At 37.6% G+C, this 72,089-nt stretch overlaps 1 protein-coding gene across 1 annotated transcript; it reads right to left on the bottom strand.

The window, feature by feature from the left end:
• Nucleotides 1-26,483: 26,483 nt before the first annotated feature.
• On the bottom strand, nt 26,484-67,543 carry Casd1 (CAS1 domain containing 1; the record flags this gene model as incomplete). Its single annotated transcript, XM_005388043.2, is given in 17 exon segments — nt 26,484-27,955; nt 28,777-28,869; nt 31,619-31,696; nt 32,350-32,490; nt 34,518-34,619; nt 38,019-38,098; nt 39,427-39,583; nt 40,666-40,785; nt 47,002-47,091; nt 48,083-48,505; nt 50,400-50,614; nt 51,753-51,876; nt 52,685-52,729; nt 56,040-56,102; nt 57,058-57,102; nt 66,736-66,856; nt 67,447-67,543. Coding segments are annotated over 17 exon segments (2,261 nt in total), but the record flags the coding sequence as incomplete, so codon positions are not given.
• Nucleotides 67,544-72,089: the final 4,546 nt, after the last annotated feature.

The following is a 72,089-nucleotide window of genomic DNA, read 5'->3' as shown; positions in this document are numbered from 1 at the left end:
ACACCCAAAATTAAGGAAGGAAAGGTTTATTTAGCTCATGGTTTGTGGAGGTTTCAGTCCATACTTGGCTGGCTCCATGGGAGAGTGGCACATAGCAGAGGGCAACTGGTCATGGTGGTGGAAGACAGCAAAGCAGCAAGAGCAAAAAGGGAGCAGAGAGCAAGCCTCTCTGTATGCAGGCTACACGCCCAGCTGTAGCACTCACACCCATAATCCCAACATTGGACCATGAATTAATCACAAACTCTAGAAGCCTGCTCCATGACTGCATGAGGCTTTGGGGGGATGTCCAGACACAAACCATAGCAACCTATAACCATATCAATGTTTCATATACTCAGAATAAGTGAAAAAACTAATAAATATCCCAAGGATTTGAGCATGCAGAATAAAAAACCACAAAGGAATCCAATATATTTAAAAGGATAGCTTAACCACCCTCAAATGGTGCAATTAATTAATTTTTATAACTGTAATACAGTGTTTTAACTGTTTTAAGGCAAAAAGTAAATATACTCTCCTAGGCCTGGGTTTTGGTGGTATGGATTCCCATTTCTTTTTTTTTTTTTTTTTTTTTTTTTTTGGTTTTTCTCCGGTACCGGGAACCGAACTCACGACCTTGCGCTTGCCAGGCAGGCGCTTTTGCCGCTGAGCTAAATCCCCAGCCCCTGGATTCCCATTTCTGAAAAATGTTTCAGGACTGTGCAAAGAAGTAAGGATTGCATGACTAGGGGAAGTTATTTTCAAACCTTTGGTGAAGAGAGTTACAAATGTGGAAGGGGAAAAGTTAAAATGAATGCTAATGTTGAGTTGGAATTGGAGGCATTATTGTGAACCCAGGGCCAGGGATATAGCTCAGTGGCACAAGCACCTGCCTGGCAAGTGCAAGGTCCTGAATTTGATTCCTGGTACAAAAACAAAAACAAAAACAAAAACAAAAAACTGGCCTCAAACTCACTATTGTGAATTCATAGTTTTTAATAAACTGATGGAAGATTGTGTGTGTGTGTGTGTATGTGTGTGCATGTATACATAATACATCTATATAGTTGCTGGGACTCATACTTTACAATACATCATTATATTTACTTTTATTAATCAAATGATTCCATATTTGTTCTTCTAGATGGCTCCTGAGTTCCTTGGATAGATCTCTATTTTTCTTTTGGCATTATCTTTTCTGTCACAGTAGATGTTTTAGGCTCATCAAATATTGTCCTTATACCAGCCCTGAAATCAACCATTTTTCCCAAGAGTCCTGGCTTCTAGAAACCAAGATTTAGGTGTTGGCTGTTGTGAGGGGTATTATTGCTCCTAAGCTTTCCCAGTGTACAAAAGCTATCCATGCATATATGTGCATATATTCTATCTTTACAGTAAAGTTATGTGTATGGGAAATAAGTTAGTCACATACTCTTAAAAATATCTCTCATTGATTTTCTAGGGATTTTGTTCCAAAGTACCACTAAGAGGGTGGCTTAAGCAACAGGAACATATTCTCTCAGTTCTGGAGGCTGGAAGTCTAAAGTCAAGCTGTCAGCAGGGGTTCCTCCTAGCATCTCTTCCTAGCATCCGGTGGTTTTCCAGCAGTCTTCGGCTTGCAGATGCAGCACTTTGATCTCTGTCACTGCAAGGCATTCTCCCTTTTTCTGTGTCTTGGGTCTTTTCAGTTCCTATCACAGTGTCAGCCAGATCGGGTTAAGAGTTCACTCTACTGCAGAATGACCTCATCCTCACTGATTACATCTGCAACAATCCTATCTCTCAGTAAGTTCACATTTTTTAAGTATTGGGCATTAGGACTTTATAGCTTTTCTATATTTAATATATTTACTGCCAAATGCTTTCAGGAAGATAATACCATTTTGTATTCTAATCTATGCAAAGATGGGTTGGTAGAAATGATAAAAAAACAAAACAAAACAAAACCATTCATTGCTGGTTCCAATCAATAGCCTTTGGTCAGCACTTAGGATGAACGCGTTTTAAACTAGCATCCTGGTCCTCTTCTTTTTTATTTTGGTAAAAACACATAGCATTCCGTTTACTATCTTTGCCATGCTGGGGTTACTCAGTAGTGTTAAGTACATTCTCATTGCTGGAGAACAGCGTTCTAGAACTTTTCCACCTTGAAAAACTGAAATTCCACCCCACTGAGTGCTAATCACCCCTTCCTTCTGCTCAACCTTAGCAATCACCTTGCTACTGTACCACTTTAGAGTCTTCCTGAGGGGAAGCATACAGTATTTGTCCTTTCACCTTGCATAATGTCCTCCAGGTTCTTCCATGTAAGAGTATGAAGCGGGATTCTAAGATTTCACAGCCCTCCATGGTATCCCACATTTTCTTTATCAATTCATTGTCTGTGGACATTTTGGTTGTTTCTATCGCTTGGCTATTGTGAATCACCCACAGTGAACACAGGTATGCGAATATATGTCTTTTGGATGGACTCAATTCAACCCATAGCAACTACAAAGGGGGACACTGTAAGTTTACTTTGAAAAAACTTAAAGACACTATTTTATCCCTATGTTCAAAATTAACATTTTGATCACCCCTCATTACCTCCTTTGTATTTCTTTCCTTCTCTCTTTATTATCTTCCTTTCCTCTAGAACAGTCTCCCTAGATGTGTTTGTCTTTCAGAAATAATATGAAAACCGGGTGTGGTGGTACAAGCCTGTAATCCCAGCACTCGGGAGGCTGAGGTAGGAGGCTCATCGTGAGTTTGAGACCAGCCTGGACTACAAAGTGAGCTCAAGGCCAGCCTGAACTGCATAGCAAGACTCTGCCTCAAAAAAGGGGAAAAAAAAAAAAAAGGAAAATAGAATTGACAGAATTTGCTGATGGACTGGATAAAAGAAATGTAGGGAAAAGAGGAATCAAGATGACTTCTAGAGCTATGGCCTTAGTTTCTGGATGTATTTTTTAAATAGTTTATGGAATTCTTGAAGGTTGAGGAAAATTAGCAATCAACGGTAACATCAAGAGTTCAGTTTTGAGCATTGTTTTTCTAGTTATAGAGTCCTAATACCAGGGAAAAGAGCAGAGTAAACGTGGATCTCAGGACTCTACAATCCCATCTGCCAAATGTTTGTGTATATAAGTTTGTAGTAATAATTCTCTGTGACAAATTTTATGGGCTACACCAGCTTGTAAAAATTTATCAGCTATGGATGCCAGTAATTGTAAAGTCTAGAAAAGTCTAAAGTATTCAAAGTATTCAATTCTGCCATGCATAAAGATAATAAAGTCCAGGGGTTTTAGTTCACATGCATTTGTGACATAGAACTATCTCAGACAAAGCTGAAGAGGAACAAGAAGCATTTCCAGAGTAAATAGAGTTGGAAGCTACTTTCTCTCTGGTCATCTCTCATTTCTGAAAACTATTGGAAAATTGAAATGAATAAATAAAATTACTTCTTTTTTGTGTAGAAATCTGAATTTTGAGACTACATACTGTAAGGCAAAGCCAAATAAAGTCAGTGAGATAGAAGAGTTTTTTTATTGATTGTACATGCCGTTCCTAGTGAGACATAACTATATACATTGCTTATATCTTCATATATGACAATCATGGATTATGCACTAAAGTGCTTCCTACAATAAATCAAAGCCATCCTATCTACTAACTCTCCATCAGAACAACTCACAAGCCTACAATGTCCATTTCATGAGAAATTCCAAGTAACTAAAAATTTAGAAAAAAACAGGATGAGGATACATCCTTTAAGCAGATTATGCTGTGTAGCTTCTCTCTTGATGTTTGTTATCTACTGCTACAATTTTGATGTAAAACAAACCACCCCAAAACCCAGAGGCTTCAAATAATCTTTTCGCTCAACTATTTAGGTGTGGTTTAATTAGAAGTTTCTGTTAGTCTTAGCTAGATTTCCTCTTCTATCTTGAGTTTCCCAGACTACTATTTATTGCCTGATTTAGAAGGGATTCAGCAGGGATCATAAGAATACTTAAGTTTCTTGCAAGTTTATCTGAATTAGGCGGGTGTGGACATGTTCCTTTAGCACTGCAAAGCCCATGAGGGAAAACAGTCATGCTAAGTTACACAAAAAATATACATCTTTCAAGTAATTCTCCATGACACATTTGCTGACATTTCTTTAACCAAAGCAAGTAAATTGGCGGGGCCCTAAATCAGTATGGGTGAAGGGCAGACTGTGAGTACTGGGGTGCTATTAGTGGGGTTATTAATACAGTGCATTTAACACAGTTGGTAATTAGCCCTAATTATTTCATTCTTCTCACATGCAAAATACACTAAATCCCTGTCAGTCAAGACCTCCAGGTTCTCATCCAAAAGTGGCAGCAGACATGAAGCAGGGGATGTAACAATCCACGTCCAGTTCAGATGGGTCTTCCTTTGTGGTAGCTCCTCTTGGTTTGGAGATACATGCTAAAACTATTAATACCCTGGCCACTCTCAAAACCCAAAACAGAGTGGAGATATGGGAACATACTCTGTACTGCAGATTTATACTGCTTTTATTCCTACATTATAGGAACCTGCTTTTCTACAATTTCAAACAATTTTTTTACCTTTTGTTTTTTAGCCTTCATTAGCAGCACCCTTAAAAATCCATATTTCTACTAAAAATCAGCTCAAACAAATTTAGGCGTTCTCCATCATATTTTTCACAGTTATTCTAACCTGCGGGAGGACACTAGTTGATTGAGAATTCTATGTCTGGCACAAATGTCTTTCAAAAAATGGAAAGAAGTTGAGATATTCCCAGTGAAACTAAAGCTGAGGGAGTTTGTGGTCGTTACAATTGTCCTAGATGTGCTGGAGCAAATCCTGCAGGCTGAAGTGAATTGACACTCAGTAATAACCCGGAATCATATAAAGAAATAAAGAGCTTCTGGGAAGGTAAACACATGGGCAAATGTAAAAAGCCAGTACTTCCACAATTTTGGTTTATAACGCCACTTTTTATTTTCTACGTGATTGTAAGGATAGATTATTATTAAGTACATAATATATAAACGTGTAATTTGTGACATCCATCACACAAAAGGGAGGGAGATGTATAGAATTTTTGTTTGCTGTTGAAACCACACTGCTATCAGCTCAGCTTTAGAAAGCTCAGTGTGAGCCCCATGAAAGGGAAAAGTGTGAAAAGGCAAAGTGTGTATAGAATATTCATGCAGGGAAAGGAGAAGGGCCGCAAACCTTTCATTACAAAAAATCAGTTAAACACAAAAGCAGGTGATAATGGAGGAAATGAGGGACGAGAAATTATAGGGCTACAAGAAAACAGTTGACACACCGGCAGCAGGAAGTCTGATCTTATCAACAGTTACTTAAAAGTCATTGGATTAAACTTTCCAATGAAAAGTCACAGAAAGGCAGAATGGATTTTTTAAATGATCCGCACGTATACTTTTTATAAGCAACTCCTTTAACGCTAGGGACACACAGAGGTTGAAACTTGTCCACTGATTATTTGATAAGCGTTCAGTGGTTGAAAGGACAGAGTTAAGTGGTGAAAAGAACAGATCTCAGTGATTGGTGTTAGGAAGATTGGATATCCACAGGCAAAAGAACGAGTTCAGATTCCCCCACGGCATTAAGAAATTAATTCAAAACAGATCCAAGCTCTGCCTTCAAGATTAAAAGTATGAGACTTTTGGAAAAAAAGAAAAATTGTATATCATCTAAATTAAAAACTCCTGTGCATGAGGGAACACCATCGAAAAACCAAAAGGACGACCCACAGAATGGGAGAAAATAGTTGAAAATCGCATACATGCTTAGAAATTTATTCCCAGAATATGAAAAGAACTTCTACAGAACAGCAAAAAAAAAAAGGAGCAAACAACGCAATGGAAAAATGTGCAAGGGACTTCAAAACACATTTCTTTAAACAAGATACGCAGATGGCCCAAAAGCACATAATCTCCCAAATATGTAAAGAATTCTTCGGAGTCGATAAGCCCATCGACAGATAAGGTGGTGCAATGGTCTGAATGTGCGTGTCTCCATCCCAGCACTCATAGACTAAAACCTAATGTAATGGTACCAGGAGAAGCCATTGGGAAGTGGTCAGTTTTGCCCTGAGTAGTGGGATTAGTGACCTTATGTAAAAAGCCCCAGAGGCTGCCTTTACCTCTGCCGCGAGAGTACAGTGAGAAGATGGCTTTCTCTGGACAGGGAAACAGGGACCTCACCAGACATCAAATCTGCTGGCACCTTGATCTTAGACTTCCCAGCTTCCAGAAATACAAAAAATAAGTTTCTGTGGCTTAAAAGCCACCTAGTTTGTAGTCCTTCATTTTATTACAGAGCCCCTGAATGCACTAAGACAGAAAGGAAGCAGAATGTGCAACTGTCCACAGAGGGAGAAACATTAATGGCTTTTATTTTTTTATTTTTATTTTTATTTTTTTTGGTTTTTCTCTGGTACCGGGAACTGAACTCATGACCTTGCGCTTGCCAGGCAGGCGCTTTGCCGCTGAGCTAAATCCCCAGCCCCTCATTAATGGCTTTTAAATACATGACAAAATATGAGCTGATAACACACTGTGTGGAGGGACACTCTTTTGTTGGGAGAGAAAGCACCGAAGCATTGCTGTAGAGAATATACGTTTGTAAGGTCCCCAAAGAAGGCATCCTCGCTGTAAATATTAAAACTAAAAATGTATATGGCGCGTGACTCAGTTATTCCACTCCTGGTAACTTGTCTTGCACGTCTACTCATATCCGTGGAGAATGGTGTATACACAAGGATATTACTTTTAACAGCAATAAGTTGGAACTATCACCATCAGTAAGAGAATGGTGAGCTGGTATCACAAACTGACAGCATTACACGGTGGTAACCGGGAGTAGGAAAATGACGCATTGATGGAGAAAGATCACAAGGAAGATTGCTGGAGGAAAAAACAGAAATTGGGCACAACTTTCCTTGTACTGTAGAAAGAAACACTGTAAGACTACATAAAAAAGGCTGGGTGTGGTGGAGGTAGGAGGCTGAGGTAGGAGGATCGTTGAGAGTTCGAGACCACCCTGGGCTACAAGGTGAGCTCAAGGCCAGCCTGAACTGCACAAGGAGACCCTGTCTTGGGGCTGGGGATTTAGCTCAACAGCACAACTCCTGCCTGGCAGGCGCAACGTTGAGAGTTTGATTCCCGGTTCCGGAAAACAAACAAACAAACAAAACAGAACAAAACAAAAAAAAAGCAAGACCCTGTCCCAAAAGGACAATAAATAAATAAATAAATAAAAAGACTACATAAAAAGGTAGTAGATGTGGCTGCAGAGAGTTGAGAAGCAGCCACAAAAACCGGGAAGATGAAGGGCTATGAGAAAAGTAAAACTTTTTGCTGTCTTCCCCTAATATTTTTGCTTTTGAATCTTATACATGTATATATTCCTTGTTCAAAACAAAAACATAAAAAGGAAATACCAAGGGACTTTACTCTTCAAAGTAGAGCACGAGGACAGGGGCCAGGGCCAGTATACATTCCTGTTTTTGCTATCTCCACATACTTCTCTTGGTATTTACAGATGGCTTTCCAGCCCTCTGGCGTCTCCTTTCTGATCTTCCCTTATTATTCCGCTGGTATTTTCAAGGATAACACTTTGCCAGAGAGGGCACGCACCCTTGCTTCATCTGGAAAATGATGGGCTTATCGCTATTTTAATTTTTGTGCCCACAACATGTTTATTCCTTAAGTATGGCCCTACTCAGTCGATAGGAGGAGACAAAGATAACAACTGTAGGTGTGGTGGAAGCAAGGAACGCGCAAATCCATTGAAAAGAAATAAAAGCTAGACCTTTAAACTTATTAGAGAAGAGAAAAATAAATCACAGCATTAGGGGCTGGGGATTTAGCTCAGCGGCAAAAGCGCCTGCCTGGCAAGCGCAAGGTCGTGAGTTCGGTTCCCGGTACCGGAGAAAAAACAAAAATCACAGCATTAGAGAGAAATAAATAAAAGAATGCATAAAATAAATGGAAGTGGTAGGACTTGCAGTTACCAGGATAAATGTGACAGTAGAAAACGCCGGCACCCAGCTATTCTCATTGACTGAGTGAGAGGGTAGATACAGGCGTTAGATGTGCGAGCGGGCAGACTTCCTCTGCTCGCTGACAGCCCAAGCAGAAGCGCCGTCGCGCTGCCAGACCGTGAGGAGCCACGGGGACAGCAGAGCTGGCCAAGAGCCTCCTCGGGAAAAACTCTGAATTTGCTCTTCGTTATGGACAGATGGAGCGCTGAGGGCCCACATTTCTGCTCCATATCGCACGATTCAATATTTTATTCTGCAAAATGTTGAAAGAAGTTGTAAACAAAAGCCCACTGTACCATACTAAAAAACGAGAGAGGGAAAACTCAGAGAACTTCCTCAAAACCACTAGCTTTAAGCATTTTGATGCAGTCTGCAAGTGAAATTATTTATGTAACAGAGGCCAGAATGATGGAACAAAGTGATGTGCTATCCAGAATCATGAACTGTAAACCAGCCATAAGTTGGAGAAAACCTTGTTTGAGAGAAAATTGTAGCCGGGTGTGGTGGTGCACACCTGTAATCCCAGCACTTGGGAGGCAGAGGCAGGAGGATCGTTGGGAGTTTGAGACCAGCCTGAGCTACAAAGTGAGCTCAAGGCCAGCCTGAACTGTGTAGTGAGATCCTGTCTCAAAAACAAAACCAAACCAAAGAAAAACAACAAGAGAATGTTGTCAAATTATTTTATCTATTAACAATAGATCTATTGGTTTTTTAAAAATATTTTTTCTAACTTGCCTTTCAATTTTATTTATGGCATTTCTTTTTTATTGATGGCATTTTCTAGAAGAACTATTTCTCTTTCACAAGTATTATAACTGTATGCATTTTTTTCCCTTTGGTTTATATAGTTAAGCTGTTCTTTCTATATCAGAGATCAGATCAAAATTAAATTATATTTTATTTTCCTCGTTTTCTTGCTTATTAAAAATTCTGTGTTCACTGTCTTTTGAATATTCATAGAGAAGACCAGGTTTTCTTCTGATTCTCTGAAGTAACACCTAAATTTCATTGTAAGCTTCTACAAAAATTCCCTTCATTTTCTGTTTTTTTTTTTTTTTCCGGTACCAGGAATTGAACTCACGACCTTGCCCTTGCCAGGCAGGCGCTGTGCCGCTGAGCTAAATCCCCAGCCCCGCCTCATTTTCTTTGTGTTTGCTACAAAAACATATCACTCAGATCTCCTTGTAAAAAAGGGGTGTGAGGTAGGGAGTGAGCAGTCTCACGCTATTGGACTCAGGGGTCTGCCTGGGTGTCTGTGAGAAGTTCTGGCTCTGCCTGAACAATGTTGGGGCAGGACAGGGTACTAGAGCCAGTCTGCCTGTTCAACCCTCAGCAGTGCCAGTGGGGCATCTTTCTTCTGGGGCTCCCCAGCCACCTGGTGAAGACTTTCTTGCTGCTAGACTGCAATGCAGAAGGGCCTGACAGGACTCTCTTTCAAGACAGCCCACAGAACATCACCTTGAGTGCTGTACTGAAGTATCTGGATGCAAATGTCAGTTGTGCACTGTGACTCCAAGGCTTCCTTTGATGACCCAGTACTTTCCCCCTTTCTCCTTCACAAGTATTTACCCTAGTGAACATATTGCAATCTGATTCCGATATTGATACTCAGATACCTAAAGTACCATCATAGCTGTGTGTGTGCAGGCGGCAGCCTGGGGTTAAACAGTAAGAGGGGTCCTGGCGAGGGTGCGTTCACAGGGCCCATGGATCTACCCAGTGCTTGTTTCCAAATGCATAACTGGATTTACAAGTTGGAAGCTGCAGTTAGCCCTGGTTGGGTGCTTTGCGTGCGGGGCAAGAGTAACAAAGGCTAAGGCTGAAGCAGAAGAATTGAAACCATCCCCTCCAGTAGATGTGATGATTAATGTAGAACAATTTTCTGCCTTAGGGATGATGACAGATATTAATGCAATCGCTAAAAGCTCCACAGGTGAAGCCGGGATGGTTCTTGTTGATCAGGGTCTTATCTCTCTATTTCACCACTCTGCCCTTATAGGAACCAGATGGGTTAGGAGGAGTAACAGTGTATTACAAGCTCACCCGCACGGCAGCCTGGGTCACTTCTGCACCACCAGGTACAGTTTCATTACGAAAGCAGACCGCAAAGGCCTTGGGTACCTGTTTACTGGTTTAGTGAATGTGTTCTTTCCATTGCAACCAGAAACAGTTTGCAATGGCGAAGAAAAGACAAGACTTCACTTGCATCTGGGCTACTGTAACTCTTCTATGTTTTGTCATACTTTGAAGAGCTGTGGACTACCCAGCTATCCCAGGGATATCCCACTGATCTACTGTGTTGAATAGATCAGTAAAAAGTAGCTACCACCCTGGAAGCTTTGGTAAGACATACTCTCTCCAGAGTGTGGGGGGAAAAAAAAACATTAAAAAATTAACTGACCTAGTTATTGAGTAAAAATTTTTAGGAATCCACAGTCAGTGATATGCCCAGATATGACCATCAAAACAAAAAATACATCCATATATATATATATATATATATATATATATATATATATATATATATATAGAGAGAGAGAGAGAGAGAGAGAGAGAGAGAGAAAGAGAGAAGAATAGCTAGGATAATTGTACTGCTGATGTCCAGTGGTTTATTGAAACTTAATTTATTGAAACTTTAAATTTTTTTGACCAATTTTGCACGCTTATATCTGGTAATCTGAACAACTAATCTGAAGACCTCAGTATGCAATGCAACAACCTTTGGTGAGCTCCTACCATCTTGTTTAGTGAAGCGCTACACCATTTCTAATGTTTTTTATTATTATTTTTTATTCTCTTTAATAGTTTGATCAGTCTTGCATTCCTACCTCTGGTAATTGGAGCAACTTCACTGAAGATCATAATGTGTAATCTAACAAGCACTGTTAATCCCTATCATCTTGTTTTGAAGCCCTGCATCATTTTTGTGTTGTTTTGTTTTTGTCTATGTTGTTGGTATTTTCTTATTTTTTTAAAATTCTCTTTAAAATAAAAAAATACATTGGTGAATTTTTATAATCTACTGCAAAGGAGGAAGCTGTTAGAGACTCGTCGCTTGCTCAAATTCTGGAGTCCACAATTACACACCTGGCCACACAGCAAGTGACAGAAAGGACCCCCGGCTTTTGAGGGGCCCTAAGTAGGAGAAGGTGACAGAGGTGAGTGTTCTGAGAGCAATTGGGCCCCGCTTTCTTGAGGCCGTAGCAGGGTGCCTGGTCCTCAGAGCAGCAACCTCGTAAAGGGACAGTAAAACTGGTAGCTTGGGAAGACCTAAGCTTAGATACTGTTTGAATTTTTAGTGATTTTAAAAAAAGGTGGAAATAACATTGGCTGAGAAGGAAGGGGCACATGAAATGAACAGGCTCAGGAAAACTTCCAGCCATATTTTTATTGAGAGAATCACAGAGAATCACGAAGCTTTTCTCTAATGACAATGTAGGAGCTACACAGGATAAACAGAAGAGGAGGCAGGTGACTGAATGTCTAACCATGGTACCAGGGTGAAAATGGTACCATTTGTGTAGCTAGTTGGCCAGCCTGGCTCATGTGGGGTTGAAAACACACAACCACACATTGCTTTATTTCAGAGATGGATGTAAGGCGCTTATGGGACAAGGCAGATATAACCAGATAACACCATCTGAAGTAGCTGAGAAAGAGAAAGCAACCAAGAATGAGGTTAATATAAATAACAAATACCAATGTGTCCTGTTCTGGGGACCAGAGCCCAAATTTATCTCTAGTTTTTATCAGCAATAATAAATAGCCAAGTTACAGTGTCGATAAGATAGAAGCAAAGGGACTGTTTAGAACAAGCGCACCCGCTGAGATATGGCGAGAATGAAGCGGCTCAAAGCCCGCAAGAGCTGCTTAGGCAAGTCAGCAACATTCCAACAGTGGACGCAATGACGACCTTCACAGAACTTTTCATTTTCTTCATTTTCTTCTTGTTCTATGGAGATTTTCAACCTCTGCTATTTGGTTTGCCTAGCAAAATTTTAAAGGTGTTTTTTTTTGGCATTTGTGGTGTTGTTAGGGAAACTATTTTCGGGTTGAAATCCCTGTCCCTCTCCCAAAGAATGCCATGTAATGTTTATTTAGAAGAAAGGGGGGAAAAATCCAACTTTTAAACATTTGTGAAACAGGAGTAACATTCCTCCTGGGCCAGCGGTGTGTGGGCTGCCCGGGTCACCACTAGCGAGTTTTCTAAAATGTCCTGGAGTGGAGATCAATGGCTTCAAAATCAAAAGAATTTTGGGGGATAAGGCAGGAAGTTATTATCCAGACTGACTTAATTCAGGTGGACATTTAGACACTCTCAGAAGCGATTAAAAGTAAATCATTACTATTCCATTATGATGTGATTGCCACTGCCAAACCCCTATGTAATATATTAGCTAGCTAAGGTTCAGTACTGATAGCGTTTTCCTGGACTTCAACTATTCTGAGGTTCTAGGAAAAAAGTGGGTACGTGGGGCCTTGCGCTGATGGAGGAGCGACATCTTTTGGGGGAATTTAAGAATCATACTCTAGAGTTTGGCCAAGATTTTTTTAGGAAGAATAAAATTGAATCTGTGCCTTCACACAGACAGATGGACTATTCAGTGTCCAAGTTTCTGCTTGGTGTAACACAGTTTTAATTAATTTGTCTGGAAAATGTTTAAAGAGGCATAACTAAAGACAGTGGCCTTTAGGGAAATTTGCCCCCTCTCCTCAATTCCCCAAAAGCAATAGAAAGCCTAGCTTTGGAGCTCTGGGTGCCTGATATTCTTCAAAAATAAATTATTTGTGTAGCACACAGTTAGGTATCACAATGAAGTGACTTTCTGTATAGAATTATAAACCAAGAGAAATTTGGAAAATTTGATATTTCTAAACTTTAAGAACCCCTATATACTTCGTATATTATATGTTCGGTCAAATATTCATGTTTTAAAACTTCGTAGGTTGGAGGCTGGGGATTTAGTTCAGCAGCACAGCGCCTGCCTGGCAAGTGCAAGGTTATGAGTTTGATTCCCGGTACCGGAGAAAAAACAAAACAAAAAAAATAAAAAAGAAAACTTCCCAGGTTGTATTTTTTCTATTTGTGTTCTTTGGCACACTGTACTTAATTTTATAATTTTCATGTAATGGAAAGCAGCAATTCAGGCTCTACTTTTTGATTTATACTTAGAGGGTCTTTTCTCATATAGAGATAAATTGCGCACTTATATTTTCTACTATTTATTTTGCATTTCCCCAAACCCGTTCATCATTTTACATTTTTTTTTAGTATAGAAAATAAGAATGGGAATCTATGCTTCCACTCTCCCCAATTAAGTTGTCCTGAGACTATTTAAATTTAAAGAATATTTAAGAATTTAATGTACATTTAAAAACTATTTTTTTCTTTTTCTCAGTAATATAAAATGAAACCATCACTTCATTATCTTTTTAAATAAAATCTGTTTCTATGCTTTCTTTTGTATTAACCCATATATTCTTGCATCCGTTCCATGTTGATATAACTATAACTTAATAATGCATCCAAATATCTAATTGTATAAATCCTACCCCTCCCACTGCTTTATTCTTTTCTTTTTTCTTTTTTTCCCATTGCTTTCTTTAATACTTGCCCTTAATATTTTTACCTATGTATTCCCTCTTTATAATTCCACTTTAAATTTTATAATTTGTGAGAAAGAGCTCCTGCTCCATTTGTTTGTTTGTTTGTTTGAGACAGGGTCTTCTTATGTAGCACAGGCTGGCCTTGAACTCACTATGTAGCCCAGGCTCACCACAAACTTGTGGTGATCCTCCTGCCTCAGCCTCCTGAGTGCTGGGATTACAGGCGTGCGCCACTACAGTAGGCTCCCAGCTACTTCTTTTGTGTATGGACGTGTTTTGGAAGTGCCAGACCTTTGAAACTTCACCTAAATGTTTTTCCCTAACTTTTTCTCTGCAAAGGAAAGTGCCCTGAGGTAGGGATAAGATGGAAGAAGGCAGAGAAAAACACAGTGTGTTCTTAGTTCTACTTTATAGTTGTTCTCTATACCAAAATGGCTCACTAGTTGCTTTTGAATTACCCTGACCCAATAAACACTGCTACTCTAACCACCATCCTCTAGTCTAGTCTCACAAAGGAGGATATATTCCCTCCTTGACCCTGTGACTTGTATAACAAAACAGAACAAATACTGGCTTAACACAAAAAAACATGAACTAGAGTGAAAAATCAAGTACTTACTGGTGATAAACATAATTACACAAAGATTAAAACAGACAAACAAAAAAGAACCACCACATCCCTTGCACTGGCCTGTGTGCCAATGCCAGGCCTGAGGGTGAGTGTCTCTGTGTCCTGCCCCCAGCTGCCACTGACCTGTATGCATCAACACCAGCACTGAGAACATGCACCCCAGGTCCCTTCGCTGCCATCATCAACTACAGCGCCAGAAACTACAGGGAGATTACAGTATGACGTCCAACTGGAACCAAACATGGTCCAGGGCTGGGGATATAGCTCAGCGGCATAAGCGCCTGCCTGGCAAGTGCAAGGTCCTGAGTTCGAGTCATGACACCAAAAAAAAAAAAAGTGGTCCGCCAAACTGCACTCAAAATACAGCTTGGGAAAAAGTCTTTTACTACAAAAGCCATTCTTTGAAAGTAACAGAGACAACAAACACATCAAATGCACAAATATCAACATGGGGACGCAAGAAGTATGAAAAATGAAGAGAACATGATGCCTTCAAAGGAACACTATTCATCTTTCTTTTTTTTTTTTTTTTTTTTTTTTAACAATTCGTCTTTAGCAACTGACCCCAAAGAAAAGGGTACTGATGAAATGCTTGCTTAGGAATCGGAAAGAATGATTATAAGGAAACTCAGTGAGACACAAGAGAATGCAGACCGTTCAATGAAATTTAAAAAACAATTCATAACACAAATGAGAAATTTAGTAAAGTGATAGCGATCACGAAAAAGAACCAAACAAATCTTGGAAGTGAAAGATTCAGTAAGTCAAATAAAAAAGTACAGTTGAAAGTCTCACCAATAAACTAAATCAAGGGGCTGGGGATTTAGCTCAGGGGCAAAAGCGCCTGCCTGGCAAGCGCAAGGTCGTGAGTTCGGTTCCCGGTACCGGAGAAAAACCAAAAAAAAACCAAACAAATAAACTAAATCAAGCAGAAGAAAGAATATCAGAATTTGAAGACAGGTCTTTTGGAATTTCTAGTCCAAAAAAAAAGAGAAAAAATTAAATACGAATGAAGACAACCTCTGAAGATTATGAGACACCATTAAACAAACAAATGTTGGGATTTGGGGAGTTCCCAAAGATAATGAGAAAAGGCATAAAAAAACTTCAACCATATAATGTCTGAAAACTTTCCCAATTACGGGAAAGATAGTGGTCCAGGTCCAGAAGTCTGAACTATACTTGAGCAAAAAAGACTCTCGGTGCAGAATATTATAAAAGTGAAGAGAAATACTGTCCAAACAAGCAAAAGCAGAATGATCTTATTACCCGCAGAAAAGCCTTACAGAAGATGTTTAAGGCAATTCTACACTCAGAACACAGAAATATAACTACCATCATGAAAACATGTAAAAATATAAAGCCTATTAGAATAGATACACAAGAGAAAAAGAAAAAAATCAAACTTTTATCATATAGTAAACCACCAACTGCAAAGATGAATAAGAGAAAATAACAAAGGATATTTAAAATAACTAGAAGAAAATTATAAAATAACCTTGAATGTAAATGGATTGTACTGTTCAATTAAAATGTACAGTCTGGGTATGTGGATTAGAAAAATAAAAACCGGTGATATACTCTCTATGAGAAACTCACTTCACCAGTAAAGACACATACATGCTGTTATAATAAACATATATTCAAATGGAGGGTTTGTCACTTATATGCATTCATCATATGTCTTATATATAGCCAAAGACAGTTGTGCTTCATTCAAGAAAACAAGGGGAACTTTGAAATTCCTGGAAGATGACGTAGAGGAAGCACCAGAAGCCCTAAGCATAGGCAAGGACTTCCTGAGCAGAGTCCTTTAGCCCAAGAAATAATGTCAAGAGTCAACAAGTGGGATTATATCAAATTAAATAGCTTCTGCACAGCAAAGCAAACTATCAATAAATTGAAAAGATAATGTACAGAGTGGAGTAAAATTTTTTCCAGCTAAATTTTTTAAAAACAGCTCAGGGTAGAAATACAACATACCAAAACCTATGGAATACAGCAAAGGCAGGACTACGACAGAAGCTCATAGCAATGAGTGTTTTCATAAAGGAAACAAATATCAAATAAATGAACCAATAATAAAAGTCTAATAGGTAAACTAAAACACTGAAAAAGCTCACCACTCAAAAACAAATGACCGGGTGGGGATTTAGCTCAGTGGCACAGTGCCTGCCTGGCAAGCATGAGGTCCTGAGTTTGATCACCGGTACAAAAAAAAAAAAAAAAAAAAAGAGCTGGGCATGGTGGTGCATGCCTGTAATCCCAGCACACAGGAGGCTGAGGCAAGAGGATTGTTGTGAGTTTGAGACCAGCCTGGGCTACAAAGTGAGCTCAAGGCCAGCATGAACTATATTGAAGACCCTGTCTCAAAAAGACAAAAAAGAAAGGAAAAGAAAGTTAAACATCATATGGTTTCTCTTATGTAAGACACCCAAAATATAAATTAGTTTAAAGAGTAAAATAAAGGAGAGAAGGTAGAAAATAGGGACACACAAGCTTGGAAGAAGTGGAAAGAGAGAAGAGGGAGGGAGAGGAAGAAGGTAAAAGAATAAAAAATTATCAAGTATATATATAAATATATATAAGAATAATGAGAAATATATGAATGTATAATATATATATACATACATATGTATGCCAACTTCCCAAAACAGATGTAATTATTATGTATCACAAAGACACATAAAGACAAAGACAAAGGAGACAATAAAAGCCAGGCAACAAGTCAGACATGCTTGCTACAGCAATCAGTGGGTCATCAAGAAAGTGAAAAGGGAAATTAGAAATTTTCTTACAACAAATGAGGGTGGAAACACAACATACCAGCGCTTTTGGAAATCAGAAAGGCGATACTAAGAAGGATGCTCATAGCAATGAGTGCTTTTGTAAAGGAAACAAGTGTTTCAAATAAACAACCAAAGGATGACATCAAGAACAATCCAGCCCCCAACTAAGCAGAAAAAGGAAATACCAAAGATCAGAACGAAAACAGAGACAATACCTGATACACACACATGAAAAATGAAATGAAGATTTGTTTTTTGAAGACGACCAAAGATTGACAAAACTTTACTTGGACTAGGAAAAACCAGACCTATATAAACAAAATCAAAGATGAAAAAGGAGGTATTACAACTGATACTACAGTTGTACAAAGAATCACTAGGGTCTCTTATGAACATCTATGCTCATGAATTGAAAAACCTGAAAGACATGGGTAAATTTCTGGAAACAAGGATACCATAACTGAACCACTGAGAAATAGAAAATCTGAACAGACCAATAACACACAAGAATGAATAAAATTGAATGAAGTCAACAAAACCGAATCTGTATCAAAAAGTCTCCCAACAACAAAAAAAGAGCCCAGGACTAGATGGCTTCACTGTGAAATTCTATCAAATATTTAAAGAATGCCAGTTTTTAAACAGTTCAAAAATCTAAAGGGAGAGACCTCTTCCAAACTTATTCTACAAGACCATCATTACTGTGATATAAAACCAAAAAGGAAAACTATAGACCAGGATCTCTAATAAATATAGATACAAAAATTCTCAACAAATAGCCAACCAAATTCAACAACACATCAAAAGGATCATTTACTATAGTCAAGTAGGGTTTATCTCAGGGATGGAAGATGATTCAACATATACAAATCAATAGATAATGTTAACAGAATGATAGATAAAACCATATCATGCCAACAGATACAGAAAAAAATGTAATATTCAAGATCCCTTTATGGTAACAACTTTGAACAAATTAGGTATACGAAGAAAGTTAACTCAACATTAGAAAGCCTGTGTATGAAAATCCACAACTAACATCACGTTAAGCGGAAAAAGCAGAAAGTATTTTCTTTAAGATCTGGTACAGGACAAAAATATCCACTTTCAATGCTGTAACTCCATATAGCTCCGGAAATATTAACTAGAGGAATCAGGCCACAGGAAGTGATAAAATGCATGTAAGTCAAAAGGAGGGAAGTCAAATCATCTGTTTGCGTATGAGACAATCCTATATTTAGAAAAATTTAAGGACTACACCCGAAAGAACTAATGAACAAATTCAGAAAAGTTGTGGGATAGAAAATAAACATCAGTAACATTTTTATACACCAATAGCTAACTTACTGAGAAAAAAGCCATGAAAGCAATACCAACCAGAAGACAAATCAGCAAACCCCTAAGAATAAATTTAACCAGGGAAACAAACAATCCCTACACGAAAAAATTTTAAAAGTTTGTTGACAGATTGAAGAGGATGTATACACAAATGGAAAAACATACCCCACCTGTTCCTGCATAGGAAGAATATTGTTAAAATGTCTAAATTAAACCAAGTGATTTATAGACTCAAAGCAGTCCCCATAAAAATACCTAGGATTTTCTTCAAAGAGCTACAAAAACAATCCTAAGATTGTTATGACAGCAACATGATTTTAAAAAGCCAAAACAATCTTGAGCAAAAAGTAAAAAGCTATAGGCATTGTAGTAACTATGTCTCAGTACCTGATGTGAAGACATACTACAGAGGTATCATAACCACCACTGCCTGGTGCTGGTGTACAGATCAGTGGAACAGAACACAGATCCCATAAATAACTGATTCTTAACAAAGGTACTGAAAACATACCTTGGAGAAAAGACAATCTGGCTCCGCAATAACCAAGAGTTCTGGAAAATTTGTGTTGCCACATGTAGAAGATTGAAATTTGAGCCCAACTCAAAATGGATCAAAGATTTAGTTGTAAGACTTGAAACTATGAAAATGCTATAAGAAAATATTTTTAAAAAATGACACAAAAGTATGAGTATAGGCAATGATTTCTTAAGGTAAGAAATCACAAAGCAAGAGGAGCAAAACCACAAGCGAGAGGAGCAAAAATAGACAAATGGGATTATATCCAACTATGAAGCTTCTGCATAGGGTCCGGGGATATAGCTCAGCGGCACAAGCACCTGCCTGGCAAGCCTAAGGTCTTGAGTTCGATGCCCGGTACCAAAAAAAAAAAACAAAAAAATAACAAAAAAAAAACCAAGTTTCTGGATTGCAAAGGAATCAACAGAGTGGAGGCAGAATTTACAAAAATCTGAAAAAAAAAATTTATGATTAATATCAAGAATATAAAGAACTCAAAAAACTTGACCAAAAAATCCAAATAATTTGATTAAAAATAGGCAACTTATTTCAGTAGACATTTCTCAAAAGAAGAAATACAAATGACCAACAAGTCCACATCTGAAAAAAATAAACAAAACTGTTTCACATCATTAGCCACCAGGAAAATGCAAATCAAAACCAGAATGAGATTAAAAATCTCACCTTAGTTAGAATGGTTATTATCAAAAAGATAAAAAAAATAATAAATTCTGGTGAGGACATGAAAAAGGAACTTTTTAGGGGGTGGTGGTGCTTCACCCCTGAGCTTCACGCCAAGCCCAAGAAAAGGGAAATTAATATAGCTATAATAGCAAGGAAACTTCTAAAAAAAAAAGAACGAAAACTAAAACTAAATCTACCATATGATCAAGGTATCCCACATTTGGGTACACATCCAAAGGAAATGAAATCAAAGAGAGACCTGCTCTCCCATATATATTATAGCACTATTCCCAATAACCAAGATATGGGCTTAACATAGGCAACCATGGATAGATGAATAGATAAAGAAGACATGGTATAAACATACAGTGGAATATTATTAGGCTATAAAAGAATGAAATCCTGCTTGTATCAAAATGAACACAACTGGAGGATATTATATTAAATGAAATAAACCCAACCCAACCTAATGCCCCATCTTCTAATACGGGCAAGGTTTTTATTTTATTTTATTTTATTTTACTTCATTTATTTTTTAAAGCTGATTGAAATGAAGAATGGTGATTCCTTTTTTTTCTTGGTACTGGGAATCGAACTCAGGACCTCTCAATTGCTAGGCAGGCGCTTGTGCCACTGAGCTACATCCCAGCCCCAGTGATTCCTACAGGCTGTGAAGTTGAGGGGAGAGCGGACGGAGAGAGAGAGGTCCTTAAACACAGAAGGAGTATGTTTTCATGTTCTATGCCACAGCGGGAGTACGGTAGTTCGCAATTACTTGTAACATTTTTTATGGAGAAGAAGACAGGGAGTCAAAGGCTTTAAATATACAGAAGTGTCAAGACAACGGAAACGCTAAGTACTCTGATTTGGTCAGTACATACTGTATACATGTGCTGTAATACATTGCCGGTAGTGGCGAACCTATGGCACGCACGCCACAGCCAGCGGTTTCTTATCGTTGAAAGTTCTAAAAGGTTTGCCATCATTGCATTACACCCCCTATTAACACGTACAATTGTGACATGTCAACCACAACAAAAATGTACCACAAACTTGCCAGATAAAGTGAAAACATTTGGTTTTATTTCATGATGGGATAAACTTTTATTTAACAGGTCTGCCCACCTGCCTCAAACAGAGAGCCAGTATTTGACATGGTTTTACAGCATTTATTAATTAATTCAAAAAGTGATTACGGGAAGAGGCATTGTTAAAGCAGGCAGGGATACAACAGAGAATAAAACAGAAATACTTCTGCCATCAGAAAGATATAGTCTAAGGGAGAGAGACAGGAAATAAAAGGAAAAAGAAAAAACAGACAAGTGACAGTTATGTCACATGTTAGCAATCCAGGAAATAGGGGGCGCTATTTTTTTTTAATTTTTATTTATTTATTTATTTACTTTGTCTGTTTGAGACAGGGTCACAGATTTAAGATTCACTGCTCAGACTTACAACCTCTTTTTTTGTACAGTTCTCCATATCTTGTTTATAGAGCTCCAATGTCTTTTTTTGTACAGTACACCTTGTTTAAACAGGAGTGTAAATTTTGCTGATTACACTGTATAGTACAGTACTTAGTTTTATGTTCTGTTATACATTACAGTACTGCGTATAAGAGTTATGCAAAGAAAAGCAAAGTCATCAGGTTGGAGTTTCCTTTGACCATTTCTTTGTTTAGAATATTATAATGTACATACTATTCACAATTCATTTAGTGACCAATTCATTTAACGATAGCTATAGGAACAGACGGTAGATTAAACAAGGAATATCTATATTCTAAACAGCAAGCTGACAAGATTTACTAAACTACGCTGTTTTGGTTTAAAAAATTTTTTTGGTAGCAGAAATCGAATTCAGGACCTTGCTCTTGCCAAGCAGGCACTTGTGCCACTGAGCTATATCCCTGGCCCTAAGATTTACTAAACTATGAGACATGGGGTTTATGAAAGAGAGGGTCAAAGATGACCCTTCAATTTTAAAAAAGCTGAACCATGCACTTGTCATTTGCTAACGAGAAAGTCCAGAGAGTTTTCAGTTGTCTCCTGTGCTCTGTTTGAGATTCTTAGGTGTGTATGAGATGTCATAAGATACTCAGAGGGAGGGAAATAGATCGGTAGAGACGTGAACCTGAATTTTAGGGGAGCGTTTCCGACTGGATGTAAATGTGGGGGTGATCAGCGTGTAGATGATGTAAAGTCGTGTGCTTAGGTGACCTCACTTAGGCGTGGGGAGGGATGGAGGTCTGAGCAGCGAGCACTGCAGACTGCAGTTCAGAGACTGAGAGGAAGAAGAAATTCAGAACACGAGAAGCAGGGAGTGAGTGGCGATGGAGGTAGGAGAAATCCAAAATCAGGAGGGGGCCTGGGGAAGAAGGGTGCTGAAGGGGCAGTAAACCAGGTGAGTTAAATGTCACTCCAGGGTCACGTAGGGTGACGATGAAGAAATGATTGCTGGATTTAGAAACTGATCTTGGTAAAAGCAGTTTGGGCTGGGAAAGAAGATACATGAGGCAGAATCTTGGTGGGCACAAAAGGCAAAGAGGGGTTTTGTTTCTAAGATGGTAGAAATTAATTCCGAATTTTTTTTTTTTTTTTTTTTTTTTTTTTTTTTTGAGACAAGGTCTCACTGTGTAGTGCAGGCTGGCCTTGAACTCACTTACGTAGCCCAGGCTGGCCTCAGATTCATGGTGATCCTCCTGCCTCAGCCTCCCGGGTGCTGGGATTACAGGTGTGCATCATCAAGCCTGGCTCAGCTAATGGTCGAGGCTTATTATATACATGTGCACGGCACTTTACCACATCCATAAGATACCAAATTTACCCTGGAGATGCAATCTTATTGAAGGTATAGAACAGGTGAAAAAGGAATGGAGCCAGAGGATTAATGTTAGAATAGGTTTTTTTTGTTGTTTTTTTTAAGGAAATCAAAGCACTTGGTTTCAGACAAGTTTTCATCAGGCCTCAGAACTTTTCACAGAAAAGTCAGACTCACTTGACTTTGAGTTAAAGGCATATTTTTTTTTTTTTTGCGGGGGGTTTCTCCGGTACTGGGAATTGAACTCACGACCTTGTGCTTGCCAGGCAGGCGCTGTGCTGCTGAGCTAAATCCCCAGCCCCAAAGGCATATTAAAGGCATACATGCACACTCATCTTTACAGCAGCACGATTTGTAGCAGCCAAATCTTGGAAATGGCCTATAGGCCCATCGACAGATTAATGAAGGAAATGTGGTATTTGTACTCCATGGAGCACTGCTCCACCATTAAGATAAACTTGAGGCATATGTAGGTAAATGGATGGAACTTGAGACCATAATATTAAGTGAAACAAGCCAGGCATGCAAGCTTAACTACTGGATAGATTCTCTTACACGAGAAGCTAAAAAGAAAGCAAAGGTAGATAAAAAGGACGCAGGGAGCTCTTTTCAAATGGATCGGTAAACAAGAGATAGAGCAAAGGGAGGGAAAGGAGATGGGAAAAATATGAAAATAGACCTTTTCCGAGGCTGGGGATTTAGCTCAGCGGCACAGTGCCTGCTTGGCAAGCGCAAGGTCGTAAGTTCGATTCCCGGTACCGGAAAACAAACAAACAAAAACCAAAAAAAGGTGAAAATAGATCTTTTGCAAATGGGAAGGAGGGAGGGGAAGGTAAGGTATGAAAAAAAAATGAAGACGTGTTATGTCCATGTACTGACTCCCCATGAATGTAAATCGTTATTACTGCTAAGACGTACTGAGAAAAATAAAAATAAAAACTAAGTTAGACTGTGGCAGAGGACGAACGGGAACAAAGGAACCAGAGGACAGAATAACACGGTATCTGGCGAAGTGGAATTCATTAAGATGTGATTGATAATGTGAAGAGCTTTGACCATCAGTGAAGATGTTTTTTTTTTATTTTGTAAATAGAAATTAAAATAGTTAAATACTCCATGTGATGGTTGACCCTGTCAGTTTGAGTATGGAACGCCCAACTAGATTGGCTCAGCGTGGTTCTGGGGGCGGAAGACCCACCCGGGGAGGACTGTCGCCGGGATGGTGCAAAGGGAAACCAAGCAAAGGATCGCTCTGTTTCTTCGGAGAGTTCGCTTTCACCTTAGCCATCATCTCCTGACTTCTGGTTCACTCCTCAGCCTCCAGCGCAGACTCTGGCTTCCTGATATGGACCCACCTGGGACACTGCACTGAGCGCCAGGCCTTCAACAGGAGCATCCGGGTCTCCGGCGCGCAGACAGCCCTACTGCATTCTTCCACACCTGACTGTTGTCGGCCACCGTAGGCCCATCTCACAGTCTCATATATTTGCATATCTTGCATAACATCCGCTTCCCTAGCAAGCACTGACTGATACAATCTATTTGTGATAATTGTAGAATTTTTTTAAAGGACTTGTATTTTTGTGAAAACAAATTTTTAAACAATCTTCATTCTTGGAAAGCTCCTTGAAATGTGTTCTAAATATTCCTAGATAGCGGCAATGTAAAAGTGAATATAAATGACTGAGATAAAAATTGTAATTGTCTTGAAGCATGAAGATTTTGCCTGTAGGTGATAGAAAACGTCTAGGAAATCATAAATTTCCTTTCAAAGTGTTAATCTAGCTTATTTTTATTCTCCAGAATGGTATTTTTAAAAACTATATGGTAAACAAGAAAAAATAATTAAATTATTTCTAAGCTGTTTTATTATGTCAACTCATCTGAAAAAATAGCTTTTTATTTATACTACTTTATGGATCTACTTTGAAGAAAATTTTTTCATTTCTAATTCTTATTAGATAAATACTAGAAGGAATTTTATTAAAAGAAAATATTTAAAGTGCCCTTTCCCATTGTGTGTGGGTCACCAGCAGAAGCAGTACAGATTCCATCCACACCCAAAACCACTTACTGTGCCTCTGAATTAAATTGCATTTATTTTTTATTAAATTGTAAACCATAAAGATGGATGGGTGGATAGGCACCATGTAAAGTGCCCCTCCAAGATGAGCATTTTAAGTTTTCATCAGGGGCTGGGGATTTAGCTCAGCAGCACAGTGCCTGCCTGGCAAGCCCAAGAGGTTGTGAGTTCGATTCCTGGTACTGGAAAAAAAAAACAACAACAAGTAAGTTTTCATCAGTCTTCAAAACTACCCTGAAATAATCAAACATAATAACTACAACTTCTGGAATAATTATCAACTCTTCAGTAGCTACCCAAGTTACCTTTTTTCCCAACAAGGGAAGTTGTAACTGTCCTTTTTTAAATTGGAAATTGATAGCACATTAACAACTTAATATTAATTCAACATAAAAACCTCACTTGGTTTCTCCAAGATTTGCTAAAGTGATAGAAGCCCAAATCTAAAGAGATGGGCGTTTTCCTCTAAGTTGCAAGCTTCCTTGATACACAGGCCTTCATTTACACATGAGGCTCTCATCTAGACCCTGTAACATCTGCCTATCCACCCATCCATCTTTATGGTTCACAATTTAATAAAAAATAAATACGATTTAACTCAGAGGCACAATAAGTGATTTTGGGTGTGGATGGAATCTGCACTGCTTCTGCTGGTGACCCACACATATGGGAAGGGTTGTCAGAGGAAAGACGGAAAGATCTGGGCAGAACTGAGTCCAGCAAGTACTTTTTAGAGCCAGATGGTTGATTTCTGAGTGTGATTTCTATCATAGGAAATCTGAGTTTAGAGGACTTCTGTGCTTTTATCTCAACTTTAGTGTATCTAAATGTTCTGTTTAACATCTTAAATAATCACACAATTGAGTAAAGGAACTGGTCAGTATCTAAGTCAAAGAAGGAAAAAATTCACCCATTTACTACTATTATAAAATTCACATTTACTACCCATATTGGTTTTTTTGTTTGTTTTCCAGTACCAGGATTTGAACTCACAACCTTGCGCTTGCCAGGCAGGCGCTGTGCCGCTGAGCTAAATCCCCGGCCCAAACCCATATTGTTATTGTGGCAACTTCCACAGTAACCTCTTAGGCATAGTCATTGATCATGTATTTTAATTATATGTAGTTCTATCTAAAAAGTTTTGCATATTAAATGAGAACATGTGATTGAAGAAACAGGCCCTGCCAGTTAAGTTTTAGGCTAGAGCTCAAACAGGAGAGAAAAAATTTGCATATTCACCTGGGCATCACTTCTGGAAGATGTTAAGTGCTTCCAAAAACACAGAGAGATGCTGGTCATCTTTCTTTTTCAATTGTTTCATCAAAAAGAAGAATCTTTTTCAGGTGATAAAACTCATAAGCTAAATTAAATTGCCCTCTAATCACTGGCAAGATACATGAACGAGGATAATGTGATCACACTACTTGGAAGTTTTTGATTTATAACTATACTATTCTCTACTTATAAGACTACAGTGTATGAGGCAAGGCGATGAATCATTGTATCTTAGAAAAGTCAAAGGATTAAGTAAGGGCAGACAAAGAGAGGAAGGGAAAGAACGCACGTTTCTGCCCATGAAACATTCCTCAGTTAATGGGAATACTGTCAGCAGCACGTGAATCCAGTGCTACAGAAATAATAATTAAAACTTTAAGATCTTCAAGTAAAACTACAAATAAACTGTTATGCTTGAAGTGCATGAATAGACGGGGCCAGGAATATAGCTCAGCGGCACAGGTGCCTGCCCGGCAAGCACAAGGTCTTGAGTTCGATTCCTGGTACCAAAAAACCCCCAAAAAGCAAAGTTCATGAATAGCAGGCAGGTTATGCGGAGAAGCATTGATAATTAAATTATTCCTTATTCAGCTATAACTCAATGACCTACCCTTACATATTGAGTTTGGAAAAGCAACCTTAAGTTAAGAAATGAGAAATTTAAACCCATCATTAATGGAACAAGCTTAAAAAAAACACACACACTGTTTAATTGACACTTTGCCAATACAAAAATAAGCATCCACAGAATGTTTATTTGCTGTTTAAATTACTCTGTATTTTTACATACTGTGAACAGAAAATATAGTTTACCCCACACATAGTAAAAGGAAATAAGTGCAATCTTTCAAACATTATAAATCATAATCAAATCTGTACAACAGATAAATAAAAGTATGCTCTAACAGTTAGCTTATAAAAAAACACGTACTGCCCAAATCACCAGTTTACTTAAAACTCTACGTCTCAGTCATAACAACTTGACTCTTAACTACACTCCACAAGTTTAGATTGATAAATACTTTTTAAAAATAGGAGGGGATAATAGGAAATACCAAAATAGCTATAAAGAGCCTTCCAAACATTGGAAATAATATACAAAAATTAAGTAGGGGCACATATTACATGGGTCCACAGGGTGACCAGCATCACACTGGCGTAGCTTACGGGAAACAACAGAAGAATATTTGGATTGAAAAGAAAATTTGGCCTTTTTATAAAAAGAAACGATACTATTAACGATGACAAACCCTGTCACGGAGCCGTAAAACAACTCTACAAGAGAAAAAAGTGAACAAAGATTTAGGCTTATATTCCTGAAAAATGACAGTCAGAACAAAAATCATGTCAGGAAACACACCATCAGAACATGAATATATATAAATTAAAGACATATTACTTATCATTCCACATCATTGCACATATGGTAAGAAAGCAATACTGTAAGTCATTCTGGAGTAAAAAATTTTCAGTGACATAGGAGGTGCCACTTGAACACAGGTGCAGATAGTCTTGTTAACACAGATTTAGTAAATATCAAAACACTCAGTGGCGTCACTAAGCTGACTAAAGTATCTATATTCTTTACTGGAAAAGTAATCATTTCCCTGCCTTCATATGTTAACTTAAAAATCATTTATAAATGATAACAGAGATCAAGTAGAAAAGACTTCTTACATGCAGTCTTCTATGATGCATTCTGGTTCATCATTTTTTTTTTTAAGTATTTCACACTGGATATGTACACGGCCAATATATACAACCAAACACATTCAACAGACACCACTAAACGGTCCTCTTGCCACACATTTATATTTATACAAACATTTATGTCTCCAGATAGATGCTTTCTTCCTCTAGGCAAACGCAAAGTGAGCCTGAAGAGTTTAAGTGTCTTTAGGATTTTAGGAATCTAATGTCTTGATTTATCTTGAATGGATGATAAGACAAGTAGCCCACAAAAAAACGCAGCTATACAGGCCAACCTTCTCAAGAGAGATGAGTTATCTTTCGGAATAAAGATCTGTGCAAGATCATTCGTGATCTGAGAAATTTCATGTGCCACGCACACAAAGATGAAAGTGCTGACGATGATGTTCAGCGTTGGGTTTCCGGGTATGAGCACCAAGATACCCCTGGTGTCCGCGGCCAGCCAAATGTGGTACTGGCAAATGAACAGCTAGGACAGAAGAACATTCACGGTTAAGTCATAGCTTTCCTATTTAGATATCTGACAGCACAGTGACATTTTCCAAAGCCATCTGATTTCATCTCACTATTGCCCTGGAAAGTATACTGCAGAATTTATTCCTTGGAGTTCCTACCTTTATTCAATCACTCTTACAGATAAGACCATAGAAAGTAAAAAAAAAAAAATCTGACTCATGAACTCAAAGAAAAATTTGGTTTCCCTATTTTAATATACAACTTAACATCTCATAGTTTAAATTGTACCTGTTACAATATGAAATCTGCTTGAAAACATTCTATTTCAAATGAAGAAAAAAAAAGAACACGTATCATGTATAGGTACAAAGTCCCTATGATGAATGTGATCATGATATATACCTAAAATGTACCAATAAACTGAATTAAAAAAACAAAACAAAAACAAAGCTCAGGTTACACCAAATGGACTTCAAAGTTTACCATTAAAACTAATTTTGTAGATAAATTTCATATTATATATCTCACACGAAAGGTAATGAGTTTAAATATCTTCCCACAATTTCCAGTTATAAAAAAAGTGAATTTTATTATGATAAATTTCACTAATCGGAATTCCAGGAATACAGCATTTAATTATGGAGATGAGTAACAAATCAGCATTCCCCTAGCTTTGTTTCATTTACATCTGGTCTAGTATTTTTTTCTCCCGATTTCTGCATCTTGGTTGTCCTCAGAAGTTTAAAACAATGTAAAGGATATTTTGAAAGTCTTCTATATCTACATCGCACACATGCAGCTATGTAAAGTAAAGCACAATATCAATGTACTGACCTCTAATGAAATTCTTCCAAACCAAGCAAAAAATGAACTGTAAACTGAACGGGCATATCCAGGGATGTTCCTTATTAGGATGAAGGCTAAAATCTAAGGAAAAACCATGAAGGTGAATATTATTAATATGCTTATTAAAAAGCATTTTGCGTGAAGCTTCCTTTAAGTGGTGACTTTCTGTTCTTGAACTGGCATCTATAGGATTTTTAAAATAAAGTATTGGCAAGTTTGTTGTTGTTGCTTAGAGTCTAACCAAAGCAATGCAGGCTGAATGTTTTACATAGGGAAGGTGCAAACGTCCCTGAGCCTCCGTGTAGTAAAAGCTGCTATCATTCATGAAGCAAAACTTCGTAAAATCCCGTTATGTAATTTTTCTCCTACATAAAGTATTAGTTTAATCTGCAGTTACCCTGTCTCTCTACCTGCTTCAAAACGGTCTTCTGCTTGAGACCACGCTAGCGTGGGGAACGCACAGCCCGCGTGCTCGCTCAGCATGGCTTGGCAGATGATGTCTTGAACTATATTTTCTCTCCAGAAATGTTTACCCCCAAGAAGAACTCCTCTCCTTTGGTAAGAGGTGGATCAATCTTGCATTTTCTAAACTTCTAAGTCATCATCTCATACTCACTACCTAGTCTTATGAGGCAAAGAACTCTGTCCTTACAAAGAAGCAAGGAATCACAAAGACAAATTGCCATGTTTACAATTCTCGTTCAAAAACTTTTGTTTGTAAAAGGATTGGCAAATCTATCTGTAATTCAGAGAAAAATCCACTTTCAGTAATCACCCTGGCAAAGGATCTAGGAAGTCTCTGGGAGACATAAACGGCAAGGAAATAAGATGTGTGGATAGCTCCATCTTTGGGAAAAGGGAACCAAAGTGAACCACTCAGGTATATTTAGCTCGGTGACTCGTGGGCAGCTGCTTAGGGGTGAACTGTGGTCAAGATAAGGGTACATACAACCCACAGTATCTGCAGCTACTTGGATGCTCCCAACTTTTACAGTGCAAGACAACATGGGACAAACTTCTTCTGAAAAGTAGCAGTTGATGCAACTAGTGCTTGCTTCAATTTACGCTCCCAGCCCATTCTTTTACTCTGCAGTGGAGAAGCTACGGCTCTCCCAAAAGAAGTAACTCTGGAATACGAGCACGTAAAGGCTGGGACGGGCAACGTGAGCGAGACGCCGCCGGTGTGCTTCTGTTAGTGGCGCGCTTGGGCAGCCACGCTCTCCCTTTGCTGCGCTGTGGTCTTCTATGTTTGTGCCCCGTGGTGCTAATGTTTCCCTCTCCCCCGGTGACTCACAGAAGTGATATCTGACAAGGTGTACCGAAGGTTACTGTGTAGCACTACTGCTGTCTATGGAACTCATGAACATTTATATGAATATAGCATAAAGCCTGAAGCTTTTACTACAAATTGTGTTTGAAGAATCTACCACTTGCCTGGGTGCTATTGAGCATCGCCCAGAGAACTTTAGAAGAAATAAAATAGTCCCCGCGCTGAAGAGAATGAACTCATCTCTCAGACTTTAACTTTGACACGGCCCACAGGAACCCTCCTCTGACAATCAAGAGGAAGAACTGCCACGTGCATCCAAAGCAGTTCCCACACTCACTATGATGTTCTGTGATTTCCTGGGCCCTGGGCACTGTAACTCTGCCATCCTCAGTCTCTGCCTGCTGGCAGCGTCACAATGTGCCATGCTTGTCCACTCCAGTGCCTCGGCTCTTTTTTATTTTTCTTTTTTTGTGTTTTTTTGAGACAGGGCCTCACTGTATAGTTCAGGCTGGGCTTGAACTCTCTAAGTAGCCCAGGCTGGCCTCGAATTCATGGCAATCCTCCTGCCTCAGCCTCCTGAGTGTTGGGGTTATACGCATGCATGCCAAGCTGGGGCCTACATTTTTGCTGTGTGCTGTGTCTTCATCCATTCTTGATCCATTCTTGATCCATTTAACTCCCTCAGGGAAATCCTTTTTGGCCCCTGGCTGCCTTCCTTTCAGCTTATCATATTCTCAGGAAGCATTAAACACTTCTACTCATAATATTATGGTGTTGTATAATTACTATCTGTACGAAAAAGTCAGGGTAGGAACTTCACCTGATTTGGCATTCACTGTATACTCTGCTATAATATCTAACTTAGAGGAAGCATCAAAAATTTGTAAAGTGAATAAAAAAACTTAAATGAGTGAATATTTATTTGTCTATATATCTCTATTAGACTTATAAATTTCTTTTTTTTTGTTTTTGTTTTTTTTCCGGTACCAGGAACCAAACTCACGACCTTGCGCTTGCCAGGCAGGCGGTGTGCCGCTGAGCTAAATCCCCAGCCCCTAGACTTATAAATCTCTTGAGGACCAGAACTGTATCTTAACATTGAGCTTCTCTACCTGACGTAGTACATAACACATGGTAGATAATAACTATAATTAAATAATTTAAGTAAATGATTAAAAAAAACAAATACGTGAAGGGAATGAACTTTATCTAAGTCACAAATACTGAGCTAGATCATTTGCAAACATGTAACATAAACCTTCTGAGAGAGATTTTAGTATGCCTACTACTACAGAGGCTTAGAAAAATGAAGTAACTTGCCTACACTTTCTGGAGTTTGAACTTAAATGCATCTCTACAGACTTTGTTCTCTTATAGCCGGGCTTGGTGCCGCACGCCTGAAATCCCAGCACTCAGGAGGCAGGCAGGAGGACTGCTGTGAGTTCGAGGCCAGACTATGCTACACAGCAGGGCTCTGCTTCAAAAAAAACCCACCCCCCAAAAAAGACTATGTTCTTATCAAAAATTGAGGTAACAATTTCTCTAAATCAAGGTAATTACCTGCACGACAGACACGGAAGGGTGCAATTCATTGCACTCTGCTTTGTTCTTACAATTGCTAGCCCAGATGGAATAGGTCTAAAACAAAAAAAGGACAGGTCAACTCACAAAACCAGTCACACCTACATGGGAATAACGCTGACCATTTTTTAATACTTTTCTTTCTGTTCAACACTGTAGCAGGAGTTCACGATGCTCTATAGAAAGCATGAGTATAAACTGTAGGTCTGTTTCTCATGTGTTTTGTATGCTCAACTGCCCAAACAAGCGAACAGACAGAGGAACAGCATTTGTTCTTTTCTGAAGATAGCGATCATGAGGCAGCGATGGCTCTTCTATGAAACATCTTCCCATGGACTTTTTCCCACGCTGGTAACTTCTAAAATTCATATTTCACTTGAGCTCTCAGTTATTCTTCATATTTAACCTACCTATGCATTTCCTTTAAATTTATGTCAAATTATGGGCTGAGGGTATGTCCCAGAGGTGGAGCACTGCCTAGTACGAGCAAGGCTCTCGGTTTGACCCCCAGTACCACAAAACAAACGAACAAAATGTAAAAAGGAAAACAAAATAAAAGGACTTATGAATAATTAGAAAAAAATAAGGTAAAAAATTAAAAAGCAAAAGCTTATTCATTAAAAGGGATTGCTTCTATTCCTAGATCTTAAAGTTAACTGCCTTATCACTTAAAATTTTGGAAAATTAGAAGGTTGTATTTCAAAACTTACCAAGAAAGAAACGACTGAAATAAACAACAGAAAGTTGGAAATTTTGTTTGAAAAAAGAGGTTCACCCTTTCCTTCAGAAAGGACTTGGCGTTTCTGTAAAGTCAGATAAATGAACGCAAACAGCATTCCGTGGAAGACTACCTGAGGAAAGAGAGAAAATTTCTTTTAGACAGCTGCTTTTCAAATACTGGCAAAAATATATGTTAATGAGGGCTGAATTAATACAAGTACGTAGGTTAAAAGCTTAAAGGTTCAGAGCTCCTTGAACTTAAACTTCAAGAGCAGAATTTCAAACAATGAAATAAAGCCAGGGACTATTAGAAGCCAGCAGCAGATAAGAAAACACCTCCCGCAAAACAAGAGATGAAGCTGGTTAATTTTAAGCAGTTCCAGCAGCAAGAGAAGTAACAGCAGCTAGTTTGGTTTAGTTTAGTTTGTTTAGTTTTGAGACTAGAGATTGAACTGAGGACCTTGTGTATGCTAAGCACATGCTTTTCTACTGAGCTACCCTCCTATCCCCAACAATTTACAAATAAGAAACTCTCCCAAAGACTCAGCATAAAATTTAAATAAACCCCAAAATGATAAAAGAGATTTTATACTGATCCTTTCAGTAAAATAAAAGTAACAGCCGGGCATGGAGGCAGACTCCTGTAATCCCAGCACTTGGAAGGCTGAGGCAGGAGGATCCCTGCAAGTTCAAGGCCAGCTTGGGCTATAAAGTGAGCTCAAGGCCAGCCTGAACTGCATAGTGAGACTCTGTCTCAAAAAAAACCAAAACCAAACGAACAAAAACAATACAACCTCCAAGTCATACATTTAAAAAGGGATATACACATAAAAGACTGAAAACAAAACAGAGCAGAAAGCACGTAACTTTCTTGAACAAAGACATACATAAATACAGACTTCATGAACACTAGCACTGCGATAGACTGAATGTTTGTGTTCCCTCAAACCTCATATATTAAAACCTAATTCTCAATGTGATAGTTTCACAGGTGGAGCCCTTGGGAAGTGATACGGCCATGAGGGTAGAGCATTTATGAATGGGATTAGCGGTCTTTTTATATGAAAGACACCCCAAGAGCTCCGTTGGCCCTCTACCATGTGAGGACATAGCAAGAAAACAGTGTCTGGGAAGCAGGAAGTAGGCTCTCATAAGACACCATCTCTGTCAGCGCCTCAGCTGGGACTTCCCAGCCTCTGGAATTGTGAGAAATACATTTTTATCATTTTTTGTTGTTTATGAGCCACCTTATCTATGGTATTCTCCTAAGTACCCCAAACAGACTAAGCCGAGCCTATCATAGGAGAGTTCTCTAATGACACTAGCAAAGATTTCTTTCATTCACGCCGTATGCACCGGAAGGTGCACAGTACGGGAAACTAGGTATGTCACAGAAGAGTGCCAGGAAAACAGTTGTTGAAAGAAAACAAGAGATGAATCAGAGAAAAGTAAGAGAGGAAACAGCCAAGTAGCTGATATTTATTGAGTATTACTTTCCAAACACCGTACTAAATAGATCTTTTACATTTTCTTTTTTGTTTGGTCTTTTTGAGACAGGGTCTCACTATGCAGTTCAGGCTGGCCTTGAGCTGACTTTGTAGCCCAGGCTGGTCTCAAACTTGCAACGATTCTCCTGCCTCAGCCTCCTGAGTGCTGGGATTACAGGCGTGCGCCACCACACCCGGTTTACATTTTCTCAGACAACTGAACCTTAACCACCTTTTGCGATTAGGTTCATCGCATACTGTTTCTTCTTTGAATTCATCTACCACCGAATCCACATAGCAGTTCAGTACCCCATTATAACCAGTAATCTGGGATTTAGGATTACAGATTGTTAGGCTTAGAAGCCTGGTGGTATGTCTGCATTCTCTAATAAATACTTCAGGATAGCGACATCTAGGACACATATAGGGGCTCCATAAATGTTCTGAATGGATGAAACACATATATCACCTATAAGTTAAAACTGTACAACATTTTTATAATATTTTCTTGCTGATATACATATACATGTGGGGAGAGAGTAGATTGTTTTAACTTACTAAGTCAACATGTTTCTTTATTGTAAAACAAAATAAAATGGACTTAAAAGTCTCCAAGCCATTTTCTAACAGCATAATTTAAAGTGGCAGAATATCACGAAGTCAATACATACATAACGGTCTAACCTCCATCTGAACCACCACTCGTACACGCTCCCTTTCAGTTCAAAACACTTGGACAATGGCCAAAGAGAAAAGATCTTCTCAAATGCACCCTGAGGAAAGGAATCCAGAAAAATTAAAAACGATACGCGTCAATACCTGCTTTGCAATTCTATTACAAATTACACTTTTTTAAAGTTAAGATTATGTAAATCATTCACAATTTGCAAATACTATTAATTGTATTTAAAGTGTGACTGTATCTAAATTTTTTTATATTTTTATTTTAAAGAGAAAAAAACCATAATAAAATAACAACAAAGACAGAAATGACACAAAAACAATAAAAAGATACAGAATTTCAAAGCAAGATGATAGGAAATTAACAATGGTTGGTATGTTATATATTGTTATCTGTAATGAAGTTTCTCAGATTACCAGATGTAAGAATGCAAGATTGACCAAACAATTAAAAACACATTAGAAACAATACAGAGCTAAATTTCTTTTTGAAATAAACTTATTTTACCAACAGCCAATAAATATGATTTAAATTTTTTTAACTCATGGGCACTTCCCTTAAATGCTACTGAGACTTCCAAATTTTTGAAAACCTGGTCACTGGAAAATTATTGTATAGAAAATTCAAAATCTAAAAGTCCTACTCAATTAGGTTTCTGAGAGTGTGGCGAGTCCAAGACTTCCATAAATCTTGAGAAAAAAGCCAAGCAAATGAGGAAAACAAGCAACTGCCCCAGAAATCAGAAATTCAAGAGTCCAGGCATACGAGCTGCTAGACAAGGAAGGACAGTGGAAGCAAAGTGGCTGTGGACTGAGTTGAACGCCGGCCCCTGCAGGGTGATCCCAGGTGGGCAGCTCTTTCTCTTAGGGCCTGTGCTGCGGTGTGGCTTAGAACTACACTCCTATCTGAATGTCAGCCAACTCCTATCTGAATGTCATCTGTGCCGCCTCTTAAAGCTGTGTGTATGTGCGCAAAGCACTTTAACTTCTTCGTTTATTTATTTATTTATTTATTTTTTTCCGGTATCGGGAATCGAACTCACAACCTCGCGCTTGCCAGGCAGGCGCTGTGCCCCTGAGCTAAATCCCCAGCTCCCTAACTTCTTCACTTTCTAGTTTCCTTGTCTATAAACAAGAAAAATAATTGTTGCCCTTTGAAGTCATTTGGAAAATGAACAGTACAACTCATAAAAAGCACTCAAATGCTCTGTCTTATATAATGCTTTGCACTACAATATAAATGTGTAAATAAATGTACAAGTAAATAAATGTATAATATAAATAAACGGTATAAATAAATGTATAAATAAATGCATATAATGGTCAGCATTATAATATAAATATGTATTTGTTTTCTTGTAGAAAATTTACAAGCTAGTATACAAAACAGCTAATAATTACTAATCAAAAAATACAATTACTGGGGCTGGGGATTTAGCTCAGCTGCACAGTGCCTTCCTGGCAAGTGCAAGGTCGTGAGTTCAATTCGTGGTACTGGAAGAAAAACAAAAACAAAAACAAAAAACAAACAAATAAAAAAAAATACAATTACTTCAGAAAATATGGTATGAATAGCCTAAAGAGTAATTGTTAAGGTTAAAATATAGTTTTTCTATCTCTAAATGTCTGTAACAATCTCTAATTAACTACTGCAGTTAAATGAGTCTTCCGAATTAATCACCTTAATCAACCATACGCAAATGCCATTACTAGCCTTAGAAACAAAGTTTATAATTTCACTCTGGGGAAGTTACTGAATGGTACCCTTTTATGAATCTGACAGCCTGGAAAACCTGGGAATGAAGGGGCAGAAGTCTTGAGTACATTCCTGCACATTAATGAAGTCTTTCAGAGAGGAGAACAAAAACTTCAATTTCCAGATGAAAGAATGACGACAAACTCTATTAAGGAAACCTCCGTTATTAGACTTACTACCACAGCATTAAAAAGGGTAACATCATGGTTTTTTTAAAAACCAAAGGAAAAATAATGAAAAGTCTCCACTTGACCACAGAATTTAAAATACACGTAGCACATTAAAATGGACAGTATTAAAATCTATGCCTCAGGAAATGAGGAATGCTTCCTAAGAGCTGCAATCTAAGCTACTTTAGATTATCTACACATATGTATCTCCATATGAATACAGAGGTCATATATATGTACTAAAGATGATCTTGTAGATGTATATTATATGCAACGTATCTATGACATACATGCATATAATGTCAAGTTTCACAACTTAAGATTTTATTTGTAATTACAGACTGACTTTTTATGTGAGCAGTTACATTTGTGTTTGCTGAGACTTCATTTGGGAAAGAGAGGGATACACTGCACTCGCTTCATTCTTGGGCAATGGGAAACACTGACTCAAACTGGGGAAACCTCCTCCTTTCCTGTTAACGCTGCTCAGCTTCCCTTCTTCCCGTCAGAAGGGCTCACAGAGCCTTGGGAATCAGCGAGCAGCTATCGAGTACTTGTTGCTGTTGTCTGTTCATACATATACCTGGTATTGCCTTATTATTTTACTTTTTGCCTGTTAAAACCTGAATGTCATGCAGAAAGAGATGTTTTCAATATTTTCCAGTTTGCAAATAACTACCCAAGCCTATAAAAAACAAAAACAAAAACAAAAACCTTCCTAAAACAGCTTTTGAGAATTACACATACACATAAAAATACCTATTGGGCACTTACACCTGACACAGCCACATAACAAAATAGTATTGGAGATGCAAGAACTGCAGAATATATTAACACTATAGGCCAGTGATGGCGAACCTTTTAGAGCTTTCAATGATAACAAACAGCCTGCTTCAGCACATGCGCCATAGGTTGGCCACCAATGCTATAGGCATTCAAATTAAAATATTTTGCCATAAGTATCATGGCGCTGAAAAATATATGTCTGCCTAATAGATTCAACCAGCAGGTAGCAGATTGTGACCCGCTAAAACAACAGAAAGTCTCAACCACCAAAACAGGGAAATAAGAGGTCAGAGTTAGGAAAATGACCCCGAATTTTCTTAAACATATGACACATGTACAGACATCTCTGCAGTGAAGTTGGGTTTCCTATCTGCTAAAATTTTACTTTATGCAGTTATAGAAACATCAAGTAACAGTTTGATGCAATGAATAATGCACAAACTTAAGTTGCAAATTCTGTCAAGAGAATTCTGATCCCCACTTAAGAGTAGTGTCTTATAAGAGGCATTCAATAAACGTTTGATTGATCAAAGTCAAGTAAAATGGATCTTGAACAATTGCCAGAGGAAGGGCTTTAAATTGCTCTTACAACAAAAACAGTGGTAACAAAAGTGGGTAGGTCTCAAAAGAACTATCCCGGGTAGTCAGCTACAGAGTGACACTTTTATTATAGTCATTTAAAAAATGAAGCTAAAAAAAATCTCTGACTCTTCTCACATAGTTTAATAGCTTTGAACTTTAAAATATTACAAAATAGAAACGGAAAAGACTGTACAAACCTGAGAATACGCCAAAAAACATATACATAACAGCAAAAAGGCTAGTTTCAACAGTAAGCCAAAGTGCCAGAGACAATTTCCTAAGAGAGAAAATACTGAGTTTACTATGAAATATAAATTTATATAAGAAAATACAGTAAGTACTCTCTATAACATTTTTTACATCCTGAGCAGTTCTCAAAACTAAGGCTTCTTGCAGGGCTATACAAAATGTATAGGTAGTATAAATTACAAGTGAAGCAAAAGAAAGAAAAAGCAGAGAATTCTTTCTAGGAATGCGGCTACAACATGTAACTAACACCTTATATACTTGCTGCACAGGTACTATACAATATGTGCAAAAATATCTCTTGGATTCAATTATATCTGTTACTGAATATTACAATAAAATATAGAATAACATGTTCGGTGAAATGCTAAAACTCGTATAACCTTTGCAATTTGTTTCAAGTTTCAAGAAGAGAGCTTCAATTTACTAATGGATAAGATTTAACCACAGGACATATCTTAACATACGCATTCCAAGTTTATGCGTGTGGATAATTTGATTAACATGCTGGATTTGTGTAGAACGATTCTACTACAGAGGCTTCCAAAGATACAGAACCATGGAAGAAGATGGATCTCAACTCTTTCCTGAAAAGTTATTTGATATTACAATGGAAGCCAATGGAAAGATATTTTTGATATATAATACTTGGTTGAAAGCTAGGTACATTCTTAAATCTAAAAAGGTATTTTCCAGAAAGGGAAGATTTCATTTAAATGATACGACCTTGCGGGAAAAAAGCATTAAGATAAAGAACTACGGTCTTATTTTGAATATAGTAGCAGGCTATGGGAACTTTGAAAGTCACAGCCCTTTGGCTACTTGGGTTCCTTATACAAAACAGGTTAACGATAACTAACTGCTTACAGAGTTGTCTGGAGACAAATTATGTGAACACTTTTAAACTTGGACACAAAGGCTGTTTTGCAAATGAAAACTGAGAAATCAAATGTAGCAAAACTGCCAATATGGAAGCAGGACACAGGGGTCTGAGAATTTATTTGGGTTTCTCCTCTCTCTTCCCACTACATCCACCTCTGGCTCTACACCAGGCAGTTTGAAAATTGTTTCAATTAGTTAACGTGTGAAACTGTTTTGACAAATTTAAATTTTAAAAAGGAAAAGCACATGTATAAATCCAAACTAGCATTCTGCAATGTTCTAAGGTATTATACTGTCTTATACCCTGCCATGAGATTTAACCTATAACATTTTAAAAATATACCTTAAGAACAAAATTCAAAATGTCACAACTACACATAAACTGCGTACATCTCTTAATAAAAACCTTTAGCAGCAAAAACAAATTAGTACATTGAAAGAATATGTTTATTAACATTAGTAAGATAGTATATTTACCGTTTGCTTTTTTTTGGATTATCTGTGGCCATAATGCTAAAGTAACATATATGACCATAAACCATACAGTGACCAAGGGGACAAAGTAATAGAATTGATAAGGCCGATCCATTACTATACATAACACCACTACTAGGAAATTGAGACGAAATAAAACCTATTAAAAAGGAGAAGAAAATGGTTTTCATTTCAGGTTATATGAAAGACAAAGACAGATTTTTCTCTGACAGAGTACTAACATTTAAGACTCAAATAATGACTACAAGTATATTTTACTAACTCTCAAGTTATATTTGTCCTAGAGTCACTGTAAAGAGTTGAATATAAAATATTTATGCACCATAGTATTAACTAAATCCCAGCCAAGTACCAGCCTGAGGTGTCCTCTAGTTATAACTACCGTACTGTTAAATGTAGGGAAAAAAATTGTAAACCTTCTTCTTAAGGCCAGCAGTTTATAAGCATTAGGTTACCTCAAGAAAGGGTGTTTGACGTTCACTTACACCACTGAGATTAAACTAAGAGTTGTCATAGACAACAAAATTATCTTTAGGCCAGGCGTGATGGTGCACGCCTGTAATTCCAGCACTTGGTAGGCTGAGGCAGGTGGATTGTTGCAAGTTTGAGACCAACCTGGGCTACAAAGTGAGCTCAAGGCCAGCTTGAACAGCATCCTGAGAACTTGTCTCAAAAAGACAAAATATAAATAAATAAAATTGTCTTTGGGACCTGTGTAACAGTTACTTCGGACATCAGTTTGAAGTCATTCTAAGAACACAGAATTTGAGCAGATTTATATTAGAGCTATACTGTGACGTTGGAGAAATTATTTAACTTCTCTGACCTCAGTTTCCTCATTTATGAAAAAAGATAATAAAGAGGTAAATAAAGTGTTTAGAAACTGCTCAACACAAGATAGAAAGCTAATAAATATTAATCCTCAAAGAGAAAAAAGTAGCATATCATAATAATCCCACATAACTGTACATTTCTACAAAACCACAGTGAATCTCCAGTGTTGTTCCTTGTGTATCAGTGAGTTTACAATAGATTCACCTCAACTATATTTTCCTCCCATCACTAATAAATTACACATCCCACTTACTAAACATAGAAATACAATTCTGAAGTGCTATTTCACAAATTCGAATTACTCATGGTCTTATAGTGGCCAAATTTAGGTTTGGCACCGAGGCAGGCTGGACTGCTAAAAAAGGAAGTAAGAGAATACATTCCCACCTGACAAACTCTATGAATTCCAAAGTCTCCCTTGATCCAGAAGTATGAGAAATGTCCATACCCTGTCTGAAACAGATACGCAGCAACCAGAACTCTAATGTGCATGTACACAGGCAAAAACTGTTGACAAAAATAAACAGGTTAAATGCACAACGGCATACACTTCAAATATCACAACAAATCCATCACTGGCGTTCGCTCCGTGAAAAGATTCACTCTCAGAAGTTGGACACCACCGAAGGAATGACAGAACTGCACACTTTGGAATCATATAGACCTCGTTTGGCATTTTAGTCCTGCTGCTTTCTAGCTGTTTAGGTTTCGGTTCCCTAACCTGGAAAATGAGACCAGCATTTTTGAGACAAACCCTTTCTCCTCAAAGCGTTCTTGCAAGGAATGAGTAAGTAGGCAGCACCTCACAAGTTATATTAACTTGCACTCAGGATTTAATATATGATAGTGGTAACTATTCATCACTATGCTTTTTTTTTTTTTTTTGGTTTTTCTCCAGTACTGGGAACCGAACTCACGACCTTGCGCTTGCCAGGCAGGCACTTTGCCGCCGAGCTAAATCCCCAGCCCCATCACTATGCTTCTTGATAACCCTGGATTTCAAATTTTCCCAACGATAAGATGAAAAAGAAAAAAAAAAAACCAAACCTACTTATTAATAGTCAGATGACTATTATATTTACTTAGCAAAGACTGTATCTGCAAAAACATATGCAAGCATCATTTAAAAATAATTATTTCTTTCCATTCTTCCATATGCAACAATCTTGTTTACATTGCTATATCACTGACTTCATCATGACCAAGCTGCTTAGATCCTTTATTATGATTTCACATCTGCATTTCTGAGTTGAAATACAACACATTTGGAATTTACGTATTAGAAGAATCACTGGAAATGTTACCTCATTCCTAAGTATTAATCCCTGTAGTTTTAGAACACTTTCTACCTGTCCCCAACCTACTGGTTGTTGAGGGGGGTATTCACCATGCCACAGCTTTTTTTTTTTTTTTTTTTTTTGGTTTTTCTACGGTACCGGGAACCGAACTCACGACCTTGCGCTTGCCAGGCAGGCGCTTTTGCGGCTGAGCTAAATCCCCAGGCCCCATGCCACAGCTTTTTAATCTGATCCTGACAAGGCTCGTCAGTGCATTTACTCAGTATGAACACTGCTTATAGAAACAGTCACTTTAGTTTCCTGTGTCTTCCCCATGTAAGGTTTTGCAGGTGAAAATAAGCAAGCAAACACCTTCAGTAGCTTCTGCCTTGCTCCCAAACATGGGCTCACAGCCAGCTGCTCTCTACTGAGCTATATCCCTAATCCTCCCTCCCTCCCTCCCGCCCTCCCTTCCTTCCTTTCTTCCTTCCTCCTTACTTACCTATCCATCCATCCATCCATCCATCCACCCACCCATCATCTATCTATCCATCTATCCATCCACCCACCCACCCACTTATCTATCATCTATCTATCTATCCAGCCAGCCACCCAGCCACCCACTTATCTAGCTCTCTATCTACCTATCCATAATTTTGAGACAAGGTCTCAAAGTAGCTAAGTTGCTGAGGCTGCACTTGAATTTGCGATCCTCCAGCCTCAGACTCTCAAGTAGCTGGTTAAATAGATTTTCTAAGTCCTTGACCATATGCATCTTTAGCGTGGATGCTGGAACACATTTTTCTTTTTTGAAGGAAAATATTTATTCTGGGAGAAACAAAACCCTGAATTTATAACAGATCATGAGTTTTGATACATTGCCTCTATCTAACCAAACTTACAAGATTCTCTGTCTCCTAAACTGGCCGTCAGGTGCTTCTCCTAAACTGGCCACTGTCTTTTACCAGTTCATTCAGCCCCAGGAGGTTCTCTCCCTAGCTGTATTTTGTTTATTCAAACTCTATTGTCCTTCATGGTCCAGTTCAAAAGCCCAATTTTACTATCAGATGAAAAGAATTTCTCCTGTCTCTCAATTCTTATAGCACCAACAATCTATGTATCAAACTTATAGTTTGTTTGTTTGTCTTTTGGAGACAGTGTCTCATTATGTAGTTCAGGCTGGTCAAAACTCACTTTATAGCCCAGGCTGGCCTCGAACTCACAAGGATCCTCCTGCCTCAGCCTCCGAGTGCTGGGATTACAGGAGTGTACCAACATGAACGGCATCATATGGTTTTAATTATTACCTTTTATCATAATTCTTTTTTTATAAATATGTTTTGTTACTATCATTAGTGAACATGTAACATTAGAATCACAGAGATGAATATAGTACTGAAACGTGAAATATCCCTTTCTTGGATTGGCATCATTTTGTAATAGCAGAAAATACCCAGATGCACAACAAAAATCCATTCCATCATCAGATAGTCGTTAACTGCTAATGTTCTTTTTCATGAAAAGTTGAAACCTAACCATCTGTAAAAGCTACCAACTTCAACCCTCTAGAACAATATTGTCCCATAGAAATAAAATGTGACTCATATGGGTAATTTTTAATATGTGGCTATCAGAACAATAAAAAATTAAAAGAAACAGATGAAACCAATTTTATTACACATATTTTATTGAACTCAATACATCCAAACTATCAGTTCAATATGTAAATAGATGTTTTATATTCTTTTTAATATGAAGGTTTTTTTAAAACTTAGAATTTATTTATTAGAATAAATCATATTAAACCTGGGGTTCCTCACACATACAGTGCATTTCATTTCTGGATAGCTATACTTCAAGCACTCAAAAGCCAAACGTAGCAACTGGCTACAACAGAGAAGAGTCTAGCTCCAGAGTAACATGTTAGAGTTAAATCGTTCTTAAATCTCTCTAATAGTTCTACACGCATTTGAAAACAGAGGTCAAGCGTATGTCTACCACTCCCAATTACTTTAATCACTTCCCATAAAACATGCTTTCAAGTCCCTTCGAGGGGAGGGCTGGGATTATCAAGTTGGGCTTGGTTATTAAATTTAAACAGTAAATATAATTCACTTAAACTGAACTAAAAACTGTCACAGTTTTCAAGTTCCTGCCAAGGTTGCCTGATTATTACAAATGTCATGTACTATTTGTCACTTTTAACTTTAAGGTATTTCAAACCAACAGAAAACTTGTACAACCAGTACAATAAATAACTGTATACCATGCTGAAAATGCTTAAAGTGTATTGTGGAACATATGACGACAATCTACGTATGTCACCATGGACATCCTAGGAAGAAAGGATAGTTTCTGACATGACTAAATGATCATTATTACGCCCAGGAAGTTTAATGTGAATATGACAGTATTTGTTCTATCACCTATATTTAAATTTCTCTTACTATTCTAGTAATACCCTTTATGACTAAGACAAATTTTTGTTGATCTAAGGGTGTTGAATGAAAGATCACATTACACTTGTCATAGCTCTTCATTCTCTTTTAATCTAATCTACTTTTCTTTTGTCTTTCATTAGTGAAGTATTACTTATAACAAAATTTTCTTTTTCTTTTTCTTTTTTTTTTTTTTTTGTCTTTTTGAGCCAGGGTTTTGCTATGCAGTTCAGGCTGGCTTTGAGCTTACTTTGTAGCCCAGGCTGGTCTCGAACTCACAAGGATCCTCCTGCCTCAGCCTCCCAAGTGCTGGGATTATAGGCATGTGCCACCACGCCCAGTGTCAAAATTTTCATATTAAAATATATTTTGAAATCTAACTTCACTTATCTAGTAACTACGCTGATTTCTAGTTCTATTCATTTTCTAGTCCACTGAAATTTCCCTCACAGCCTTTCATTCAATTATCTTCATAAAATTTTCAAGATAAAAAGCAAAACAAAATTAGTAGCAACTAATAACTATAATGGAACAAAAATCTTCTTCTGTATATACTAAACTTGTTCTATCCATATTAAGGTCACAGGATTTTAACTGTATTTGATTTAAATTATATTTTAAAAGTGTTTATACTTATAGTTGCAATCTGTCAGATCATCTTGATTATTTTAATAATACTCTGAAGTTTTGACATAGTTGCTCTTTTTAGAATAAAAATATGGCACAACTAAAAGCTCGAAGTATTTTATTCAAAACATTAAGATTAGGTACTCAGAATAATATTGTTTGCTAAAAAGTTTTTAATAGTTAATCTCTCAACTCTCCAAGAACTATTTTCTAAAATATGTCAAAACTTACACTAACCATATTTCACTAATATAGAGTTAGGCAATTTTTGACCACAAAAGCCTGTATAACATCACAGGGATATGTTAATTAATCATTACAAATGATCTGCTAATGACCTTGTAGAACAGGGACTGAAAAAAATTATAAATTACAATGTTTTACAATGTGGACTATGAAGATATATTAGCCTGGGCATGGTGGTACACGCCTGTTATCCCAGCACTCGGAAGACAGAGGCAGGAGGATCGCTGTGAGTTCAAGGCCAGCCTGGGCTACATAGTGAGCTCAAGGCCAGCCTGAACTACCTACAAGACCCTGTCTCAAAAAACAAAACAAAAAAAAGAAGTTATATTAAAATGCTAGTTTGAAAAAAAATTGAATGTTAATTTGGTAAATGATTAAAATAGAATGCTAAATTCCCATCTTTGTTTTACGATCTAAATCCTTTCGAGAATCACTGCATTGAGTAACCTAATCTGTCATTAATTTTTTTCTAATTTTTAAAGTAGTAGTATTACCCTTTAATATATAAGCGATGACTTATGTCTCTAAATGGCATTTTCTTAAAGCAAAAGTTTTCCTCACAAATTAAATCAGTCTTTATTCACATGTCAGAGGTATTTCTAGGACTCAATATTTCTCTTTGTTCATCACCAAAGAATCTCTGGAATTATCCTATAAACTCTGAGTGAGGCTTCTAAATTAAGTGTTATAACCTCCATCTTTCCTTGCTTTTTTTTGTCTTTTGAGACAGGGTCTATGCAGTTCAGGCTGGCCTTGAGCTCACTGTGTAGCCCAGGCTGGTCTCGAACTCTCTATGATCCTCCTGCCTCAGCCTCCTGAGTGCTGGGATTACAGGTGTGCGCCACCATGCCCGGCATTCTCCTTGCTTTAGATCCTTACTGTCTTAGCACAACCACAACTACTCAAAGTAACTAGCACCCCTTCCGCTGAGATTACACTGTCACCACAAATACAAGTATCACAGCCACTGACTTCAGTAAAAATTACACTTTACCCTTTGTCTTCTGCCTTTCAAACTACCTGTAAAATCACTAACAATTTTTGAAAATAAAAGAGATAACGAAGAATAATTTGCTTTCAAAATTGCAGAGATATCTGATAAAACCCAGTAATATATTATTTATCTTCTTAATTAATACTATGAAATTTTCAAAGTATTCTTTTCTGGGCACTCTGCTGTTATCACACTGTTTTGATTCCAAAACAGCTTATAGATGTGTGCTTTATATTAGCAAGTAAAGCAATAAAACAATTTGGTTGCTTCCGAATTATGATTCTCTTCAATTTTTAAAATCTATTTTCTAGAAGTTTTACCTATAAAATAGGTGGAATGGTGTAACGGAGAATGAATCCATTTTTTGCTAAGTCTGTCACACCATGATAGCTACAGATCATGAAAATCTGTCTTTTAAGACACCTAAGCAGGGGGCTGGGGATTTAGCTCAGCGGCACAGCGCCTGCCCAGCAAGCGCAAGGTTGTGAGTTCAATCCCTGGTACAGGAAAAAAAACAAAAAGACACCTAAGGACAAGATAAACAGAGTAGGTGCAGAAGGTACTGGACGAACAAAACCAGACTCCTCTATACCATACAGGAGGAAACAGCCAGGATCGCACACACTACATACTCTATAAGGTCAGTCCATCTCTAGCTGGATTTTTCTCAACATGGGGCAAGACAGTTTGAGGCATTTTAAACTTTGAAAATATAAAAATACTTGGTTAAACTTCCTACACTACAGTGTGGGTAGAACACAAAATATAATAATCTAATTTGATTTCTTTTAACAACCCGTCAATTCTAAATTGTGTGTGATCTTCAAAGTTTCTTGATAACTGTAAATCAGCTGTTCAACAAGATGACATGAAATAATACTGTTATATATCAGCTAGTTCTACTGCAGTAACGTTAAGTAAATACAAATCAATTATTGACTTATCTTTTTAAAAGAACTTTCAATTTGTTTGAAAATGATAAGAGTCTCGAACAGTTGAGGAGGCAGAAAGAGTGGGTGGGAAGAAAGAAGAGTCTCTCACTGGTACAGAAAATAAAATACAACAAAGCCAGTGGCCGTACAGAGACATCAAAACGACAATATTTCCTATTTTTTCTGAAATTCAAAGGTATAATACTCACTGTACTTGCTCCAGAGATGTGATAAATTAAAATCACAAGCTGCATCCAGCCCTTCCATTCATCTGTTTGTTCTCTATTTAATACTTTTGTCTGCATAAAGGAACCAAAATCTGTTTCAAAGTTCATCAATTATTTAGACAGCACATATTAAGCGTGTTAAAATTATTCTTAGCATGTAGAAATAGATAAAGCTAATGCTTCTGTCAAAGAAATCCTGCTGGTGAGGGGAGACCGTTAAACACTGTCATTTAAAAGATACAATAAAACAATTTTAAATATGGCATGTGTTTGAAAAACAACTGTAAGCTAAGTGGATTTTTAATATTTAAGTTGATCTTTATGCTTTTATATTAAATGTCATTGACACTATGACAGATTTGAGTATAATTCTAAAAATGGCACTCTGTAATTTACCTTGACAAAATTTTACAATTTCAGAGTTTAAAAATGATCTTATATTTCTCTTACACTTTATTGACAGCAAAGATTCTAGTATTAAAGTTTATCTCCCCTACCATACTCTCACTGGAGATGAAGAACTGATTAATCATCCTTTCATGGGAGCTATTTTTCAACAGAATTACATTGAATAACTCATGCCTTGAAAACAATTTACACAATATTTTGAGGAATGACAGCAGTTCTAAATTAGGAAATTCCAAATACTAAAAGTGGTAGTCACATCACTGTGTAAGTTCTAATATGTGTGTACATGTCCAAGTATTTAAATATAAAGTATATTTGCACATACACATTTAATAAGCTTTACTTTATAAAAGATAATAAATACCATATAATACTTGAAGACCACCATAAAATCAAGAGTGCTTCCACTTTATCTATCCTTAAAATTACAACGTTGTTTCCACAGGTAAAACTTTCCAACTTTTCAATAATTTTCACCCAGATCTTTACATTTCCTCTTGTTCCCAAAAAGCTAAGTGAAGTCCAACTACAAAATTCCTTCACCCTCGTCCATTTACACGGTTGTATATATTGGCACAGTAAATGCAACTTCTTAAACCTAGATTTTGTAATGAGGCAAAAAGGTAACATGAACTAAAAGGGAAATGATTCTTACCTCTTTAGTATTTTCATTGTAAAAGACTCCCAAAACCAAGATGTAGATAATTGGAATAAAGAAAGATGAATGTGTATAGAATTTGTTTTCCTTCATAAAAAGATTTGCACGGTCACACATATAGAAATATGCCATAATCAGGCCAAGTTTGCAGAACGACTGCAAAAGTATTTCTAATGGAGACATGGGGGTATTGATAATATTTTTCTTTTCCTCTCCACTTTCCAAATCACTACATGGCTTATTCTTCCGATGAGTATTACGATGAATTATATAAAAAATTATATATCCAATGATAGAGAAAGTGAAAAAACAAGCAGCTAGCTTCTGTATGAGAGTAAGAGGAGGCCGAGGTTGACAACACGAACCATCTACAGGCTTCAAAATCTTATTGCAATACACGTTCATGAGAATCATTGCACTCTGTGAACAAATCAAGTTATTTGGTTATTATCTTGTCACTGATGTATTCCACATTCGATTTTCTCCTGTGAATAGTGCTGAGTTTTCAACACTGAAACCAAAATGCTTTTGTACTTTTTGCAACAATTTCCCAAACACTCATGAAAATAATGGTATTTTTTCAACCTGTAATAGCTAGTGCAGGGTGTTTCAAAGTTCTAGGGCTATAATCCATAATAAACTCATTTTTATAAAGTGATCCAGGAAACAATATAGTACTACTACTTGGAATGCACTCTGATATGGTTCTATTCTTTAAGGAAAAGAAAACAAAACAAAACAAAACAGGATTTTATGGACATTAATGGATTGTGACTTCTGGTTTAAAAAAAAGTATTGACCAATGTCAAGGACCAAAGAATTTTAGTTAGCAGACTTTCAAAAGAGAAGACACTAGGATACTTAGATGGAGTCCCAGTCTTCAGATGTAAAAAAAAAAAGAATGTATAATAGCTTCTATTATAAAATTATTAAATATTTGAGCTATACCTTTCATTTAGGTTGTAGCTTATACAGACCATTTAGGACTCTATAGTTTTAAGATTTCTAAAGTTAAATAAAATTTAGAGTATTTAACATGGTTTGACTATAATAAAATTATTCTAAGCAAGCTGTTCAATCAAATGTCACTTTTGCTGGCCACAAAGTACAGAAGAACTCAAAGGTTTAGAAAATCTGAGCACCAGGCATGGTGGCACATGCCTGTAATCCCAGCACTCGGGAGGCTGAGGCAGGAGGATCACTGTGAGTTCGATGCCAACCTCGCTACAAAGTGAGTTCAAGACCAGCCTGAAGTGCATAGTGAGACTCTGACTCAAAAAGACCAAAAACAACAACAACAAAAAAAAACATCTCACCCTTTTAGCTCTGAGACTGCAGGAAGTGCTATGCCTGGCACTCCTGCCGATCCTTGCCTACAAATTCTACTACAAGGTTCTCAACGCAATTCCAGGGAATCCATAAAGCCCTAACATAAATTTATGGAGGACCATGTGTATACACAAATATGGCATTTTTCTGCAGGAGGGGAACAGAACCACTGTGTTTTATTTTTTAAATCACATACCCAAAGGGCTTATGTGACCATTAAAAAAGTTAAGAGCTATTACTTTATAAGAGAAAAACAAAAAAAAACCACCAAACCAACCATAATCTGTTCTACTATATGGGAAAATGCATAACTATGCAATTTTCTTTTACATTTAATTCCTCTCCATCAGCCAAAATGGATTTATTCAGTATTCACTCCATGCCGTAAATAATGCTGAGCTATAAGGAAATACAAAATTATTTTATATACTAAAAAATCTGCTTAAGGTTAATCTTTTTTTTTTTTTTTTCCCCACTTAGTACTGGAGAGTGAGCCTAGGAGTGTCTGCACTGAATTACATCCCCAACCTTTTTTTCATTTTGAGCAAGGTCTTACTGAATTACTAAATTAGCTAGGCAGGGCTCAGATTTGCAGTCTTCTTACTTCCGCTTCCCAGAATGCTGGGATTACAGGCGTGTGCTACCACATCCAATTAAATTATAATCTTGGAAATTTCAGGCCAGGAGAACGTAAAGCAGTTTCAAAGATGAGTTTGCAAAGGACTTATATGTTTCTAATGAGAGAAAATAGATTAACAGTGATAATCCTCAATGAATGAAGTTTCATCTACCTTTTATATAACTTTTTTCTCTTAAATTATATCAAACTCTCACTTATATGTTCAGCTAGATAACAGAAAACAAAATTATTTCCAGATGATATACCCTTAGAATAAGTAAATGATTAAGATTTTCATAAAATAACTATAATCATGACCAGCTGGTATTATATTCTCTATCTACTGACAGAGATAAGAATTCTTACAGTTTCTCTGCTTGATTCAGGAAGATGTAAGCCATCCAAAGATTCCATGATGGTTTCTTGAGCAATTAATTTGGAAACACTGAACATCTTAACATTTGACTTAGAATTTCTGGTGCTGCTATTCAAAATACTGACTGCAGCTTCATTGTAAGCATCTATCTTCTCATTAGTGATCATTTTCCTATTTTCACTTAATAGATCTTCATAAACAGGATCTGTACATGAAACAATTTTTTAAAGTATATGTTAAATTTTTCTATTTGTAGACACTATGATCATGCAAATCAGTTGATACAATTCATGTTTTGTTTCTGAAATTCAGATAAAACCACGCACCCCAAAATTCACGTTCATATAAATATGGTCAAGGTTTAGAACAGATTTCTTATATTCAATTTTTGAGTTACTCTATCTCCCTCACATTTAAATAACTTGTATCCCTTGTCTATGTACACAGATTTGGGGAAAACACTTTCATATTATAGCAAGTTTTAAGTGTTTAAGACTTTTTATACTGGTAATAAATGAAAACTGAACTATGGAAGATTGCCTAATAAAGAACAACAGCTAATCATTTTCTTTTCCTGTCAGTGCTTAATTTTATAAACTCTGTCCACGCAATCTGATAGTAAGGATTGATGTCTATTATCTCATTACATATTAGAAATAATTTAATTTTTTTTCTCATTTTAGTAAGAAAAAGGTTAACAATGTGAACAAAATAGGGATTTTGGAACAGATTATGATCACATTTTCTAATTCTTTTCACCTTGACCTGCAACTTGGAAATAATCATAAGAGTTTCTGACGAACAACCAGAATTGCTAAAATATCCAAGACATTTCATACTGTGTTAGGCATTAAATAATGGCATTCAATAAATTCCTGAAATGAGTTGACCTAATGTCTACGTTCTGTTAAAGAATTTCATTACCAAGCAAAAGCTAGGTGGTGCGAATTTAAATATATTCCGTCAAGTTGAAAGTATATTTATTTCCAAAATGACTCTAACATCACCAAACAGGCTTATTATTTCTCTATATATGCTTCTTAAAAAATAAAAAGAAAATCAGAGGTAAACATCGCATTTGCCTTTAGGATTTATCTCTGTTACATCCTTGTGCCATTCTGCCTGCTGAGGTTCCTTGGAGGATCTTATTTACTTTTTACTTATCATATTTATTATTCTGTTCCTTAAACTAAAAAAAGAATTAAATAACTCATTTAATCTTACAAACCTTATTTCAAAATCTATTCTCATAAAGCAGTAATTCTGCTTCTTGAAAAGAAGATAATAAAGCCCATGCCTTCAAACATATACGAAATGACATTTTTTCATTACTCATTCCTTACCTTGTAAGACCCAATAAACATCACTAGTCTTGGCCAATCTTTCTAGAAGTGGTGCTATGGAAGTAATATTCATTTTATACTGAGAAAGCGCTTCACTGCTACCATTGTGAATCTTGATGGACCACTAAGGGTGGAAATTAAGCATTAATTTCAGTGTTTATCACAGAAAAATTAAGTATATAATTTATCTATTTTAACAAGGGTTATTTTAAGATAATTCCTGTTTCTTTAATTTTTAAATTTTTTATTTTTTTTGTCTTGAGACAAGGTCTCGCTATGCAGTTGAGGCTGGCCTAGAGCGCACTTTGCAGCCCAGGCTGGTCTCGAACTCACAATGTCTTCCTGCCTCAGCCTCCCAAGTGCTGGGATTACAGGCATGTGCCACCACGCCACACAATAATTCCTGTTTTAATTAATATTAGAGGGCTGGGGATATAGCTCAGTGGCACAAGCGCTTGCCTGGCAAGCCTGAGGTCATGAGTTCGATTCCCGGTACCAAAAGAAAAAGAAAATTAATATTAGAATAAAGTTTGCTCAAATTATTTCATGAAATATATAAAGGTATTTACAAAAAGCTGCAATCACATTGGACTTCCAAAGTCAGCATTTAAGAAGGATACATAGGGGGCTGGGGATTTAGCTCAGCGGCAAAGCGCCTGCCTGGCCAGCACAAGGTCGTGAGTTCGGTTCCCGGTACCGGAGAAAAACAAAACAAAGAAGGATACATATAAAATTAGATATAAAATGAAATTTAACACAAAGTTTACTAAGTTCACTGAGACGTACTGTAATTCATTGGTCTAATTATAAGAGACTCAGGAATTAAATATAAATACACTCAAGAATTCTATCTAACATAAATTAACTTTTTCTTATCACATCCTTAAGTGTGAAACAGAAATCATTATATCGGGTAAGAGATAAGAACTTACAGTGGCAGCTCCTGCTACGATCACATGGGGCTTTGTAGCAGAATCCTAAAGGAAGAAAAAACCTTTACAGTTGCGCTATATTCAGTTCAGCAACCGAATACCAGTAGTATAATTTACTTTGTTTCCCCCTTAACATGTAAGTTCTTCCTTCGTCTAAATCATCTTCAGTCCCTAGAATTCCTTACTGGACTTCTGACATTGCAACACAGACACCCAGTGTTTAAAATCTTACGTGGCCGCGTGGTTAGAGAGTGTGCTACGGCACTTGTAAGGTTAATTCTTTGGTGTACCTACAAAACACAAAAAGCGCTGCTAAAATCTAACCTGACCTAACGTTATTCTGAACGCTGAGTAAATTGCTTAGAGTAAAGCTCTAGTGTATTATGCCAGTCAATTAAGGGGCAGTCACGGAAACCTACAGGGTACAGCAGTTGTAAGTGTTAAGTAAAATACAGGGTCAGTGCCCTGTGGAAACACACTCTTTCGGGAAAGCTACATCTAACATATATTTAACAAAATAAATGGATAACTACTAAAAACTGCATGCAGGAAAACAAGGGGAGAAATTCTCAGCAGCTGTAAATTACACTATTTCTGGTTATATTATATTATTAATTATATTACTAGTATAAAATGTTTATGTTGGGATGGAGATGTAGGTTAGTGGCAGAGCATTTGCCTAGTATATGTGAGGCCCTAGGTTCAATCCCCAGCACTGCCCCCCCCAAATTAATAATAATAATAATAATAAAGTACACATGTAGGCTGAGTATGGTGCGCATGCCGGTAATCCCAGCACTCAGGAGGCTGAGGCAGGAGGATCACTGCAAGTTCAAGTCCAACCTAGGCTACATAGTGAGTTCAAGCCTAGCCTGAACTACATAGCAAGACCCTGTCTCAATAAACCAAAAACAGGGCTGGGGATTTAGCTCAGCGGCAAAGCACCTGCCTGGCAAGCGCAAGGTCGTGAGTTCGGTTCCCGGAACCAGAGAAAAAAACAACAAAAAAAACCCAAACAAATCAATAAACCAAAAACAAAAGCAAAAAGTGTTTGTGTATACACAGCATAACAATTACATAGCACTTAGTAGTTTCCTAAGCATTTTCTCTTAAATTATCTCATTTGAATAGATTGTTACTAGATTATGAAGCGGGCCGAAAGATATTAACTGCATCTTACAGTACAATGACAGACTCACAACAATTAACAGGGTACTGATGAGGCCTAGCAGATACAGTCAGAACTTCAGTTCCCTAAGTTTTGAGTTCAATGCACTTTCTATCACTCCAAAAACATCGAAAAGCAAATATTATAATACAGTGCTCAAGAAAAAATCTGACCCAGATAAAAAAAATCAAAACGGCCATTATTACTTTCTCATTATAAAGGTAACATATGTTCAGCATAGAATACCATCAAAATAAACAAAAATAATAACCCATTATCCTTCAGAGATGTGTCCATTTCCAGAACAGCATGCTTCCTTTCGACACTGTTAAGGAATTTCTCAGTGCAAAGAATTCTGGTTTTTACAGTTTGTCCCATGCTTCGGCAGCTCCCTCTGTCTCTTCAGAGTGGTTCATATCTGTTACACAGATCCCGCTTGTCCTCTCCTCGGCATAAAGTCTAGTTTGCGAACTCCAAAGGAAAAGCACATCGCCCGGCACGTGTGCACCTGCCTTCCCACCTCCATTCTTACCATCGCATCTGTGTGTCCACCTGCCCGTCTCCTCGGACAGGACAGTCAAGAAACGTGCCCGTGCCTCTCAACAGGGGGTCCCTTACTCTGCCTCGACTCCTCCTTCCACTTGTGGCCCAGCGACACACCACAGCCTCCCCTGACCCTCGCAGTGTTAGGTCGTCTTGATCTTCTCCGGGTTTCCTTCAACGCTGTCTTCCTTGCAGAGTCCCTGCTCCCCACACCCTCGCCAACAGAGAGCCTTCCGGCCTAGGCGAGCCGACCTCACTCACACCTCATTTCATCGCATGTTGGATTTGGGCTTCACCATTTCTCAGAGCCCTAATGACGTCACGACTCCACCTTTACGCTACACTAAGCAACTCCAACTGACCATCCAACTTAAGATTCTCTCCTCCCTGTATAGTAAGGTCTTTCCTCTCTTTTCTTCCCTTTTCTCTGTATCCCTTCTACTTCCACCTCTCAGAATCTCCTTGATAATTCCATCATCAAGAGCATGTCCCTACATTCTCTTCCATTCAAATAACTCCTAATATCATCTCAATCCTTACTTTTAGGAAATACACTCTCTAGAGTGTGTAGAATAGAAAAACTGCAGAGAGGTGGGTAGAAATTAATCCCCCAAAATATGGCTTGGGTTATGTGTCCGCATCTACTATCTACTTATCTCATCTCTTATCCACTCTTCCCAGAATTAAGGGCATGAAAAATATAACCAAAAGCAGACACAAATAAAAGCACCTTGTTCACTGCTGCCAACCACATTAAAGCTTCGGAGGATTCCTTGAGGAGGTTACCACCCTCCACCCCGTCTCACCTGTTGCCTACATGCTTGTTTTTTTTGGAAACTTGAACAGTTTCTTAGTGATACAAAATTATAATAGTGACTAAGTTCTCATAGGTTTTTGATCCTACAAAAACCTATTTATTGTATGATACAGGTTAGACCTACACATTTACTGTGAAAAGGGACCAAAACTAAAACAAACAATGAAACTTTTGCAAAGAAGTGGCCAAATAAGGTCAACAAGATCATTTTCTCTACTCCAAATGCAAACACCTCTAGGAAAAACACCAGCTTAGTTAAGAATGACAGGAGCTTTGCGGAGACTGCAGTAGAGACTGTAACACGGAACTTAGGAAAACAATGATTTTCTGAGGTTAACAGCATGTCTGCCCTTATATCAGATTTATCTCCAAGCATTATAAGCTAAAACATACCACTCTTCTATCTTCTAGCTCATAAATATAACAATAAAAGGGAAGAAAGGCCTAAAGACAAAATCAAAGGAAGTTTCCCTAAATATCTAAGCATAAATATGAAGGACAAAGTGAAAAAAAAAAAGCTCAAGAGAATGTACATTGTCCTGGACAGATTACTTGGGTTTGAACTGGCTGAGCTGTAACAGTAACAGAAAAATTGAGATCTGGAAGTCTCGGATAAGCATAATCTGCCCCTGGGTTGGGACGGTGATAACGGGGCAGACACTGGATTATACTTGCTCTTTCTAGCAGGTGCTAAGATCAGTCTAGAAGCAGGCGGGCGTTTGTATAAAAAGGCGAGACAGGTGAGTGCAGGAAAGCAAGACAATGACTGCTCAGGAGCTTTTAAAATTTGGTTTCTCCAAAAGAGGTCAATATTTTCAAATACACACCTCCGTCCACACTTTGATACACTGTTTCATAGAACCATTAACTTCTGGATGCCACAGAAAATCCTAAAAGAGAGATCATTTTTTAAAAAGTCAAAAGTGTTATTTCCACAGCTCAAAATAAATATGAACATTCTCCTACAGACTACTCACTTAAAAGAGAAATACCACAATCTAAGACAGCTCCAAAACAGTACTGCTTGCATCGATTTTTGCCCTTTTATACCCTCCACATTTTGGCCATAGCAATCTTTTACAAATTTATAATTGATTCTGCCACATCTCTGTTTAAAAATACAAGGACTCAGAATAAAATCCTCCAAATCTTTAAAACTGCTAAGAGAAGAGAATGGGTCTCTTCCCCTGCTACTTTCCCACTGCGCTCTAAATTCATTTTGGTTCTTTCACTTCCCGCGGCAGACTTGAGTTCTGCGCACGCCCTGGCATCCAGCGCTTTGCCTACGGCATTCCTTCTGCCCACCGAGTTTTCCCTCTTCTGCTGAGATTGGCCAGTTCTACCTATCCTTCAAGCCTGGCGAAAGCAGTACTTCTCTAAGGAGGAAAACCACCTCCAATTCTTCGCTCTGTGCACTCCTACTGCTCCATTTTTCGTTTTGGCCGTTTTTACCCCCTTGTGCGTCTATGCAGGGAACGAGAATGACCAGATCCACCAGGTCAAATACATTTTTGTCTTGATCCCCACCGAACACGCACTGTGACTGAGAATTTAGAAAATCGGCAAATATGACCTTATCGACATTAATCCTGAATACATATTGCCCTCAAATTGCCATACAAGGTTATTTTTTCATGGCTAAAAATTTGGGAAACCAAATTTCCTATTTTATTACCTAAGACAACTTACATAAACATTTATTCCACTCTTATTAGCTGTATATACTCTTAAGAACATACGGAAGTCTGTTTAGTATGTACACAGCACTAGCTCAACTACAAATAAATTTGCAAATGAATATAACTTCAACATTATCACATTTATTTTACTAGGACATGAACTTACCACTTTAACTGATGCAATCTTGTCTTCAAAAGGAATGTTCTCATGCTACGATAACAATAATAATTATAATAGAGACTAATTATAACAGAGAAACAGAACAGATGAAATTTTTATAACTAAGTCCCCCTTTTGTTGATTTTTATGCACCATATCTCAATGACCTATATATTCAATCTGGAAAAAAAAAAAAAAACTAAAAGAAAAAAATGAAAAGAAATTACTTGTTTATATGTGATTTTCAATGTCTAAGATATGGTTCAAAGATAAAACCTGAACGACACACAAGAAGGCAGATGAGCATGCCTATACAAATTATCTTTCTGCCAAGCTTGGAATGCTTTCAGTGCGGTCCTAGAATTACCAACTATGGCAGAGACAGACTGCTTCCTCTATTCCCTGAGCTCCTTCCACATCAGCAGGGCTACAGGGATGGTCCTAGGCAACACAAAACGGCTAGATGTGATGTGGGTGACTTTCAGGTTGAATTTCCCAGGGCAGTTCTCTAGTTGCTAGCTCACCTGATACACAGACTGAGAAAGATGAGGTCCCAAAGCATACCAGACGGTGGTAAAAGTTCTGAGTGGGAACCCGTGAGCGATTCTAAAGCAAAGCCTCCTGCCAACCTATCTAGAACATGAAGCACTTAATTCTGAAGGGAGAAATTAACTGTTTTGTTCAGATTGCAGAGTGGTCTGTTGTGGTAGAAATACTTTGTCCATCTTATGAGCATACTAGTATTGGCCCTGACAGAACAGGAATGGAGATTATGACTCTGGATTATAGTAGCTTTCACTCTGAAGTCAGTAGGTAGCCTTTTGTAGAAAAAGTTAAAATTTGGTGACTGTAAGTGTTCCATGTAAAGAACAAAAATTCTTTCAGAGTTAGAAACCCTGGGTGAGGTACAAGTATCAGTAATCAATCAGAAGTTCATTGTGGGGGCCGACAATACAGCTCAGTGGCACAAGCACCTGCCTGGCAAGTGCAAGGTCCTGAGTTCGATTCCTGGCACCAAAAGAAAATAGCAAGCTAATTGTGGTGGGGTGTGGTGGGGCACGACTATAATCCCAGCTCTCGAAGGCTGAGGCAAGGGGATCACTGTGAGTTTGAGACCAGCCTGGGTTACTAAGTGAGTTCAAGGTCAGCCTGAACTGCAGAGTGAAACCTTGTCTCAAAAAAAAAAAAAAAAAAAAAAAAAAAATAGCTAAGTGTGTTTCTAAAACTATGGTTAAATTGTTTTCATTAATTTAACTGGACAGGCAATATTCACATGTAAATCTCAATGAAATCCAGTCTACTTTTATCAATAAGCTAACTTTCTAGATTTTTGTTGGTTCTCCTAAAGCATCTCTTCCCAGAGAGAATCTTGGGAAAATTAATTTAAGGAAGTGTAAGTTCTGTCACCTGAAGTCTCCTTGATCAAGTAAGGGTGGGAAACTCTGAATCAAATGACGTGACAAAGGTGTCCCTCCTTTCCCACCCCCTATCTTTATTGACTGATTGATTGATTGATTGTCTTTTTGAGACATGGTCTCGCTGTGCAGTTCAGGCTGGCCTTCAGCTCACTCTGTAGCCCAGGCTGGCCTCGAACTCACAATGATCCTGCCTCAGCCTCCTGAGTGCTGGGATTACAGGTGTGCACCACGACACCTGGCCTATCTTTTAAAAATTTGTCCTCTGAGAAATAATACACAGTACCGTGAACTTTATATTGTTACTCCTTTGCATAGCTTAATCGAACTCACTTTCACTTCATTATTTTAATGTAACATCTGATACATAGAAAAATCCACATGCACAGAATTCACAAAGCACAGTAAAAAGGTAAGTAAACACTTACGAGTCCATGACACAAGCCAGAGCACTAACAGCACACTGAATGACCTGTGTGGTCCCCTCCATTCCTGAACCCCTGGTTTCATCCAAAACACTAACTTCAATTTGGTTTATACTTTGCTGGTTTCTGTCCTTATATAAATCTTAGCATGTATATGTGTACCCTTAAGCAGTATATCACTGTGTTGACTTTTTAACGATTAATTTTGAAAAATTTCAAGTTTACAGTAAAGTTGACAAATGAACACCTGAAACCCTTTACTGATGTAAACATTTCTACACCACCTTTGTCTCTCTCTTTCTCTCTTGCTTTCTCTCTATACATATAAACATACATTTTCTCTTTTCCTGAACTATGTAAAGTGTATCTCAGATATCCTAACATTTTACTCTTAGACTGTTAAATATCTATCTCCTAAGAATATAGACATTCTCCTAAATAACCACAATACTATAATCCCAAGTACGAAATTAGATTTTATATAATATTATCTCATTTAATATACAGCCAATGCTGGATGTGGTGGTGCATGCCTGTAATCCCCATATTCAGGAGGCTGAAGCAGGAGGATCTCTGTGAGTTCAAGACCAGCCTGTGCTACAAACTGAGTTCAAGGCCAGCCTGAAGTGCATATTGCAACCCTGTCTCAAAAAGGCCAAAAAAACCCACCCCCCCACACATACAGCCTGTATTCAAATTTCCCCAGTTTTTCAATAATATTCTCTATAGTTCTTATAATTTACAATCCAATTAAAATCAGGTATTACACTTAGTTGTCAAGTTTTTTTAATCTCATTTAATCTAAAACATTCTTTGATCAACTTATTATCAAATACTATATTCATTACTCTTGTAGTCTAGATCAGTTGATATAATATACCACAATCTAGATTGTGAACAGTACCTTCTTCTATATGCCCCTTAGTGTAAGAGTCGGAGTTTCCCCAATAATAGTTCCACAGACTATACGAAATGTTCACCTTCATGTGATATATATATATTATTATATAAATATTATTTTAGAGAGAATAGTAAAAGAAAGAACAATAGCCAAATACAAACAAAACAAAGCAAGGACATTAAAAATGATATGGGGTTTCAAACCAAATGATAGGAATTAACAGTGGTTGTCATATTACATATTGTTATGTTCAGCGAAGTTGCTCAGATTATCAGATGTAAGGATGGAAGATAATCAAACCATTAAAGAGAATAAGATAATAATAATTTAAAAAAACATTAGAGACAATACAGAGTTTCACTAGACAGGATGGTAGGAATTCACCAATGGCTGTTATATTGCGTACTGTTGTCTTCACATCAGTTGCTCAGATGACCAGATATAAGCATGCAAAATTGGTCAAAATATAAAAAAAAAAATTAAGCGTCAACTGTTCCTTTCAATAAACCACATCAGCAGTACAATTATCCCAGTGATCCTTCTCTCTCTCTCTTTCTCTCTCTCTACTTATATATATAGCCTTAGTTCTTTCTTTTTCTTCTTTCCCTCATCCCAGTTGTTGCTTACTTTGAGCAATTTTTTTCCCTTTCCTATCATCTATTGTACGTTTTGAGTTTTACTTAGTCTTTCTGGTTCCTACACCAAGGAGACAATATGATGTTTACACATGTGGGTCTGATTTATTACACTTATGAGTATGGTCCCTAGTTGCATCCATTTACCATAAAAGCCTTGAGTTTATCTTTTTTATAGCTGAGTAATACTCCATTGTACAAAAATATCACATCTTTTTTATCCATTCCTCAGCTGATGGGCATTTGGGTTGTTTCCAAGATTTAGCTATGACAAATTGTGCTGCTATGAACATGGGTGCACGTATATCACTGTGGTATGATGTTTTTCATTCTTCTGGAAAAATACCCAGAAGGGGAATAGCTGGGTTAAGTGGGACTTCTAATCTGAGTTTTGTGAGGAATTCACCAGTCTACACATGCACCAGCAGTGGAGAAGGGTTCCTTTTTCCCCATAGCCTCTCCAGCATTGGTTAGGGGTTGATTTCTTGATTATAGCCATTCTTTCTGGGGTGAGATGGAATCTCAGTGTTGTTTTAATTTGCATTTCTCAAGTGAATAATGATGCTGAACATATTTTCATATATTCATTTGCCATTAGTATTTCTTCATCTGAGAAGTGTGTATTTGTCTCAGATGCCCATTTTTGGATTGGGTCTTTGAATTTTGGGGGCCCGATTTTTTTAAAGTCTCTGTATGTTCTAGATAGAAGTCCTTTGTCTGAGGGGCAGTTGGCTAAAACTTTTTCCCAATTTGTCGGTTTTCTTTTTACTCTGTTGGTGATTTCTTTTGATGTACAAAAATTTTTCAGTAAGATAAGATCCCCAATGTTGATTCTTTGAAGTATTTCCCGTGAAGTTTTGTTCATGCCTACCCCTATGTCTTCAACTCTCTGCCTACTCCTATTTTTTACCTACTTTCTTTTCCAGTAGATTTAGTGTTTGTGTTTTAATATTTAGATCTTTGATCCACTTTGACTTGAGTGCATGGTGATAGACATGGGTCTAGTTTTAGTCTTTGGCATGTGGAGAGCCAGTTTTTCTGGCACCATTTATTAAAGAGGCTCTCTTTCTTCCAGTGAATATGTTTGTCCCCCTAAAGATACAGTGGCTGAGTGTGTTTGTAGCTGTGTTTGCCTCTTCTAATCTGTTCCACTGATCTTCACATCTGTCACATGATATATTTTAAAAACAGTTTAGAACTCCACTGACATTGAAATATATAATTTTTAACAGCTTTACTGAAGTATTAGAACTATGTTTGCATGTTCACCTTAGAATCTGCTAGCTTATGAAAATCTATTACCTCTAGAAAAGTTTCTATAGATTTTCTGGGCTTTTCTGTATAGATAATTGCATCACCTGGACTACTGAGCTAGCTAGCTAGATATCTATCTGGTTTTTCTGGGACAGGGTCAGGCTGGTTTCAAACTCGAAACAATTCCCCTGCCTCAGGCTCCCAAGTGCTAGGACTACAGGCCTGCACCACCTCAGTTTTCTTTTTTTCAGTTATACCTTTATCCCTCTGCCCAGCAATAATGAACACAACTGTCTTTTTCCTGATTTTAATGAACACATATCTAACATTTATAATGGACAGATCAGGTTCCAATATATAATAAATTCCCTAAAAGCAAAAGAATGATACCAGTTCTCTGATACTGTTTAGATGTGCTTACATGATCAAAAAAAGTTCCAGGTGTGCTTTAAAAAACACATTCATTAACTTTAGAGTGTGGCCTCTAAATTATTAAGCTATAAGTTTATAAAATCAGGCATGTTAAGAGTTTATACGTTTACTAGTTTTACCTGCTTATTCTATCATTCACTGAAAGAACAGTGAGAAAATTTTCCTTTGATAATGGGGCAACTTCTTGTAGTTACACTTATTTTTGCTGTTTTTAAAGCTACTTTATTAGATGTCCAAAAGTCTATAACCTTAGTGATCTGACCTTTCTCTTTTTAACTAGAAAGCAGCTTTCTGTAGCCCAGAAAATACTTTTGTCTTAAAACCTGTTTTGCCTTGTATTGATAATGGTTTACCTTTCTGAAGTAGTTGGTATTTTTTCATTCTTAATTAAAACCTTTCTGTGTTCTTTTGTTTTAGGTATACTGTCTATTTGTGAGATGATCCTGCTATGTAGTTCAGGTTGGCCTTGAACTCACTATGTAGTCCAGCCTGGCCTCGAACTTGCAGTGATCCTCCTGCCTCAGCCTCCAGAGTGCTAGAATTACAGGCATGTAGCACCACACTCGGCCTAAGTATGTCTTTTTAAAAGCAATCTGAAAATCTGTGTTTAGCTTTAGCATTTATTTTTATTATAAATATGTTTCTACTTTTTTGCTTTTTGATTTGCATTCACCTATGCATAATATATATAGCCTTTTACATATACATATAAATGATTGGGATATATGCACATGTTGTATATGGGTAGAAGTATGTGTGTGTAAAATATATACTTGGCACTAGATTAGTATTTTGTTGGTTTTTGGTTTCATTTTGTTTCCGTTTTTTGAGACAGGGATTCACTATGTAGTTCAGGCTGGGCTTCAGCTGGCTGGGACCCTCCTGTCTCACCCTCCTGAGTGGTGAGATTACAAGCATGTAACACCACGCCTGGCTGCTGTTGTTTCTGCTTAATGTTTTCCTTCCTCTGGTTTGGAATTTGGAGATCCTAATTCTAACGTTTTAGTTTTCACCCTTGAAGTTTGACTGTGCACCCTTAATTTAAACTCTGAAGAGAGGGGCTGGGGATTTAGCTCAGCGGCACAGTGCCTGCCTGGCAAGTGCGAGGTTGTGAGTTCAATTCCCGGTACCGGAAAAACAAAACAAAACAAAACATAAATAAATAAATAAACTCTGAAGAGAGACAGTATTTTAGAGACCACAAGGGACATTAGAACATTAAACTGCATTTATGTTCTTCTAATCTATATGCTACAAGCATATTGGCCAGTTCTCTAGTTCTGTCTCTTCACTAAGGGCAAAAAGATATTATTATTTTACACTGCTGTTTAGATTTATACACACACCTATTTATCATTGTTTCTCATAATTCAGACTATTTTTCTGAGTATTTCTCTTTTTGCTGTAAATCTATTTGGTAGTAAGCCCTTAGGGCTTTTGGATTTCTGAAAATGCCCTATATTTCAAGAACAGAGACCAGCACTCGGGAGGCTGAGGCAGGAGGATTGTTGTGAGTTCAAGACCAGCCTGAGCTACAAAGTGAGCTCAAAGCCAGCCTAAACTGCATAGTGAGACCCTGCCTCAAAAAGAAAATAAAAAAATAACAGATCCTAGGTACACGACTATAGGGTGCAACTTACTGCTCCAGTGTGGGTGTGAATGTCGCTCAAAGGCCCTTGTCTTAAAGGCTGGTCCCAGTTAAGCACTCCTGGGAAGTGAGAGGAAGTTTAAGAGGTGAGACCTGAGGAGAAGCCTTCAGGTCACAGGAACATGCCCTTGAGAGCAACCGAGTGCCACCGCTCTCCTCCTGTCTCCATTTGCTTCCCAGCCAGGAGAGGGGCCAGTTACGCCACCGCGCGCTTCTGCCCTGAGGTGCTCCTCACCACAAGCACGGAGCAACGGAGGCCAGCAGATCACGGCCGCAACCTCTGGACTCTGCCACAGGACACAAAGCTAACACACTTACTCTCACACGCTTACTCTCGCTCAGAACTGTCCTCTAGCTTCCGATATTGCTACTGAGAACTCTGCTGATGCAAAGCTTAGTCCGTACCTACAGAAAACTGAGCTACGAGCACCTGCCTCCAGGTGACACGAACCTCTACCACCTGCCTACCAGCACTGGCCTCCTCCCCCATCCTGCCTCACACTTTGTTTCTTTTTTTGAGGAGTATCTCCCATTTTCTCAAAAGTTCAGAAATGTATCAACAATATTTTTTGAAGTCTAGGATCTAATTAGCTTGAACCAGAAAGGGTCTCCAGAGTATCCAGCCTGTCCTATGGCTAGCAGCATTGCAGCACCTGACTGCAAAACTTTGCAATAGCCTCACCTAAGTTAAAACCACCTGGGAGGCAGATACGCTGCCCAGCTCTGCCCGGACATCTGACTAGAGCTTCCCACAGAACTAATCCTCCAAAACATAATTGGACAACAACCACTTATGAAGGCTCCTTTAAAAAAAAAAAAAAAAAGACCACAATATAAAAAAGGCAACCAACTCGAGGAGTTATCCTCAATTCTACTGTACTCAAACATTCCCATAGTAAGATTTACAAGATTTAAAAAAGAAAAAAAAAGCTTTTACAATATGCCAGACCATCCTAGGCACAAGAAATGCATTTTTAAAAAATGATGATAGAAATAGAAAATTATCTGCCCTTGACGTTTGCAGAGATAAGAGGACACATAAAATATAACTTGGCGAATGCTCCACTAGCAGTTGGAGCAAAACATTTTCTTGATAACTATCTCTGTAGAACTGGGACACACTATCTTTCCTTCTTTTTTTTAAATGTATATAAATTAAAATGTATCTATTTTGTTTGATAATTTTGGATAACTGGGCATCCCTAGAAGATAAAAACTGGAAAATTAAGCATTATAACTAGGGTTCAAAAGAAGTACATGAAGTAGTATCTGCTTTTGGAGACTAAGCCTTTATAGCTTCCTCAACTATTGTCAAATCCGTTATTCTAATTTTCAGAAACCTGTATGATTCTAGGCCTAGTCGCACTGACTGTTCCTTGAAATCAGAACTCTCTCTACTTTTTAAAAGTTTACTAGTTTTTACTTTAAATTGTGATAATTTTATGCCATTAAGTTGCTCTAACTCTCCCATATAATTTTATGTGTATAATTACTCATGGAAAATACATTTACAGGTACCAAATACAATGGAAGGCTAACTTTATGGCTTTCCATTATCCCCATAAAAAACCAGCTGCTAAGGATTAGCGAGCCACTATCATGCTCACCTTGTGAACTGCTCCTTACCACAGGCCAAGCTGACGCGCACAGGCAGACTTGGGTCATGAATTCAGGAGCTGTTATTCCTCCTGTAACTCTGAAGGTTCCTGTACTCTACCTTTCACCCCTTCCCACTCCCCGCTTCTAGTCATGTGATATCTGGACACAGCAATAAGAAACTAGATTGCTTACAAGGGTAGGAATAGAAGGATGAGATAACTCACCCAAAATAATGAACTAATTAGTATATAGAAAGATAATAACCCTTGTTAGTGTTCAAAGACAGATAATATTTTTAAGTGAGAACCTTTCCATCAAAATAGAAATTTACAGTATTGCTGTTTTAATCTATAGTATGGTCACCCACTGCCAGAAAGAGTGCAAATAAGTTAGGTGCCAAAATATACTGCTAATCAGAATATAAACTGAAACAGTTTGGCAATATAGTTTTTAAATGTCTACATTCATTAATCCAGCATTTGCATTGTACAAATTCCATCCTAAAGAAATAATTTAAAAAAGAAAGCAGCACAGTGCCTGCCTGGTATGTGCAAGGTTCGGAGTTTGATTCCTGGCACCAAAAAGAAAAAAAACAAAACACAATTTAATTTAGGGGCTGGGGATGTGGCTCAATGGTAGAGTTCTTGCCTTGCATGCACAAGGCCCTTGGTTCGATCCCCAGCACCACAAAAAAAAAAAACAAGAAAGTTTTCACAAAAAGATATAAGTGGAAGTATCCTTTTATAGTGAAAAAAACTAAAAACAATTAAAGTTCTATAAAATTACATTATATCCACTCAATGTATATTGCCATTAAGAAGATGCTTGAGTTGATTATATAATAATATGGAGAATTATGCTAAGGTGAGGGAAAGCAAGGCATAAGATTATACATGCTAAAGGATTACACATATATTTGGTTTTTCTCCGGTACCGGGAACCGAACTCACAACCTTGCGCTTGCCAGGCAGGCGCTTTGCCGCTGAGCTAAATTCCCAGCCCCGATTACACATATATTTGAAATAAGAAGAGACTGAAAAGAATATGGCAAGATATTAAACGAAAAGGGATATTTTATCTTTTTCTTCTTTTTAAGGAATTTTCGGAAGCTTTCCATGGTTAAAAAAAATTTATTATTCTGGAAAACTAAACATTTAAGTTAATAAACAGCTTGCCAGTACCTTATCCTCCACTTCTTTCTCTTATTTTCCCATTACCGTAAATCATCCCGGTCTTCTCAATTTTCCCAAAATCAAAGTAAAACTTTTATAGTTCCTATTATTAGCTTAGAGAGGCATGTTCTTCCCATTACTATTCAGTTGGTTAACCTCTAAAATAGCACCTGAGAGAAGGGGGAAAAAAAACCCAGACTTACCTTATTTCCTTCTTCTTTGAACTGGGGATTAATTATTTTTACAAAAGAATAAAACAATTGACGAATTCTGGAATCTCCAATAAATGCAATATGCTTATCTACAAGGCAGTTCTTTGCTTCACTGAAATTAACACAGAAACATTCTTTAAAATAAGTAAAAATCAACATATTAGCATTTTAAAGCATATAGTTTGCAAAAAAAAAAAAAAAAAAAAACCTGCTACACATCCCTTTAGAAGTAGATTAGCCAGGTCTGTTTCATCTACCACTCCATGCAGTTATTATCAACTAATTCTGACTAGTAACAGCCGCATTCATGAAGCATTTAAGGAGTGTGCTAACTGTAGTAACTGGTTTTATTTGGTTTTTCTCCGGTACCGGGAACCGAACTCACGACCTTGCGCTTGCCAGGCAGGCGCTTTGCCGCTGAGCTAAATCCCCAGCCCCTAACTGTAGTAACTGTTTAGATCCGTTAGCCCAGAATAACTCCATTTACCCTTGGCCTGGTTACCTCTCCCCTGACGTCAAGCAGCAGGGCCAAAGCTCTTTGTCTAAAACTTTAGCATGGGCATCTTCACTCGGAAGCAGCCCCTGACCAACCCTTAATCAGGGGGTCTCTACACAACATACAGAAGAAAAGTACTGTACCCTGCTTTACCGCCTTCTCTCCACTACAGGAACAAAACAAGCAACAAAATGAAGACCTCTTACCTGATTTTGTATTTATGCATCATACAACTGTGAGGTTGCCAAACTTTTTCTCCAAGAAATCTGCCACTTGTGAGCAGGTATTCACATGAATCATTGCCTATAATATTAAGACATCACAGTGTTGTATTGTAAATATAGCTAATTTTTTATGTCAGTTATCTCGGTCCCATTTAAGCTTTCTGAGATCAGAGTGCAGTTTCCTATGCTTCCCTACACCTTCCAGATGGACAGGAACCATTCATGACAGTGTGATAAATATTAACACATTAATATTGAAGAGGTTGAGAGCCACTTACACGTTCCGCTTTACCCTGGAAGACACTCCCAGCTCCTAAATACTCTGTCCCCTCTTCTGGCAGTTCCTTATACTGTAGTTCAGGCTTTCTTCCCAGGGACATTATCTCAACCTCAACCCAGTCTTTGTATCTGTTTATCACTCCTACTTCTGCTTCACAAATGTAAGTTTAAAGGATAAAAGAGAAGACTTTAGAAATGACTTATTTACCTACTGTAATACATATATATTAGCATATCTGGAGGCCCGGTTTTAAATGCAAAGGTCCACAACTAGGCAACCCTCTGTCCCATGTAAACTGAGACAGCTGTCATAGATCCTCTGGCCATTTCACTGTACCCTGGCCAAATGGAATGACCCAAAGGGTGCAAGAGGGTATGGAGGCATGAAAAAGCTGAGCTATATCAAATGGATGAAGGCAAATGAGATATTTAGATTATCTTTTGTTTGGTGGGGGATTCGGGGTGGGGTGGGGGCTTCCGGTACTGGGAATCGAATTCACGACCTTGCGCTTGCCAGGCAGGCGCTGTGCCGCTGAGCTAAATCCCCAGCCCCTATTTAGATTATCTTAACTGTGGAATTATGATGAAATATAAATTTAATGTAATTTAATCTCTAGTTCTTTAGTAATAGTTAAGAGCAAGCTAAATTTTACAATTACTTCAGGTCAGGCCAAGGAGTCTGGTAAGAGCAACTGTGCAGAACAAAAATGGTACTGAGCCAGGCATGGTGGCACATGCCTGTAATCCCAGTACTCAGGAGGCTGAGGCAGGAGGATCTTTGTGAGTTCAAGACCAGCCCAGGCTACAAAGTGAGCTCAAGGCCAGCCTGAACTGCATACTGAGACCCTGTCTAAAAAAACAAACAAACAAAAACACAAAAACAGTACTGAATCATTCAGAGTGGAGATGGGGAAGATTCAAAGATAATTAAAGTACAAAAACATATCTCTCTTTTCAAGCCAGTTCTTTATGTATCTGGCCAAAATACAGACAAAAGGTGATACAAATAAATGTAAGACAAGTACGCAGAGGTCCAAATCATGTTGTTGCTTCCACGTAGTAGGTTTCAAATAAAACAGGGCTAAAAAGTAAAGACACTGCACTCGTCTTGCTGGTGAAAAAGTGAGGAAAGTATCCGTGATTAAACTGTTATAACAGTATGTGTAGCCTGAGGAAGTTCTTTTTTTAATTTCCAGTATTTTTAATAAGCTGTCTTTAAGTATAATGAGTTCTTAATTCTTCCAAGTATTAAAACTAATTCTAGTGCTAAAAAAGCAAAATTAAGCTACATAAATAACCAAGGATGCATTTAAAAGAAAAAAGACTACAGGAATTCATAATTCAGTTATTTTCCCAAATACAACATTCTTGCAGCATTCTTTTATAATGACCATATAGGAAAAGCTTATTAAAAATCCAGTAAATGTTTAAAATCGGGACGAAAACTTCGTATTTATAGCACCTCTCTCTCTCTCTCTCTTTTTGAGACAGGGTCTCATTTTGTAGTTCAGGCTGGCCTGGAACTCACTAACTTACTATGTAGCCCAGGCTGACCTTACAGTAGCGGTGATCTTCCTGCCTCATCCTCCCAAATGCTGGGATTCCGGGCGTGTGCCACCACACCTGCTTCTGCCTCTTTCTGATACATCTAGTAAACCAAGTTACGTAACTAAGTTACGGTAACACTTCTATTTTTAAAATAAATATGAGCTGCAAAAACTAGTTATTAATTCTGTGGCGTTTTCCTTCCTTTTCTTTGTTCCTTCCTATTTAGGGGAAGGAGGTTTAATTTGTGCTTTTAAATTGAAGTCTAAACAAACACTCTCTGATCAATCTTCAGTGTCTGTGATTATCAGTTAGTTATAGCCATACATGGATTATCAATATGATTTTGTCCAGACAGAAGTGCCATGCCAACATCTTCAAATAATCTTTTCTCCACCAAAGAATGTGTTTAAAATGCAAAGTTCTTTTCCTTCTGAATACTATACACCACATTTCAGGAGTTCAGTAGTGGAAAACAGAAGCTCTAATCTGAAGAATCCATGTTAGAAACATTGCAAAAGAGAAGGGGTCATTGACTGAAAGAAACTACACCCAGAATATGAAAGACCACTAGTCTCTTGTTTTGTTTTTTTTTTTTTTTCTGGTACTGAGGATTGAACTCACGACCTTGCGCTTGCCGGGCAGGCGCTGTGCCGCTGAGCTAAATCGCCAGCCCCAAGCACTAGTCTTTCAAGGCAGGAAATTCTTAATTTGAATGAATGCTCATACATGTCCTCTCTTCTTAACATGCTTTGTAATGCAGGGCTTTCTTTTTCCTTTTTAACAAGCCTCTTAGCTGAAACTAATGCACAGTATTTGTTAATTAAGGTAATATCCGTTAGAGCCCAGTTGGAAGACACAAACTACCCAGGATACTTTAATAGAGATAAGGAAATGTAAAGAATTGTTGGACAAGTAAAAGAATTGCAAACTAGACAAATAAATTAACAAGAATACCTCTTCTCCATTTGGTAGCAAAATAATGATAGTAATAAGTACTATTGTAATGTGATTAAGTTGTCCTGGTCTGGAAAAGAAAACTTCCTAAAAGTTCACACTCCAAAATGGTGATGGCGAACCCTGTAGAGTGGAGTGCTCAATCTTTAGCCTCTAACTCACTTATTTACTGCAAAGTAAACCTGAATATTGAGGTTTTAGTTTAGAAAAAGAAGTCATAATTAATACCTTTTGTCTTAAAAGAAAAACACAGTAACAGAGCATTCAGTGATACAAACAGCATTTCACTGAAAGGTTTTGCATTTGGCGTGCTGTTATCCAATATTCAGCTACAGGGGGGATGCTGGGGCAACTACAGAGGGGGCTCTGTGTGCCCACTATGTGCCACAGGTTCGCCACTACTACCTTAAAACAAGTTCTTTTTCCTGGGAAGGAAGCTGAGATCAAACCATTAAATGTAGATCTATATACTAAAGTAAGGTAAGATACCTGAGCTTTAGTATGTATACATGTAAATAGCTCCTGGAAAATATTCTTCTCAAATATACTAACGACAAAGCCAAAAACCTTCAGTCATTATTTTCAATTGTCTAAGATAGGGCCGAGGATATAACCCAGCGATACAAGTGCCTGCATGGCAAGCGCAAGGTCCTGAGTTCGATTCCTAGTACCAAAAAAAAAAAAAAAAAAAAATTGTCTAAGATAATTCTGAGAGTTACTTTAATACATACAACATGATACAAAAATTACAAAGTGCTCAGATAAATCAAGCTAAGAATATAATTTTTAAAAAAGCAACTAAAGAGATATGTACTTCGGCTAGAGGAATGGCTCTTTTCCTCTTTATTTTGTACCTGCAGTATAAAAATCCTCCTTTGTCTATAGGTGCCAATATTTATGCACAGTTTCCTGGAAAAGAAAAGCACTAGTAAACAAAATAAGCAACAAAAAGAAACTGAAAACTGAGATGTAACAACGAAAGGAGGGCCGGGAATATAGCTCGGTGGCATGAGCACCTGCCGGGCAAGCGCAAGGTCCTGAGTTCAATTCCCGGTAAACAACTAAAGAAAACATCTGATTTCCTCAACAAATCACAATATAGATTTTCCCTTGACCTGAAGTACCTCTGGACCCTGCACCTTTAGAGTACATCATTCTACTAGAGCTGGGTATTTCCTACCAGCAACCAGAAAAAGACCAGATCATAAAGTATATAATATAGTCTGTGGAAAATGTATTTGCCTACAATTCAAGGTATATTTTAGTCTGTGCTGAAAAACACCATTTATGCGTTTTGTAGACAAGCTAAGAGTGACTCATTGCAAGTAATGTCATCTACGACCAGGATCTTTCTAGCAGTCGAAGAAAATGAAAAGCTAAGAGATCCATAGCTACTTCTTACTTAAATTCCAGAAGCTTCCACCTTGTTTGTTTATTTGTTTCTTTTTTGACAGACAGGCTCTCCTTATGTAGTCCAGGCTGGCCTTGAACTCACTATGTAGCTCAGGGTGGCCTCATATTCACAGCAATCCTCCTGCCTCAGCTTCCTGACTGCTGGGATTACAGGTGTGTGCCACCACATCCTGCTGTTTATTTTTCTCCCAAATAACCAATAATACTTATAATACTTATTTAATATGTTCAGTGACAGAAAGGAATTCAATTTCAACAAAAGTTAATTTATCAATTTAAAAAATTAAAATTTACCCAGGTGGGAATTGTCTTTAAGGCTACAACTCCAGCCTCTTGTTACAGAAATGATGTTTTAAATCTGTAATCACTATTAACACACATTTTGTGATTCAGGAACACAAGAGACTGACAAAATTTAGAAAAAAAAACAA

The sequence above is a fragment of the Chinchilla lanigera genome, unplaced genomic scaffold (assembly GCF_000276665.1).
Source record: "Chinchilla lanigera isolate Chin_1 unplaced genomic scaffold, ChiLan1.0 scaffold00031, whole genome shotgun sequence".
Classification (NCBI taxonomy): Eukaryota; Metazoa; Chordata; class Mammalia; order Rodentia; family Chinchillidae; genus Chinchilla; species Chinchilla lanigera.
Note: the sequence above shows the minus strand (reverse complement) of the source record. Positions and strands in the feature narration are given on the sequence as shown.